General features: G+C 37.0%; 6 protein-coding genes and 2 long non-coding RNA genes across 11 annotated transcripts; 4 read left to right on the top strand and 4 right to left on the bottom strand.

Annotated features, from left to right (window-relative positions):
* Positions 1–4302: 4302 nt before the first annotated feature.
* LOC145153993 (eukaryotic translation initiation factor 3 subunit A-like) lies at positions 4303–13832 on the bottom strand. The gene is made up of 14 exons (XM_079075510.1): positions 13676–13832; positions 12494–12563; positions 11139–11620; positions 10073–10288; positions 9156–9524; positions 8690–8719; positions 8369–8596; positions 7912–8073; positions 7582–7803; positions 6427–6633; positions 6135–6341; positions 5279–5359; positions 5003–5204; positions 4303–4905 (listed from the first exon to the last, which is right to left on the bottom strand). The coding sequence occupies exons 2-14, from the start codon at positions 12537–12539 to the stop codon at positions 4493–4495; spliced, it is 2865 nt and encodes a 954-aa protein (XP_078931636.1). The 5' UTR covers positions 12540–12563; positions 13676–13832; the 3' UTR covers positions 4303–4492.
* LOC145154009 (uncharacterized) lies at positions 11490–12733 on the top strand. Its single transcript, XR_013734501.1, has 2 exons — positions 11490–11562; positions 12437–12733. It is a non-coding gene; the product is annotated as an uncharacterized LOC145154009 (long non-coding RNA).
* Positions 13833–16799: 2967 nt separating the features above from the next.
* On the bottom strand, positions 16800–18221 carry LOC145105942 (putative F-box protein At1g67623). The gene is made up of 3 exons (XM_079043002.1): positions 17921–18221; positions 17300–17465; positions 16800–17210 (listed from the first exon to the last, which is right to left on the bottom strand). Exons 1-3 carry the CDS (start codon positions 18094–18096, stop codon positions 16800–16802), a joined length of 753 nt encoding a protein of 250 aa, XP_078899128.1. The 5' UTR covers positions 18097–18221.
* A 10101-nt stretch (positions 18222–28322) lies between these two features.
* LOC145105939 (uncharacterized) lies at positions 28323–31511 on the bottom strand. Its single transcript, XR_013707446.1, has 2 exons — positions 31257–31511; positions 28323–28519 (listed from the first exon to the last, which is right to left on the bottom strand). It is a non-coding gene; the product is annotated as an uncharacterized LOC145105939 (long non-coding RNA).
* Positions 31512–50257: 18746 nt separating this feature from the next.
* Positions 50258–50659, top strand: LOC145118456 (uncharacterized). Its single transcript, XM_079054189.1, has one exon. It carries the CDS (start codon positions 50258–50260, stop codon positions 50657–50659), a length of 402 nt encoding a protein of 133 aa, XP_078910315.1.
* Positions 50660–52479: 1820 nt separating this feature from the next.
* MEE40 (Pentatricopeptide repeat (PPR) superfamily protein) lies at positions 52480–55351 on the top strand. The gene has a single exon (XM_079075508.1). The coding sequence runs from the start codon at positions 52934–52936 to the stop codon at positions 55187–55189; it is 2256 nt and encodes a 751-aa protein (XP_078931634.1). The 5' UTR covers positions 52480–52933; the 3' UTR covers positions 55190–55351.
* A 1729-nt stretch (positions 55352–57080) lies between these two features.
* On the bottom strand, positions 57081–61561 carry LOC145153961 (T-complex protein 1 subunit gamma-like). Its single transcript, XM_079075507.1, has 13 exons — positions 61411–61561; positions 60671–60732; positions 60441–60513; positions 60294–60361; positions 60003–60072; positions 59840–59908; positions 59681–59752; positions 59462–59535; positions 58571–59233; positions 58373–58498; positions 58139–58243; positions 57569–57643; positions 57081–57487 (listed from the first exon to the last, which is right to left on the bottom strand). Exons 1-13 carry the CDS (start codon positions 61433–61435, stop codon positions 57299–57301), a joined length of 1671 nt encoding a protein of 556 aa, XP_078931633.1. The 5' UTR covers positions 61436–61561; the 3' UTR covers positions 57081–57298.
* Positions 61562–62768: 1207 nt separating this feature from the next.
* Positions 62769–65919, top strand: LOC145153915 (uncharacterized). 4 transcript variants are annotated; one of them, XM_079075506.1, is made up of 4 exons: positions 62769–63369; positions 63942–64293; positions 64610–65026; positions 65191–65919. In XM_079075506.1, exons 2-4 carry the CDS (start codon positions 63958–63960, stop codon positions 65212–65214), a joined length of 777 nt encoding a protein of 258 aa, XP_078931632.1. In that variant the 5' UTR covers positions 62769–63369; positions 63942–63957; the 3' UTR covers positions 65215–65919. The 4 variants fall into 4 exon arrangements, with proteins under 4 accessions (XP_078931632.1, XP_078931631.1, XP_078931629.1 ...); XM_079075505.1 differs by having other exon boundaries at positions 62769–63415; XM_079075503.1 differs by lacking the exon at positions 62769–63369 and adding an exon at positions 63422–63871.
* Positions 65920–71415: the final 5496 nt, after the last annotated feature.

The following is a 71415-nucleotide window of genomic DNA, read 5'->3' as shown; positions in this document are numbered from 1 at the left end:
TATGCAGCGGAAGGGGAGGAAGGATGAAAATCGCAATGAATCATTCATTACTTGTCTCCTGCTTAATCAAACAGCTTTGGATACACAAATGGGGGAGGTTCGTTGGGGAGGTCGACATTGATTTTATACCAATGTGTAGTGATAACAAGAGACAACGGCGGGAAATCAAGGGTTCAATTTCAGAATCCGATGAAGGGTTCCCGAAGGCCTTTTAGGTCACTGATGACTGTTAACAGGAGAAGACAGAAGTCGAGAAATTGTGGTAGAGGTGAAAGATGGTTGAGCGAAGGAAAATATGAAGTTGGAGAAATAGCAGGAGGTCGTAAAATGGACAACTGTAAGTATTTGTGTAACGATCGAATTGGAAGCGGGAGGCAGTAAAGGAAGGGCAAAGACCAAAATTGCCAACCTCCACAAACTACTATGGTAAAATTATGAAGTACATAAATATATTGTTCCTAAACACCATGGTTATTAATGTGTATATAATATCTTTCAATTACGTAGCCATATACTCCGAAATTATTTAAACATTCTTTCATATGCCCCTCCTCTATGAAAAAACCCTAAATATATAAGTGTTTGAAGGTTATAATAACAAAAATTACACCGTTTTGAAAAAACAAGAAAAAGATTTCACTAGGGTGTTACGTAACCTAAATCCGATTGACGGGTAAAATACAAATTTCCTAAAATTATATATACTCCTAAAACTAAAGTCGGTGGATTTACTGCACCGACATTTCTAACCCTCGTACTTTATCGAATGATGTTTTTACCCTATATTTTGTAAAATGTTATTTTGACTTCTTCAACTTTAAACTTTAAATGATCACTTTCTTCCTTTTATTTTTACTGTGTAAAATGATGCTTTCGACCCCAACATTTTGTAAAATTCTATTTTAATCCTCTCAACTTTGAAAGTTTTAAAATATCATTTTCATCTGCTTTATTTTTTAAACTTTTGTGTTTAGATCAGATTTTTCTATCTACCATCACTTTCTACCCTCTACTTTATAAAATTGACATTTTCCACCCACTTTACTTTTTTAAATGTTGCTTTTACCCCCCTCAACTTTGAACTTTCTAAAATGTCACTTTCACCCTTACTTTTATAAGCTTTCACGTTTACCCCTCGTAGTACATATAATCTGATTTTACTACAATTACTAGGGTTGTAAACGAACTGAACGTTCAGCGAACTGTTCATGAACCGTTCAGCGGGAAGTTCGTTTATTTAATAAATGAACGAACACGAACATAAATTCTCGTTAATTTAGTTAAACGAACGAACATGAACAATGGTATCATTCGTTCAATTATGTTCATGAACGTTCATTTATGTTGTTCGTTTACGTTCGTTCATATAAGTTCATTTTATGTTCATATATGCTTAATCGTGTTTGATTACATTACTATATTATATGTTCATATATGTTCAATTATGTTTTTTTTATTATCTTTGTTCGTTTATGTTCATTCGTTTATGTTCGTTTAACTTGTTCACGAACATAAACGAACGAACATTAACAAGAAAACTCGTTCGTTTATCCGTTCGTGTTCGTTCATTTGTTCGACTAATTTAAACGAACGAACATGAACAAGCCTTCATTCATGATCGTTCGGTTCGTTTACAGTCCTAACAATTACCATCACTCAACTTTATAAAATGTCATTTTGACGCCCTCAACTTTAAAGTTTCTAAACATTATTAACTTAAAAAAACTAATTTATTACGTACTTATTTTTATGTATGCAGAGGTATAAATTCTAGATGGTCTACGCTTCGACGTACATTTAGAACTTTCGTTCGTTAATTTAAAAAAAAAACATGTTGGTGTAAATTCAAGTTTCTTTACGTTTCAACGTAAATTTTGAGTATGTTTCCATATTTATTTTTATGTACGTTTTCTACGTATGAGTTGGGTCACATGTAATATGTTTTCATTCGACAATATAAACCGGAGTTATGATATATATTCTACATTTTCCACCCCTTCTACTTTTTAAAATATTGTTTTTACCCCCTAGAATTTGCTATTTAGTAACTTTGGTCCCTTACTTTTGTTAAGTCCTCCATTTTCCACATTTACGTTTTAAAATGTCACTTTTACCCTTCAAATTTGAACTTTCTAAAATGTTACTTTCACCTCCTCAACTTTGAACTTTCTAAAATATCATTTTCACCCCTTCATTTTCTAAACTTTCATATTTACCCCACATAGTATACATAATCAGATTCTCCTACATTTATCACCCCCAAAATTTTAAAATATAAATTTAACCCCCTCGGCTTTAACTTTGTAAAATTCATTAAGTAAAAGAACTATTTATTACTTATTCATTTTTATGTATGTGTCGATATAAATACGAGATGGTCAACGTTTCAACATAATTTAGAACTTTCATTAGTTAATTTCAAAATAAAACCTACTTGTTTTTTTATGTATGTGTTAGTATAAATTCAAATTTGTCTAGGTTTTGGCGTAATTTGCTTTTCGTTTTCATGCTTATTTTTAAGCATTTTTCTTGGCATGGCTTTGGTCCTTGACTTTTGTGTGTAACACCCAATCCAGGTATGAGTTTAGGCTTTTTATGTTAAGTTTAAATAGTTAGGTTTTGGTGTTTTAGCCCGGTCCACAACGTAGTGATTTGCTTACCATGGCGTGATGTTCATTATGACCATGACATGGCACCGTTATGGGCTCAAAACCCTAGACCTTACATCACAAGCCCTATTTAAAGAATGGCGGGGATAAGGTTTCTCCCAACCCTAACCTCCATCTCTCCAAAAAGAATCCCCCACAACCCTAGCCTCCATTTCATGTTCTAAGCCTCTTTGTGTGTGTTGTTGGTATTCTTGAAGGAAGATCATCACCCTTTGGAGATTGAGAGTGTTTCTTGAAGAGATCCAGCATCTTGTGCATCTTTTAGACTTTTATAAGTGTTCAAGTTCCTTACTTGGTGGCTTAAACTTCATAGATTTAGCATTTTATGGCATTTTGGGTCCCTTTTATGGTTTTGGTTAGAGTTTATGAAATAACTCCAGATAAAGTTTGCAACTTTATTGATCTTGAGTGTCCCTGGAGTGTTTTGTCTTTTAGATCTAGAACTAAAGTGTGATTTGGGACCATGCAAAGAATAAAGGTCACACATTTACTATTTTGACCTAAAATGGTGTAGAATATGCATTGGGTGTCTATGTCCATACAATTATAACTTTTATGACTTATTTTCGTGTGTTTAAGCCTTCCAGGGAGTTTGAGGCTTGGTCTTAATAAATTAAGAACTTAATAAAGAAATGAGTTTTCTAGGCGGATCGCGGCATGGCCAGGGGCTGATCATGACACTGTGGGCGAAAGACTCGCGACTGATTTGTCCCCCCGTTACCACATAGTAGCCATGGGTTGGCCACAACGTGGTGGTTCGATGGTTGACTTTGACTGTTGACTTTTTCTAAGGTTGACTTTAGGCCAAACTTTAGGGTTTAGGTTATAGGATGAGATTTGACCTTGGATTATATGTTTAGGCGATTGTTGTGCATGTCTTTGCATGTTGTGAGTTGTAGAGGTTTTTTATTTTATCTGTGAGGTGAGTTTTCTAACTGTGTTATTTATATAATATGTTGTATGTGAGCTGCTGATAGCTCATGGTTGCTAATAACCCAATTTTCCGTATGTGAGCTGTTGATAGCTCATGGTTGCTGATAACCCAAATTGCTATAGTTGAGCTATTGATAGCTCGGGGTTGTTGATAATCAATAGGGTTGTTGATAACCCATAGTTGTTATAAATGTTTTGTTGTGCTGTGTTGTATGTAATACTTTGAAGAACTCAATAAGCTTTGACTTACAATTATAGATTTAAATGTTTCATGTACTTCTGAAGACTGAAGAAAAACGAAGGCGTGACTGTACACACTATCCAGTAGTCTTCATGATTTTGAGAGATGTTATGTTATGATACTCTGATTTTGATTCCATGTTGCAAAACAATTATTTTTATGGTGTTTGACTTTTATTTCTTTATTAAAAATTGAAAATCTTACCATATTTTTTGGACGTTTTGCCAATTTAAGTCCTCCTAGATTTCCATGCATGACTTTTATGGTTTGACAACTTACATTCACATTCTTCTAAGTTTCTACTGCTTTACTAATAATAAGCAAAACCTCACTTTTAAAATAGTGTGATTTCATGAAAATTTTGACATTCTATAAAAGGACCAATGCCCATTTTGTAATAAATATTAAGAAAATATCAATTATTTATAGGCCTCATATAAACAATCAAACATGAAGTAGTTGACCAAAATGATTTCTATTTATATATTCGTATATGTATGCATTTCGGGACTTTCATCCATACAGCTACACCGTTTTTTATTTTATTTAGAGTTTTAGGCAAAATAAGCCCGATTCGTCTACTGTTAAAGAAAACCATAAAACCAACTTTTCAATCCGTGTAACACACTAACATGTGGTTTTTTTCACTTCAGCGTCTGGAGGACGGCCAAGTAGATCTCGGCGCACCTCCACCGCCAAACGTCGTCGACCGCCACCTGTCAGTACTAGGCCGGTCATCCTGGCGGCCCCACCTATCATGGTCTGGAGACGGCGGCGACTGTGGCCCCCCGGTGATCCTCTCTCGAAGGTGTCGGGGCACGTATTTTCCCGGCGAAGGTGAAGCAGCGGTGGCTGTAACGAGCCCTGGTTTTGATGAGCGAGGAGACGACGGAGACTCCGTAGGCCTTATCGGCGATAGCGATGCAGGTGTTCCTCTTAACACTTCTTCTCTTCGTTGCCGTTCTTTCTCTTCAAGCTCCCTTTCCCTTTGCCTCTGTTTCTCTGCTATTTCGTCTAGTTTTGCCCTACGCTCAGCTTCTTCCTTCTTTCGCCTCTCCGCCTCTAAATACAGAAAAAAATGTCATTATTGTTTTATACATTACGCAGACATATTCCGGCGACGGAATTGGAATTAGAGATTCCATTCTGTGGTTGATACCTTCACGTTGACGGGCTTCTTCTTCTGCGCGTAACTTTTTCTGTCGTTCTTCTTCGATTTTGAGATAGCAAATCATTTTCCTTCTGGTTTCGCGTTCTTGTTGTCTTGATTGAATTATTTGGTTGATTCGATCCTCTTGTTCCTTCTTCATTTTCTTGTACTCGGCTTCTCTCTTGCTAAAAACTCTTTGCTGGAAAGTTTCCTACAAAAATTTGAATAAACGTCTCATCAAGATCAGAAACAAGCTAGAAATCCAAGATGTTAATGATTTATAACCTTGTCTTTCATCATCCTGCTTAGTCTCTTTTTCTTCTCAAGATCTCCAGCATGACGCTGTCGGCTTTGCTCAATCTCTAGCTGCAGGGTTAAACCAAATTAAATGCTGAATTAGTTAAATCCTATTTTTTACAAACCAAATACCAAATATTACATGAAATTTGTTGTTTGTGAATTAACACCAAATTTGGAGTTAACTTTGTTGTTAATTACATGTAATATGTTATAATAGTCTATATTTAATATTCAATATTTATTAATTGTGATATTATATTATAAGTTATTTTGATGTCAAGAATGGTGTAATATAAAGATTGAAAAGAACTTGGTGTTTGCACCAGTTTTGTCAAATTGGTGCAAAAAATAGTGTTATGGTTGGAGGTGATCTTTAAAGTCACTTTGATTATTTTCAATAACCATTAAACCATGATTTTGAAAAATATTTATATACAGTAAAACACAATAAAATTTTCATCATTTTATCAATTTAGTCATTAAAATATTCTATGTAAACCATTTCAGTTTTTTATGGTTTTAAAAACCATTTTTCCTAGTTACATGATTTTGTAAAATGTTAAATTACACTCTAATGGATAAACCATTATACTTTCATCATTTTATTGATTTTAGCCACCAATTCAAGGCTGTGTGCATTCTTTTTTTTTTTTTGGATAACCTGGGAAAATAATATTTTTTAAACAATAAAAAAAGTGTTATAGTTTAATCATTGTATAAAATAGTTATGTAGCTAAACCGATAAAATGATGAAAGTATAATAAGTGTGACTGTATTTTGCCTTGGAATATATGACGAGTTAAAATAAGAAAAAGGAAATTTTCTTGTTTGAATATATTACCTGCTGAAAATGTTCATGTTGAGCCTTTTCTTCAACTAATCGTTGTTGGAATGCTGCTTCAACTAAAGGAGATGCCTCTTCTCTTTTTGCTCTTTCAAGGTGATCCATTGTTTTAGCAAGTTTTTGCAACTTCTTCTCCATTTCTTGTCTCTCCTTTAGTTGTTCATTTAAAGCCATTTCCATTAATGTTTGCTTCGTTATCTTTTCCTGCATGGATTGTACATGTAAAAGGTTAATTAATTTGGTCAATTAATTTGTGGCTGAAATGAGGTTTGAGGTTTGATTTACTCACCCCTTCCATGATGGGCTTCTTGCCCTTCTTTTTACCACGTTTTCCAGCTTCCTTCAACAACTGTTGTGCTTCTTCAAGTTCTCGCTCCTCAATTTCTTTAAGGATCCTTTGGTTTCTCCTTTGTGCATACTTAGCAGCAAGTCGTTTTCTTTCTGCCTCTTCCGTAATCTTTTGTTGTTTAAGTCTCCTTGATTCCTCCTCTCGCTCCTACATGCCAAAATTAGTTTTAATCAGTTTAACAAATTCAAGTTACGTATTATAATGGTTTGTTTGGTTGGATGGAATGAAGAAAATGAAGGAATTGAATGACAAAGGTTTGGTTGAGTTGTGGAGATGAATTGGATTTTTCATATGAATTTATTATTGTAATGTATGTAAATACAATGTATAGTTTTTATGAGTGTTCTATATATTGTTTAATTATAATTATAAAAATTATTATCTAAAACACTAAAAAAGATTAAACTAACAAGTGATCATTAAAATCTAAATAAGATTATAATAAAAAATGAAATTTTCTAGATATTTTTCAAAAATAAAATTATAATTTAATTAAAATCATGAAATTCCTAATGATAATATGTCATTAAAATTTGTGGTAATCACTAAAAACCAAATGAGTGATCTTTGAACATTTATTACAAAACAAGGGCAAAACCAATTTTTTCAAAACTACTATTTTTGCAAATTTTATTTATTAGTGGTCCCAACTAAAATTTCACAAGCAAAGAGAATACATTTCCTAAAATTTTCTAAGGCTTTTTTTATTCATAAAACAAAAAAGATTTCGTAAAAAGTAGGTTGTTATTTTGTGATAAATTTTCAAAAGGGGCTCATTTGATCATATAACACCACCCATTTTAGTCATTATTCTTTAAAAAAATTATAAAGAAAATGGGCCATCTTACAATTTTTCCGTTGAATTCGTGATGGGATGAAAAAAAAGATGTCCCAACAAAATGGATGGATTCAGACTCCTTTAAAAATGATCCATTCCATCCGGCAAAACAATTCAAAAACGAACTGCTTGATTTTATTCCAATGGAAGCAACAGTTTCATTCATTCTCTAGCTAATTCTTTAATGAAAATTACCTTAGCTAATGTATAATTTGTTTAAACTAGTTAGTATAAGTGAAATTAATTAGTAAAAATACCATCTCTAGAAGTTGTCTTTCTTGTTCTTCTTTACGTTTCTCAATTATAGACTTGCGAGCAAGAAGTCTTTTATGTTCCTTATCCACAGTCTCTGTTAAACTGGTTAATGTCTCCCCATGTTTCAAAGCTTTCATCGTGGGAGGAATAACCATTGATCTCGCCTTTGTAAGGGATTCCGCAAAAACACTCAGATGAGCACGTATCCCTTCAGATTCAAGACCCTAAACAAGATCATCATGATTTAAAAATCACAATTCACAAATATAATATAATAATATACAAAACAAAAATATATATTAAAGACGATGGAGATTTTCATTAATTAGCACCTGACTACCAAAAAGAACAGCACCTTTCCTATGATCAACTTTCATTGATATAAAATTGTGTTTTACAGCATCCACTGAAATTTTCTCCACAACAGAGAAGTCGAAAAAGGGTATCATCCCTGTTAGAGTTTCTATCTTCATTACCTGATACACCCTGGACACCTAGAAAACCAGAAATCATATATATATAAAAAAAAACTCTTCATTTTGTCAAAGTAATTAATACAAGTGAAGGAGACTGGAGATGAAGATGAATTAGCCCCATGAGACCATATCAGCTTTTGTAACCAACTGCTGCAATGACAACAGTCTTTTAATAGGTCCCACTGACACATCAACAACTTCTTTAATTGCAGGTCAAAAACAGTACAAATTGTTTTGTTTTCTCATGTCATGCATAAAAAACGGGGGGCTAAAAGAGACTAAAGATTATAAGCTGAATGTGATGATCACACACCTGTTGTAGCAATCTAAGGGTGGCAAGTTTTTCCAGTGAAGGGATATATTCAGATAACTGAATTTCTGGGACTGAAGAAGCTGAAGAAAGTTTACCCCCAAGTTTTGATATTTTCATGAGCAAGGGTTGTACTTTTAATGCAAGATCCAAAGGGGAGAACTCATGCTCCAAAATATGGTACAAATCTCTTACTTCCTGTGTTACACATGACATTACACTCTTCAATACCTGAAAACATCATACATATTCCCATTCCTTACTTTATAGATCTAAAAATATGTATATATTTCTCTTTTATGGTATATTTTCATTTGATCTTACCAATTTTGAGAGGAGTGACGAACGTGAAAGCTGAGGAAAGTAACAATAAAAGATTATGTAAATAAGCAATTGAAAAAATATGGTAAAATTAAGTTAACCACAAAAATGACCAAAATGGGAGGACTGGATAACAAAATGACCATAATTTTAACACTTATCACAAAATGACCACTTAATTGGAGAAAAAACATCGCAAAATATTTTTTTTTTTCACGAAATGGATTCTCTCATATTCTATGAAATTTAATTTTTTTCTTTCTCAGTACTTTTTTTCGCGAAATTGATTCTTCAGTGTTAGAGAGTAATTTTGGAAATTAGCGGACATTATTTCGCAAAATAGATGGTCATTTTGTGATAAATGTTGAAGATGCAGTCATCTTGTGATATGAACTTCCCATTTTTGGTCCTTTTTATGATTGAATAGAAAAAAAAACATGGGGACAATTAACCCGATCAATAAAGTTACCACTTCTCTTGTCTCTGATCTTGGATCAACAATGAATCCGATAAGATTAGCAACCCTAAGATTCCTCTCTTTTTGGTTTTCGAGTTCCATATGAGATGCGCCATGTGAGCGATCATAAGGAGGAACTGAGAGTGCAGCAAGAACAACAGATGAAGCTATTAACTGCAAGTCTTTCTGGGTTAAGTTCTTGTTGAAACTCTTTTGAAGTGTAAATAGCTTAAGCCATGAAAAGGCGTGGTAGATATGGCTTGAGGAGATCCAAAAGATTCTGGTTAATTTGGCGTAATAGATAACTAAAAATGATGCCTTTGGAGTTTTCTTGACTATACACATAAGTCCATATATGTCTTCAACAGAACGGAAAGCTTCCTGACATGTCAAGGTAAGTAAAACAAAGTTGTGTAATTTAGATGTCTTTAATCAGACATTTGAGATAAATCATTAGTTAGAAAAACTGAAAGGCTAACTACAGAAAAGCATTTGTATTCAGGCTAAATGAAAGAAATAGCAATGTACTTTCCATTTTTTTTCCCTATTACAGCATTATACTTTCAAATTACCTTTTAATGTGAAAAATAATACCCATTAGACTAATGTGGGTATCGGTGATTTACATTATAATGATATGCTATATGTTAACAGGTTTTTATGCCATGTAATCGTCCATAATCCATATAGGGTGTCCACGTGTAATATACTGCTGACATGGCATGCGAGTAGCATACTATATGTGGACATCCGAGAAAAATGGTTTAATCTAAAAGTCAACAAAAGTATAATGGTTTAATCACTATAGAAAACAATCAAATGGCTAAATTGATAAAATGGTGGAAGTATATTGTTTTGTTATTTTTTTCTGTGTTTCCCCTTAAATTTATGCCCACGTGCATCAAATGCAAAAGAGATAAAGAACAAACCTGCCAAAGCTGAAGTTCAGTAGCAACCTTCAATTGTTCAAATCTTGTGTCAAGATACAATTGTAAACTTTCTGGAGCAGAGAGATCAGGTCGATCCCTTTGGTCGCGATATTTATTATGATTTGCAAGATGATTTCTAATGATTTCACAAAGTCTTCTAAACTCTGTTGTGCGTTTATATTGCTTACAGAATTGGAAGGCCCGATGTGCAGTCATCTGTATGAATGAATAATGCTGCAGCTTAGTAATAGTTTGCTAAATTCTACAAACTTTAAATATTCATATGAGAATATAAAACTTATAAACTTAAAAGTCAACTTCCCACTTACTGTAATTCTACTTGTTAAGGTAGCAAGATTATCATCTTATAACTTCAAACACTTCCCACATGAAACGTATACTGAGGTTTAAGTCTTAATTGTGTTCCAGTCATTTTCAATTGTAAAAGTCAAACTTATGTTTTGATTCGGTCCTAAGGGCAATTTCGTCATTTCACCAACTCTACTATATATAGGTATATGTATTTTGTTTGCTTGTGTTCTATGTATTTGTATTGTTTATTGATTTAGAATCTAACATGGATGTTACACTACAGTCATAGATCATGTAACAGTACCAGCAGTAAGCAATGTGATAATCAGATGAGTCTATGCTACTAAACAAGTAATATATCTAACTAAGCATATATGATTGAGTAAATTACATATTTGATCCCTAAGTATTTTTGTAATTTTGGTCCCAAAAAAATTTCTTGCAATTTTGGTCCTTGCTTTAGACTTTAGAGTATCCTAAGGAATTTGGTTCATGTTCCAAGTAAAATGGCCATATTGCAAAAGAAAACTTTTCAAAAAAACTTATATTAAATAATAAATAAGTACTTAAAAAACAATCAAAAAGTTTACTTGAAACAAGGACCTCAAAACGTTACAAAAATGTCAAGTAACGACCAAAAAGTCATGATAAAACATTTTAGGAACAAAATTGTAAAAATCAGCTATCGTTAGGGACCAAAAATGTAATTTACTCCAAATGAGATAAGGAGTCCCAAGAAATAAGAAATCCTAACCGCATAAAGAGCCTCCAATTTAGAGTTATTCCGTAAGATTTCCAACACAGTCCTGTAAGTCTCCCACAACAATTTAAACCATGGAGTAACAAGCTCACGATCAGATCTATCTTTCCCTTTCTCCCCACTAACATAACTCAGCATCAAATCTTCAGGCCTTTTATCCGCTTCTAAATCATCAAAATCAAGAGCTTCTTCTAATGCTTGTGCTTGACTACGTGCATGTTCAGCCTTTTCAGTGGCCAAATGCATGAAATGTTTGATCACTTCCTCCAATGAACTTATGTTGACTTGTTGACAAATTATACGATACTGTATCAAACCATCTTTTGCAAATCTTCCTCTTCTCATGTCAACACATAGCTCTACATACTTGAACATGATTCTTTCAAGTGTCTTTTGCCATGCTCTGTATCTTTTTGAGGTTATAATCCCGTGAAGTGCTTGTAATGCATCTTGCTTTTGTCCAACATTAATCAACTCTGCATCCACATATCAAAACAATGTGTCAATAAGAACAATTATGTCCAACATGGATTAGATATATAGGGCTAAATGCAAGAAATAGTAACTTACTCGTATTTTTTTGTTCATTGTAGCATTCTGATTTCATTTCTTTCTATTACGACATTGAATTTTGAAAAATCTACCCAATTATAGCAATGTCACTCGGATATAAATCAAATCACACTGTTATTATAATTTAGTATTTTTTAATATACAATGTTGTATGAAGAAATTGTTTGGAAGTATGATGCTATAATGGTAGATTTTTCAAAGTAGGATGCCTTCAAAAGTATTAAAAGTACGATGTTGTAACAGAAAAAATGAAAGTATTATGATATAATAAACAAATAAATAGAAGTGTGTTGCTATTTTTGTAATTTAGCCCTATATACATGACGAAAGAACCCCCTCTAGTGGTAAATCAAGTTTCAATTTGTATTACATAGTGTTAAATGCAAGAAATAACAACATATTTTTATTTATTTGTTTTTATAGCATTCTACTTTCATTTCCTTCTACTATAGAATTGTACTTTGAAAAATCTTCCTAGTCATAACAATGTCATTCGGTTTAAGCAATTTTCACTGCTATAATTGAGTAAAATTTTCAAGGAATAATGTTATAATTGGAAAAAAGTTGAAAGTATAATGCTATAACTGGGGAGATTTTCAAAGTACAGCCTTAATAAGATAAATATTGAAAGTCTGATGCCTTATAAGAAGGAAATGAGAGTAGGATGTTATATTAAACAAATAAATGAAATAATGTTGCTACTTTTTCATGTTAAGCAGAGAGTATCTCAAAGAAAAAGATGATGTACATAGTTAATGAAAGAAAAGGATGCTCACCTTCAGCTCGCTTCAAAGCATTTTCGGGCTTGGCAAAAGTTGCCATATTGAGAAATCCAATCAATTAGAGCTAAAAGACAGAAAATGTAACAAGTTAATGGAGATCCATATGAAAGGGGCAAGTTTATCTGTTTATGTATTCTTCTGTGAGTTATACTCATTGACAAAGCTAAAAGGATGCACGATGGTAGCATGTATTGTGAATTATCTGCAGTTTTTAACAAATCAGTAATTATAATACTAGTTCAATGTAGATTTGGGAATCAAGCAACTGAATACACATAAAGGTACTTGCTTAGGCCAAAAAGGTTGTTTCATAAATCTATAAGATATTAGGATATGCCCAAATGAAAAATAAGAAAGTTTTATCCAGATATTCAGGATTTGGCATAAGAGAATCCATAATTTTGGCATATATGGTAAAACCATCAGCAATCAAAATAACAATTAAGACAAAATCGAACAGCTTATTCGTCCATCTAAGATGAATGATTGATTGACGCATGGTTTAATGGAGGTGTGGATACCTAGAATACTTCATATGAAGATGAAGATAACCTAATTCTCGTGAACCAAGAGCATTAACATTACTAAGAAATTTCACTATTAATATGAGAAGGAAGTTATTGAATTAATTGCTAAATGAGGACTAATCATCAAGCAAAACAGAGCAAGAATGCATCCAAATTCATCAATCATCAATTGTTTATCTACCAGACTTTAAGCCAATGTTATGTCTTCAATAAATCAGTACCATAAAAATTTGTATACAACAGTTCACCTGGTAAATGGCGTATGCCATACTGTAGAAAAACAAAACGATCGTAGATTTTCAGTTGCACTTACGCTATTGTTCTTAGATTAATGTGATTCACATGATTTACGAATTTAAAAGCTAGGTACGCCTTCATAAGTCATGAAACAAAAATGCATCCAACCTGCGAGTCACTGATCATACGCAAACCAAAATGATATCCTTTTCAAACAAAAAAAAAAGAATAAATCGAACCAGATTCTAATCGTAAATCTGATTACATAACAATTATAACGAATATCAGAACATAATCACGTAGATTCGTAAAACGTGAACGCAAAACTAATTTAGATTGCACAGAAATGATAAATCACGCTCACAGATTATACAAGGAAATGTGAAATACGTTAATGGACAGAGAGGAAGACCTTGATTTGATCTTCAATGGCGTTTTTGGCTGTAAACCCTCGATTGATGAAAAATGGATCAAATGTTTCGCAGTAGTATTAGCATTTGGTTTGCTAATTCTACACGAGTAATCTTAACTTGATTGGGCGTTAACTGCTTTAAGAAACCCGGGTACACCCCGGCAATTCCATTTTTAAATAATATTCTTATTTTATGTCCATTCTTATTTTGTGATAATACATTATTTTTATTCACAATGATAATATATTTTAATTTTTGTCCGTGTGATGTAGACACTTGAGGCAACAAAATCAATGGAACAAAACAAAAGGTGTAATTAGTTTCAAAATTAGTGATATTTAGGAAATTGGGTTCAATGGAGAATGAAAAATTAGTTTATTAAGTCTTTATGGTGTGAACATCCCTAGAATATCATATTTCAGCCGATGTATGGAAAAATATTTTATAATGATTTAAAGAAAAAATAAACATATTTTAGAGTCATATAAAATAACGATTTTTTTACTTATGTATATAATATATCTCTAAGACAATTGTATATCAATATATAAAAAAAACAAGACGGGCTTGATGATACATTATGATTTATACGAAGTATTAAGTAATGCAAAAAAGATTCTTTAATTATAACGATATAGAAGAAGAAAACGTACTTTATTACTATAGAAAACTAAAAAGAGTTCAACTGGAACAATTGATTCCAGGTCGTGTCTTCATTCAATTGATAAAGAGTATATATATACACCAAATATCCAAACGGATAAATATGAAAAATAGAGTATAATCCTATCAGGAAACTAGGAATAAATATAAGATAAACACAATAGAAGATAAGATAATCTCAATCATTTTCTTCACTCTCCCTCAAGATGGAACGTGAAGATCACGAACGCCCATCTTGCCCAACAGAGAACGAAATCTGTCAGTCCCAAGTGGTTTGGTAAAAAGGTCTGCTAGTTGATCTTTGGTGTGAATAGCAGCTGGAAATATTTCCCCAGACTCAACTCGCTCACGAACGAAATAACAATCCATCTCAACATGTTTAGTACGCTCGTGAAATACCGGGTTGTTAGCTATATGCCGTGTAGCTTGATTATCACAATAAAGTCGAGTAGCAGTCGTCTGAGAAGCTTCAAGGTCCGTTAGCAACCAACGAAGCCATAAAACTTCACTCACTGTAGTGGCCATGGATCTATACTCAGCTTCAGCAGAAGAGCGAGACACGACGGACTGCTTCTTTGTCTTCCAAGAGATAGGAGCACCCCCAAGAGTAATAAAATAACCAGTCTTTGAACGCCTCGTGAAAAGGACAACCAAGCCAATCAGAATCACAATATGCAACCAATGTTAAATCACTATCAGCCGGAAGGAAAATGCCTTGACCAGGCGTAGCTTTAAGGTATCGCAACACACGGAGAGCCGCGACCCAATGAGTTTCCCGAGGAGCCGAAACAAACTGGCTGAGCGTATTTACTGCAAACGCAATATCAGGTCGGGTGACTTGTAGGTACAGAAGACGACCAACAAGCCGCCTGTACTTCCCAGCATCAACTAAGGGTGAATCGTCTTCAGTAGTAAGACGAATATTCTGCTCCATAGGAAAAGAACTTGGTCTACATCCTTCCAAACCACTGTCAGCAAGTATATCAAGAGTATACTTCCTTTGGCTAAGAACCATTCCATCCGATGTCCGAGCCACCTCAATTCCAAGAAAATATTTCAGCGTTCCCAAGTCTTTGATGCTGAACTTGCTGTCGAGAAAGGTTTTAATTTTAGCAATGTGACGATCATTATTTCCCAAAAGAATAACATCGTCCACATAGATGAGGGCTGAAATAAAAATATCCTTTTGCTTAAATATAAAAAGAGAGTGATCAGCCTTAGAATGTTTGAAACCAATTTGTAAAAGTGCTTCAGTGAACTTGTTGTACCAATTTCGTGAGGCTTGCCTGAAACCATACAAAGACTTTCGTAGACGACAAACTCGAGTATCCCCTTCCTTTGCAAAACCTTGTGGGAGCTTCATATATACTTCTTCATCTAAATCTCCGTGTAAAAAAGCGTTATTTACATCGAGTTAGTGAATTACCCATCGTTTTTGAACAACAATTGCTAATATGGTTCTGACCGTCACTAGCTTGGCGACCGGTGCAAACGTCTCATGGAAGTCAACGCCTTCAATTTGGGTGAAACCCTTTGCAACTAATCTTGCTTTGTAGCGCTCTATTTCACCAGTCGGTTTATATTTGATTTTGTAAACCCACTTTGAGTCAATAGCTTTCTTTCCAGGTGGCAAATTTGTCAACGTCCATGTGTTGTTATTTTCAAGAGCTTGAATCTCCCTTTGCATAGCATCCCTCCAATACTGACTTTTAACTGCTTTAGAAAAGTGTTTGGGCTCATCTTGAGAAGAGATGGAACTCAAGTAAGCCTTGTGGGAGTTAGTAAAATTCTTATAAGACACAAAATGTGATAAAGGATGTACCGTTGAAGAAGTCGTGTTGACATGGGAGTGAGAATGGTCAATGGAAGGTGGGGTATCCCACACCTAATACAATTTATATATACGATGAATGTTACCTTTTATTCCATTAGACAAAATAATTTTTTTTTATTCTTTACAAGAGAATATTTCTACCAGTAGCGTAACCAAGACCAAAGTAAATGGGGTATCCCAAATTTTTTTAAGGTAGCCCAAAATGTTTTCCTAAATATCGTCGCAACTTAAAACGAAATTTTTCGAAAAAAGTTATACTATTGAAAATTTTTTAAGAAGCATTCCGGTACCCCAGACTCTACATTGGATCCGACCATGCATTCTACTACTTTCAAAAATAAATATGTTCTTTTACTTTTTTTGTGATTAATCAAACTATCAGAGAATGAAACCGTTCAATCCGAAATAAACTATCGGTGTCCTGTCATATTTAAAACCTATTGCCCCCTGAATTTCTTTTTACGTGTCTTGGAGGTTTCACTTAACGTCTCTTGGAGGAGGCCATGATTCGATTATATTAAAGAACTACAATAACTTTATATTTTAATTGCGAAACAAAATATACTATCTTTTTTTTTTTTTATCAAGAATCAATACTCACATTGTCATATTAGATATAAACTTTTTCAAAGATAGATATTCAAGATTCTACAAAATAAGATAAATTCTCGATACCACATACAAGAATCGCAACTTTCAACTTCTTCATCTTTGTTAAAATCCAACCTTCTTAGACGATGAACACCATGATCTCTTTTTTGGCATTCCATGTTAATTTCTTGAACTGAAATTGTATTATTGACCCACATTGTATTTAAGACATGTCTTACTTTATTTCTACAATCATCAACGTTCCAACATCTTGATTGCGAATTCCTCATGGAATTCAACAGCTTCAACCCTTGGTTGCTCCATCTATCTCCTTGAGAAAGGAGAATCATCCCATAAACATACGTGGCCTCAGTATGCTCCTTCTTGGATGCCATTTTTAGATACTCCAATCCAGATTCAACTTCAGCCTTCTCAAAATAATCTATCTGTGATTTTAAAGAAATATATGTCAATTAAACTAATCAGATTTTCACACGATGATCAATAATTGATAAAGTTTAAAAACTAGTCATACAATTCCTCGTCTGAATAATGACTCCGGGTTTCCTTTGTCGAAGCAATTCATTAGGAATGAACAAACATTATCACTTTGAGGATACCATGGAATCGTCGGAAACTTGTCGATTGAAATGCGTTGAATGACATAATGTTCTTCTGTTGCTTCCAGAAAGTCCTTGCAACTATATAAACAAATAAAAAAAAGTTGATTTAAATCAGAATAATCTAGAAGAAAAATCGAAGTAGTAATTCTTTCACGTAAATAATATTTGGGACTATAAAAACCATCATGCGTAAAAAAAAGCGATATCAAATCAACAAAACAAGTTGTTTTCTTATTTAAAAACATAACACAGATGAATAATTCAATTTATATTTATATATAAACATAAAAGAAACTGATGAAGAAACAAGTAAACCCAAATTAATTTGGATGAAGATGTGTAAAGGTGATTCTTTCATCGTAAACAAGATTTAGGACTACATGTAAAACCATACATGCATGATAAAAACGATATCAATTTAACAAAACGGGTCGTTTTCAATTGTTTGTAAACAGAATACAGATGAATTATCGATTCAATTAATTTATATATATAACTATGTATATATGTGTGTACAAGATTCTAAAACTAACCATTGTTTAGCATTGAAAACATCAATGAACGAAGATGATCCGACATGGGCAAGAATGTCAACCAACAAATCTTTTGGAAGAGAAGCAATGGTTGTCTTCGGGTGTTTCTTGGTTCTTTTTCTTCCATGGCTGCTTGTCGTATTCTTCTGGTGGGTTCGTTGTCTTAGAACACCCATTCTTATCTGATATTAACTTCAAGAAATCTTGAAAAGGAATTGGAATGAAAGAAGATTAATGATACGAAGTGTTAAATATATAACTAGCCTTGTTTGCACTTAGCAAGGAAGAGTTACTTGTTGGAAAAGAATGATGGGGATTTGAAACTAATTAAGGAAACGATGGCTTTTTAAAGATTTATGATGGGGTTATATTAAAAGAGGAAATCAGGGTTATTAAATCTCTAGTGAGTATCTTGTTACAAGAAGCGACGGTTAATATTTAATTTGTTATCTACATGGTATAATTAATTTTTTTTAATTAATATTTTGTTGTGAATAGATTGGAATAAGGAAACTTTGCCGAAAATAGGAAGGTAATTATTACGGACGCTGTGTTCTCAAGATTTATTTGTGGTTTGTGATTAAGAAAGGAAATTAGATTTTCAAGATCTTTGACTCTGGATAATCTCCAATAATAAACAAGCTTAATTTAGCATTTTAAATTTTAGGGTTCTTGATTTTTTTAAGAAAAAATTACTTTCAAGAGAAGACTAAGCCAATTTGGTGAAAATTTTATTCTTTTGCTATTTTTTTTTAAATAAGTTGTCCGATTTCATCAAATTCGTTAATATGTTTTTTGATTTTTGAAAACGATTATAATTTATAGATGAAGATGGATGCCTAAAGAATGAAAATAGCCCCTTTTAAGGATCAAGTCAATATTTTTAGATTTTAATTTCAATCATAGCCCCATTGTGCGACTTACCGCACTTGGCACACCGACCACGGTCCTGCTGGCCCCTACTGGAAGAATCAGAGGTCTTAGGCTTTTTAGCCTGACCTACAGCTGTCTGGACCTGCTCCGGCTTCCGCTTGGTGCGGAACTCCAACTCCATCTCCCGCTCCCGGGTCTTCTCCACCATCTCATTCACGGTTTTGCATCCTGAAAAGCTCACAAACTCACAGATATCATCCATCAACATGGAATGATACTTCGTCCTCCTCATATCCTCATCCGCAGCATACTACGGGATCAATAGTGCTCATTCCCGAAACTTGGTTGTAACGCCCGCAGATTCGGGCTAGTCAATTTAAAGACAATAAGCGTCAAAAACGACTTTTTGATAGAAGATTATTTAGAATGAATAATCTTAACGAAGTTGTAGCATATGTCACAAGGGTTCCGTACATATAAAGAACGCCGAAATCCGAGTTATAACAAAGAAGTTATAGCATGTCGAAGTTTCGCGACAAAATCGGCACGACACTGTGTGACGTAAAACGTGAGTTTACGATAGAATGCTTTTTAGCCTTAGCGATCTAAACGAAAGTCGTAGCATACATTAAACCGAGAGCGTGCATAAAAAGAATACACAAATCTGATTTCGTATGAGGAAGTTATGATTTTTCTAAGTTTCGACTTAGTAGTATGAAGCCCGGAGTTCGAATAGTAGATCGACCCATTTTTAGCCGACACAACCTAAACGAGAATCGAAGGTCTCGTTAATAGTAGGGCAACGATAAAAAGACAGACGGAAACGGACGTTGGATGAAGAAGTTATGAATTTTTAACGGACTTTTCCTGTCCCGGCCTATTAAAAATATAATAATAGAGTCACAATTAGCCAACGAAGTTTAAACAAAAGTTGTATAGTACGGTCTCACCTATGTGTGGATATAAAGAACATCAAAAACGGAGCTCGTGTGCGAAAGTTACGAATTTTAGAAGTCAAGGGTGTAAATTGCGAGTTGGGTGCAAGGGTACGCCCAGTGTACCTTCGGACGCCTCGCGTACCGAAGTACGCCCCGCATAGACCGAAGCACACGCCCAGCGTTCTTCTTCCTTCAGCGGTCCAGATCCAGCCACGTAACACCACCGAAGATCCGACGTGTGCCCCCTTACGCCCGCGTACGTCCGAAGTACGCCCAGCGTACCTACGAGGCTTCGGCCTATAAAAGGAGAGCGATGGCTGCCTTCATTCTCACACCTTTCATCATTTCTTTCTCTCTCTAATCTCTCTCTAAACCCCCCTTAAGACCCCCCAAAGCCTAGGGAACCTCCCTAGCACTAGAAGAAAGCCCCGGAGTGCCCAACGGCTCCTAGAAAAAAGTGCTTTTCGGCTCAGAAGCTCTGCCCGCGTAGAGCCCAGTTTTTTATAAAACCCGTTGTAAGTGAGATACGCCTACCCTACTTTAAATATAACTTATATTTAAATATAATAATCGTTATTATAAACCTATAAATAAGATTTATCAGTGATTCAAAGTCGTTATATTGATTGAACTACTTACGGGAGAGGTGTCTAGAATGGTCACGTTGGGTTTGGTTGTTGGATTTCAGAAAAGCTATGAAACATCCCAAAAATCATGACCAATTTTTTTTTTTAATTAAGTAACTTATAAAATTGTTTACTGAAAAACATCATCGAATCATATCATTTCATAAAACCATAGTCACATGTCTCAAAACCATATCATAAAATAGTAACAAGGTCATAGTACAATCCCAAGAATCTCATAATGCGGAAATCATGTGTGTGTGATGCGTTGCTACCGTGCCGACTCCTTCCCCTTCGAAGAAGAGGTACCTGAAAACAAAACTGAAACTGTAAGCACAAAGCTTAGTGAGTTCCCCCATCATACCTCATACCATATAACAAACATACTGTCAGATAATTCTGGGGTGCCCGACCTACCCTGCCAGGCCATTCTGGGGTGCCCGACCTACCCTGCCATGCCATTCTGGGGTGCCCGACCTACCCTTTCGGTTTATCTCAACCGGCTACGTGGACTATTTCACCCCCTACTACTACTATATAATATCATAGCATAAATATACTGCCAGGCAAGTCTGGGGTACCCGACCTACCCTTCGGTCCTTACGACCGAGACACTGGGACTATTCCCCCTACTATCACTATCACATCACATCATATCATGCTAGCACATAAAACATATAAAGCAGTAGCAAACCTAGATAATTATCACAAATACAATCATCTAATCAAACAACTCCTACTAGTGGGTCGACATTGTGGCCGTAGACCCACTTCTACTAGAAGGTAACTCACCTCAATGTCGTGCAGTAACTGAACTGTCCTCTGCGCTGGAATCGACTCCTCTCAAACTCCTACACATAACAACCTTCCTTAATTACCATTTCATACTCATAGCCCTTTCAAGGGTCAACTCAGGTCAAAGTCAAAGTCAAGGTCAACGCCCTGGTCAAAATCAACATCCTGGTTGACTCAACTCGCCGAGTTGATCCATCAACTCGTCGAGTTCCATAATTCAGAGAAACTCTCATTCGCGATCGGACTCGTTGAGTTACTCTCTAACTCGTCGAGTTTCTCCTTATGACAGAATTAGGACTTTCCACTTGAACTCGTCGAGTCCTTCCTTGGACTCGTCGAGTTCTCCTTCATACAGATCGGAACATTTTCTCATTGACTCGCCGAGTTCATCCTTGAACTCGTCGAGTCCTGCTTCATAACAGTTGGGACATTGTCTTGAACTCACCTAGTTCATCCTAGAACTCGTTGAGTTCTTGATCTTCAAGTCCATATTCACGTCCATCTTGTTGAGTCCTCTTCTAGACTCAACCCGATTGCTTAGAAACAGAAAAGGTTGAGGAACCATGACCCGACTCGTCGAGTCCCCCAAAGTCCAAGTCCAAACAGTTGATTTCAGTCGGGCTTATTGCATTCAAAGCATAGATCTGGCCTCCTAGGGTCGATATAACACGAAAAGTTACAAACTTTACGTGCATGCATGGGTGTTATGAAGCTAAAACACCAAAACTAAGCCATAAAGGAGTTCTAATGCTTGGGATAGGGCCATAGCTCAATAAAGGTGGTGACTTTGAGCTTCCTGAGCTCAAATGTTCCCAGATCTGAAGTCATCACTCTCATATTCGCTCAAATCCCGAAAGTGACTTAGAAATGTCCCAAAAATGACAAGATGCAAGCCCTAAAGAAGATCTAAGTGATGGAAAGCCAAGGTTGAATCTTTTTACCTCAAACAAACTGGAAATGCAACCAAAACTCTGGATCTACTGCCTTCTTCTTGAACCTCCAAGCCTTTCCTTCATTCTCCAAGCTTCAAATCACTAAAATGGCACAAAATAGCACAAGAACACTCACAAACTGATTAGGGTTTCGAGAATAGGGTCTGAGGGTGATGGAGGCTGGAGTGGAGGCCATATAAGGTGTTTAAATAGGGCGCAAACCCTAAAATTTAGGGTTTCATTCAGACAGATCTACTCGTCGAGTCGGGGCTTCCGACTCGTCGAGTAGACTCTTCCACCCGCGTCCAAGATTAGCCCCTACTTGACGAGTTTGGGTTCACCAACTCGTCGAGTACCAGTATAAAAATGTAAAGCTCATATTTAAAATTACGTACAGGGAACCGGGCGTTACAAGCTATATGCCGAAATGGTCCTGCCTCCCAAATGCCCTGCCTGGCTGATCCTTACTTGATAGATCATCAAGTAGACTCTGAGTTACTGATGAATCTAGACTAATAATTAGTCGCAATGAATATTAGACTAAAATCTAGTGGTAATAATACTAGGTTTCGTCAAAGGAAATTATTTTAAAAAGCGAAGCGCTGTCTGGATTCAGAATCACCACCTTATCAAGTGAGTGCATAGTTACTTTCATCTTACACATATATATGAAGTATTTTAAATAAATTACGTGCTATGTGTGCATATTATCTGTTTACTTGATATCTATGCTAGATGAACGATCTTATACATGTTTTAAATGATTTAAACTGTATATGTATTTTATATCTACAAAATATGTTGGGTAAAACATGGGTAGATGAATGATAAGGGATGAAAGTTGATATAGAGGAACATTGGCAGTTATGGACATAGTGCAATTTCGCCCATAACCTCTGATAGAATGGGGTCACCCATTGCAATTTTGAACCCAATCTCATTCTCAATTTTGATTGTCTTCTCGCTTTCATTGAGTTTCTCGAAGTCAGAGGATTCCAAACCATTTGGTTCATTATTTGAGCTCACTAAAGGGGGTTCGCTGTTTAGATCAAGTTGTGCAGAAGTTGGTGACTGGATAACCTGAGAAGAAATAACTGCTGAGTTAACATGATCGATGATGAATCCTTGCGACTGAGCTCTTCTCCTCTTACGCGAAACCGTCCTCTAAAGAACCGTTAACCGGATCAGGCAACGGGATGTCATCATTTGCAAATGTTTGATCTTCTAGTGAATTATTCAAAGAGTCATTTCTGCCATCATTATCCGGGATGATTTCCCCTTCCTCCAATCCATTTTGGTCTAATTCCAAGGATGATCTAGTATCACCCGTTATCATCAATCTTTACTGCCACATTCCCTTTATCACCTGTGGCCTCCGAATCAGACATATACGGCTACTTCTCGTCATCAAACTCGAAGGAATTTTCAAATTCGACAATGCCAATAGTTATAAACTTACCACCAATTTCTATAGAGGCTTCCTCATTTATATTTGTCCTTCGACTTGTGAGGATACCAAGTTTAACACATGAAAGATTGACTTTGTGCTTGAAATCATCAACTGGGGCAAGAATTTTTCCATTCTTGGCAATGATCTTCTCAAAATTTGGTTCACTCCAGTGTCTAATTGGAAGACCAACTATCTTAATCCATGCTATTTGTTCAAATCTTGCTTCATCTGGTTCCCCCATCGAGAGCCACATGAACATCTCTTTCCATACCGCTTCGTTCAACAGAAATTCATGAGCAGATTCAGGTCGATCAAATCTCAAGAGGATTCCCAAGCCGCCTGTGTATTTCACCTCAACCCGCTTTGTGAAATTATAAAGTCAAAGTTACGAGAGGGGTACATTTGTAAATATTTATAGTTAGAGGTAGCTATGTGTAAATAGTTAGAGTTAGATTCATCTTTGTATAAACTCAGTTGATGAGTTCTAATGGAATATGATGAACAGATTATCATCTCATATTACTTTCTCTCTCTAAATTCTTGTATCAATGTTGAAATGGTATCAGAGCTATTCCACATTTCATTCTTTCGTTGATTGATTTTGTTCGTCAATCTATTTTGTTATTCAATTGTTATCGATTGATATTGTTTCATCAATTGATTCGATTTTACATTTTTCCGCATTCATTTCAAATTCATATCAATTGATATTGTTCATCAACTGATTTTGCGTTTCTTCATTGATTTTGTTGATTGCGTGATTGTTCACCAATCAATCCTTGTTCTTCGGCAAATATGAGTTCAGATCGTGTTATTGATCCAAATACTTTTTCGTCTTCGAACAACAATTCTGTCAATAATGTCAAAAATAACAATCCGAGTATGTTTCTTGTTTCAACTCATCTTACTGGAAACGAGAATTACATGCAATGAAAATACTCAATTCGAATTGGTTTGGGAGCCAAAAAGAAGATCGGTTTTATTGATGGAACTACAGAGAAACCTGAAATCGCAGGAAATGAACTTAATGATTGGATTAGCAATGACTGCATGGTTCGTTCTTGGATACTTAATGCAATATCTAAAGAAATTGTAAGTGCATTCGTTTTCTCTGTTACTGCTAGAGAATTGTGGCTTGATCCTGAAGAACACTTCGGTGAAAGCAATGGACCTTTGATATATCAATAGCAAAGACAGATTGCTTCAATCAATCAAGGTGATTCTTCTTTGTCCAAATATTACACAAAATTAAAACAGTTATGGGATCAATTGAATTGTTTAGCTGTTATACCTCGATGCACTTGTGAATCTGCAAAAGCCATTGCAGATAATACTTCGTCAACTCGTTTAATGCAATTTTTTATGGGACTTAATGATACATTTGAGAATTTAAGAAACCAAATTCTTGTATTAGATCCTTTGCCTTCTGTTCACAAGGCATACTCAATGGCATTAAGTGTTGAAAAGCAAAAAGAAGTCCAAATTAAATTTTCAATTCCCACAGAAGTTTCTGCTATGCTTGCAAAATCATCCAATGAGAAGAAAATTTTCTCACAAAAACCTAAATTTGATTACAAAGGGAAAATTGGTGATAGATATTGTAATCATTGTAAAGTGAATGGACACACTAGAGAAGCTTGTTTCAAACTAAATGGTTATCCAGATTGGTACTAGGAACTTAAAGAGAATAAGAAAGGAAACTTTAACACTGCAAATATGGTTCATTGGTGGTTGTCGAGGCCAACAAAAATAAATAACCCTAAATCTTTTACACTAAAATAGTGTATAGTGGTAAAGGGGTCGATCCACGGAGATTGGTTCAATTTATAACTCTATGGAAAATCTTTTTGCAACAGTACTTCTAAAATGACAATAAAATAAAAATGGGGGTTTTGATATTTTGAAATACTTGAAACAAACTAGAATTAACTAAGATTTAAATAGACAATTTCAACAAAAATAAGAGTTTGATGTAAAATCAATAAGAGAAGGATGGTTGACTTAAAGTTTCCTCACTTTGACTTTTGATGAACATATCATTAGAATCAAATGGTGCAATACTTGTTTTAAATCCTTAATTTGGCTATAGTAATCCAAGAAGCTTGAGATTACCTAGACTTTTCTTAGTTGTTAAAATGGTTAGAGAAGCTCATAACAATTTCCTTAGTCAAAGTCACAATTTCCATTAAGCATGTAATTAGTGAAAGTCAACTAGCATTAAGAACCAAAAAGTCACCAAATCCAAGAGGGGTCAAATGCTTTCACCACCATGTTGGAGAAAATGTTTTTATGATTGTGTGAAGTAAAACTAACACAAGAATCACTTGTTGCTTGCTAATTTGAAGATCCTTTACTTAATCAAGAAATTAGCCAACTAATCACCACAAACACATTTAAACTCATGAATAAAAACATGCAAGTAATGATAAGATGTTAAAACACAAAACATTTTCATAAAGATTCAAACACAAATTCATGGATTCTTCAATATTCAACAAAAGTTCAAAGGATTCAACAAAAGTCAACCAAGATTAGTTTAGCCAAGCATGACTAAACTCAAGGAAACAAAGTTAGTTAAGATTGTACCAAACATTTAGCAAGAATTAAGAGATGAAATGGTGAAGTTCTTGAGGGTTCTTGGCCTTCAAAAATGCTTCAAACTCCAGAGAGAAAGTATCAAAATCGGACCTCCAAGATAAGGCTGAAGAGGCACACCAACCTTCCCAATATAGAGCTCTAAGTAAAATCCCGAAATTGCCCTTGTCAGGAATCCACACGGGCCGCGGGGAATCTTACGCGGGCCGCGTGACTTCGACGGAAATTTTTGGGCTTCTTCAAGTCTTGGCCCCCCACAGCTAATCCATTGGCCCAGTTCGAATCCAATCTGCTTCTAGCCCATTTCTCTTCAATATTTCTTCAATTTGAGCCCAATTTGTCTCTCCACATCACTCAAAACTTCCGCAAATTCCTAAACATCGATCTTGCACACTCAAGAATTCTCCCGTGGCTTTCAAATTTAAAGTTTAATTCTTCCAACCCTTCAAATAATTGATAATCCCACTCCATGCATCACCTCTATAGCCATCAAGCCTAAAATCCTCGTTGTCCTCCAAGTCCAATTGCTTTCCAAAAGATCCCGCTCCGCTAGTCTCCTTAAAATCTGTAATTAAGCTCACAAAACTCGAAAGAACCCGAAAGTGGTCATAAAATAACAAAAAGGAAAATATGCATGGAAATTATCTAAATTGTGAATGAAATATGCTAAAATAAACTATAAAAAGAAGTAAATAAAATGAAGCTATCATTCATGCTAGTCAAGTTGATAACAATCCATTGTATAATGATCAAGAATCTACTTCTTCCAGTGATTCTATGAATATTCTCTTTCAACAAATTAGTCAATTCTTGAAGGCTAATCAGAAAGCTGATCCACAATCTGTCAACTTCTCACACTTTGGAGACTTTAAAGGTATTGAATTATCACTATTGAATTCTATAAATAGTGGTAAATTTGATGATTATATTTGGATTTTAGACACTAGAGCAACTTCTCACATGTGTTCTAACATATCTAGCATGAAGAAACTCACTAAAATTCAAAAATATACACCCATATTTTTATCAGATGGTTCTATAAAATCTGTTAGTCATACAGGTTTAATAGAATTAACTCCTAGAATGGTGCTTCAGAATGTTCAACATGTACCAGATTTTAAATGTAATCCGTTATCAGTTAAGAGTTTGGCAAAAACAACACAAATTGCCTTCCACTATTATCCCACACATTGCCTTTTGCAGGACCTGGCAACTAAAAAGATTGAGGCTCAAGGGAAGATTTTAGGAAATCTATATGTTCTTGATAATGACAGTTTGTATCTTCAATCGTCATTTGTAGACATTCAATCTTGTAATTCCGTAAGACAATTGAATAAGGATTCTTTTTCAATTTGGCACCAAAGATTGGGGCATTCATCTGTATTTGTAATGGAACATTTGAGTTTTATTCCATCAAAGTTAGAAAATGAGTTGAATCCATGTATTCCATGTCATGAAGCCAAACAACAAAGATTTCTATTTCCAAATAGTGATTCTTATGCTGATGAAACATTCAAATTGATTCATGTGGATTTATGGGGTCCATATAAATCGAAAACAATCACAGGAGCATCGTTTTTCTTAACTATTGTTGATGATAATTCAAGGGCAATATGGACATTTCTCCTTAATGACAAGACTCAAGTTTTGCAAACCTTGTCGAATTTCTTTGCATATGTTTCTAATCAGTTCAAGACTACTTTTAGAACTATAAGAACAGATAATGGAGCAGAATTTATTAATTCCAATTGTCAAAAGCTCTTTTCGTCTATGGGGATTATTCATAAGAAAACTGTCCCACTCACCACATCAAAATGGTAGAGTAGAGAGAAAACATCAACAATTGCTACAAGTTGCAAGGGCATTTATGTCTCATTCTGGATAACCAATTATGTTTTGGGGACATGTTATATTAATGGCAACTTATGTCATTAATATTTTACCCATAAAAATTTTAAAATGGGAAACTCCTTACAAGAAGCTTTATGATAAAGATCCTTCTTATTCAAACTTGAAGATTTTTGGATGCTTATGCTTTGCAACAAACACAGTCCCTCATAAAACAAAATTTGATTCAAGAGCCATTCAATGTTGTTTTCTTTGTTTTAATCAAGGAAAAAAACATACAAGTTGTATGACTTAAAGGAGAAGAAAATCATAATGTCAAGGGATGTGTTATTCTATGAAGAAATATTTGTAACGACCCAAAAATCAAGGGTAAAAATTTCATTTTTAATATGGCTAGAACATTGATACCATTTATTTCAAACATTCCAAATCGTCATTAAGTAATATAATTATCAGAGTTCGTCCCAAAACCATTCATTGCGAAAATCATAGGTGTGTGCACTGCGATCAGTCCGAGCCCTTCATTTCCAAATCGATGCAACCTGAAACCAAAACTGTAAACCGTAAGCACAAAGCTTAGTGAGTCCCCCAGAGCATACCCAACCCACAATCCATATAACACATATCGTATTAGCTGTAAAAAGCTATCTCTACCGTTATCACATATCAATCAGCTATCAAAGATACTCTACCACGTATCACATATCAAATAGCTATAAAAGCTCTCTCTACCATTAGCACATATCAATTAGCAATAAAAGCTACTGCTGCCACATATCACATATCAAATAACTATAAAAGCTATCTCTACCATTGGCACATATCAATTAGCTATACAAGCTATATCTACTGTTAGCCACAAAGGCTATCTCTACCATTAGCCAGAAGGCTATCTCTACCATCAGCCATAAGGCTGTCTCTACCATTAGCCACAAAGGTTATCTCTACCGCATATCACACATACATACATATCATAAACCTCTACATAGCAAGTATACCAACGATCATAAAATGGGCCGGCCTTGGTGCCTTAGACCCATTGGTATGGTGAGAAAACTCACCTCTCGACTGCTGAACTGATAAGCTGAAATCAGACATATCCCACGCGCTACTCCTTCTCAACTGCCCATAATCATCATGTGATTAGCTTAACACAATCCCATAAATACCCTCAGGTCAACTCTGGTCAAAGTCTATGTCTGTAGTCAAGGTCAACAGTCCATATTGACCTTGACTCGTCGAGTGCAATTAGCCACTCGCCGGGTTCCTTGCTTAACTCGTCAACTCGCCGAGTCACCCGAGAGACTCGTCGAGTTCCTTGATGTTTACGGCCGTAAACTCCCAACCGTACACTCTTGACCGTGAACCCTTGGTCGTAAACCCTTCAGCTGACTCGCCGAGTTGATTAAAGAACTCGGCGAGTCCCTTTAGTCCTACTCGTTTTTGGCCTTTACAGAGGAAACCAAAGCTCCAAATCACAAATCCAACCACTTATGGTGTATTTACTACGTAAAGTTGCAAACTTTACGTGTTATGCAAGGCATCCAAGGCTAGAAACACTTAATAAAAGCTTGACAAGGGACTTAGAGCATAAATAGGGTCAAGACTTGGTAAAGTTGGCAACTTTAAGTCGCCAAAGGCCCTGAGATATCCATATCTAAAGCCATATGCTCATAACAAGCTCAAATCCAAGAATGATCCCAAACCATGCTAATAATGGCCATAAACTTCCATAGAAGGAAATCTAAGCAATGAAAAGCCAAGGTTTCGACTTTATACCTCAAAGTAGCTGCAACACTGGAGGAAATCCCGGATCTACTGCCTTCCATTCAGTACAACCTCTTCAAGCTTCAAGTTCCTTCCAAAAGAGCACCAAGAATCACTCTCTAAGCTCACACACACACTTAAAGAGAGGGAGGGCACGAACTAGGGTTTCTCTGGACAAAGGGGGAAATAAGGGAGGCTGCAAATGAGACATAAGTCCTTTAAATAGGGTACCAAGCCCTAAAATTTAGGGTTTCCTTTACAGCGCCTACTCGCCGAGTCGGAGCCTTCCGACTCGTTGAGTAGGGTCGAAATCCCACGATCCTTTAAATGACTCTACTCGTCGAGTTGGAGCTCCCAACTCACCGAGTCCCGACACCAAAACCCTAAAAATTTGCATCCATTAAGCAATTCCTGGAACAGGTGTTACAAGTCTCCCCCACTTGAACTAGACTTCGTCCTCGAAGTCTGCCATTGTAAAAGTCTGGGTATTGCTCTCGCATCTCCTCTTCCGGATCCCAAGTCTATTTGGAGCCCCTTCGGTGCTGCCATTGCACCTTTACCAATCTCATTTCCTCATTCCGAAGACCCTTGGTCTTCCTATCAAGAATTGCAATCGGCTTCTCGATATAGTTCTGGCTCTCACCCACCTGAATGTCGTCCAACGAAACGACTGCAGACTTGGTGGGTGTCGAGACCACCAAATAAAAAAAACCTTAATACGACGACATACAAAAATGAACTGTAGTAGCGGTAATAGGGATCGAATCCACAGGGATTGGTTCGAATCAAATCTATGCATTCAGTTTCTCCGAAATAAAAAAAATATAAAATGATATGGGGGGTTTTCAAAATGTTAAATGCGATAAAAACTAATTTACAAAAATAACAAAAATGGAAAAATACAAAATCTATAAAATAAAACGTTCAAATATCGGGATAAATCGCAAGTTCAACTATTTGACTAATCATCATAATTTTGTGGTGCAATGGGTTTAATGGATACTAATTTGGCTATAGCAATCTAAGAAGTTTGAGATCACCTAGACTTTTCTTAGTAAATACAATGGTTAGAGAAGCTCATAACACATTTTCTTAGTTAAAGTCATAATTTCCATGAAGCATGTAATTAATGAAAATTAACTAGCATTAAGAACCAAAAAGTCACCAAATCCAAGAGGAGTCAAAATGCTTTCACTACCATATTGGAGAAAATATTTTCATGATTGTGTGAAAGAAAAACAATCACAAGAACCATTTGTTGCTTGTTAATTTGAAGATCTATTACGTAATCAAGAAATTAACCAACTAATTAAACATTCACATATCTAAACTCATGATTAAAGACATATGAACATAAATAGATGTTTTACTAGAAAATATTTTCATAGAATACCATCAAAACCACACAAAATTATTCCTAATCAATTAATTGCTCCATAGATTCACCCAATATTAAAAATAAAAACTAACTAGACAAAATAATAATAACAATAAAAAGGATAGAAATTATACCAATACCGATTACGAAATGAAGATGATAAAGCTCATTGAAATCGTCACTTCTTGTTGCTCCAAAAAACTTCATTCATAATCCAAGTATTAATACAAAAATTAACCTAACCTAATCTAATGTAAATAGCTAATTACAAGATAATAAAATCAATGGAAAATATATCAATGATAATATCATTTGAAATGTTCCAAAAATAAGCAATAAAAGAAAGGAAGGAAGGAGGAGACAGCAAGCTAGCGTCGTCACTCCCCTTTTCTTCTCTGCCGGCGAAATTAAAATGAGATGCCCTACTGCATCTTTTAAAGTTTGCGTTCAATTCCCAGCACAACTTCAAAGTGGGCTCAATCAAATTGAAACATGGGCTGCTGGACAAATAAACATAATGGGCTGCCTTTTGAATTAGTTGGGCTGCCAAATGGGTTGTTGAATTAATAAAGATAATGGGCTCCTGGAAATTCATATTTAGGCTGATAAATTATGCTCTATTGGGCTGCCAAAGTTTGATGCTGGCAGCTTCCTACCCAGCTGTTCACGAGTCCTAAAATAATATCAAAACTTGTCCGAATCCATTTCTTTTTGGTGAGGTCGAAGATTGATGAGTTGTGGACACTCCTGTAAATTTTCAGCTCAATCGGACATCGTTTGCCCCTCCGTCTGATCGCTTGAAGAAAGCCGTGCAAAGCTGTCAAAATCCGAAAAATTAATTTATATTGCTTTGTTTTTCTTTTCGCTCCTGGATTTTGCTACGTGATTTCAATCTTGGTTGCAAGGCATTCAATGTGGCTTTAACAATGCTCCAAAATACCATCTTGCTCGTACAAATCTGCACAAAAATAGCTTAAACGAGTAAAAATATTCAAAACAATAAATCTAACGATTTAATGCAAAAAGAATATTAAAAATGCTAAAAGTAAAAGAAAACGATTGCTAAAATATATACAAATAATCAAGCTATCAAGACTCGTCAGTGACACACTTCCGAAGCTGAGACACGTGGAATGTGTTGTGAATCTGGCTAAGCTCCTCTGGTAGACCCAAGCAATATGCTACCTTGCCCACCCGCGCCGAGATCCTGAACGGGCCTATATACCTAGGCCCCAGTTTGCCCCTCTTTCGAACCTGATAATCCCTTTCCAGGGCAACACCTTCAGCAACGCGAAATCCGAAAATGAATGAATTCCTTGCAACCTAATCACACCTGCTCCATCTGAAATCTAAAGTCTCGAGATGGTCTGTCTCCCTGACAGACCGCCCACATCGGATCATCATCGAACTGGTTCCACACGAAAACCAATCTAAATAGAATACTTCCCACTCGCAATACCTTGAGGCTTCCTAATGAACAAAGTCACCGATCAACTGCAGCTAACGAATAACAAGCAAATCCATACACAGACCCCAAATCCCTGAAGTCGCTCCTACTTCTCTTGCTGTCATCTGGTTGTTTTTTAGAAGAACACACGGGGACCTCCCTGGCCTCAACCTGTCTACCAACTGTCCGAGGCACCGTACCCCTACCCGATTGCTGAGCCAACCCACACTCAACAGTCCCCCGCGACCTCCGAAGGATACCTCGTCTAACAATAATTGCCTTATCTCCTTCTATCCGACTGATCCATCCAATCGTGATAGGCTGACAACCTACCGCCACTGAATCCGACGCAAAAGGCAGATACTACCAGAATAGTTGTAGTCTTACATCATACCCGATCTCCTTCGACCTACCGTTTCCTGATCCCGACACGTCGTGGCTCTATTACAAATAGAGCCACCCGAGACACATCACAATGGCTTAAACCACCATCAAACCAACCCGTTCACCAACCTGGAATTCTGCCCTCGATGCCCTTGTCATATAGATGCCCCACATCCCATCTCGCTGAAACGAGATCCTGCACAAATTCCGATTTGGGTTCCTATCCAAATCCGAATTGTTACTCCTCTCCCATCAAGAGTTCCTCGAATTGGCATTTTCATAATGCCTCATGACTTCCCGTCATCCTTTACTTGACCGGTTAATAAATACCCTTAGCCGATTCCCTGAGACTTCCAGTTTTGCACCCGGTCCAACCACCAGGTTTCTATGAGATCCCAAAATAGGGCTACCTAGCCGCAACCCTACAGAAACATGCACCACTCGACTACAAGATCCTGTATCACAAGGTCCAACCCTTAGCTCAGCAGTCTCTACCGGTTCCAACCTGAACTCCCATACACGTCCGGGCTTGCCCCCGGGTAACTGATCGATCAACAACCTCGGGTCCTGATCCTAACTAAGTTGTGGCTCTCCCACAACCCTGCGAACTAGCCTACCCTAGTCCAAATCACCTGAAAGAATCTGTGAATGCTACGGCACCCCCACAGTTTACAACACTCTCTACCGCTAGTGAATGCTACGGCTCCCCCCGTAGTCTTACAACACTCTCTACCGCTAGTGAATGTTACGGCTCCCCCGCAGTCTTACAACACTATACCTTAACTTACCGTTAGTGAATGCTACGGCTCCCCCGTAGTCTTACATCACTTTCACCCCATCTGAACATTAGTGAATGCTACGGCTCCCCCGTAGTCTTACAACACTTTCACCCTTGTTTCTGACCCAGATACCTGGGCGGTTCTCCCCCACTTAGATTCAACTAAGTCTGTTCTGCACACAAAAATTACAGGATTCCCAATCCTCATTACGTTCCAATGCTCACCTTGCTGACGACCGGTGCTTACCAAAGCTAGAACACCATGAATAACCATTCCAAAACAACATGATTCCCGAAAACCAACTAGCACATCTTGTGTCCCAACAATGCCAATGACTCTGGCTGTTACCACTGTTATCACACTCAGGTCTCGGAGTCCAATGGTCGGAGGCTCCCATAATATTTCAGCGACAGCTTCTCCTTCCCTCCCTCGGCAACTCCGAGAGGCTTTCCTAACATAATTGCTAAGGTTTCCGAAACCTAATCATAATTCCCTCGTACGAACCCTTCAACCAACCCCAACCATACTCAAAATGACACTCAATTGCTGGAAAATCCGTGATATAACAGCAGATGATCCCGTATTATTCCACCCAAATCACAATATGCAGATGGCATATAGCTCTTCTTGAAGGTGCGTATAACTCAACCACCACCAGAGATAACGACCAACGATACGCTTATCCATGCTTGCACCCTTGTCTGCTGGAGTTCTGATCTCCCTAATTTGACCTTGCAAGTGGGGCCCCTCCCTGCTAGGCTCCGGCTCTACCCTCTCATCCAATAGTGATCCACAAAATAGCCGGAGCGCATGCACTCACCGCTCCTCTCCGATTCTCAAACGGTCGACCTCATTGTCACCCTTCTGATCGCGACAATTATAATGGGCTTGCCCCCTGTGGACAATCTCTAACAACGTGACCAAACCTGCTACACCCGTAGCAACTCAGATCACTGAACATAATCCGTCCGCGACTCAGAGCAATCAAGGTATACGCGGATTCCGCTCCGCGTGGTACATTCGTCCGAAGATCTCTCAAAGATTCCTCGACATGCTGAATGGCATCTAACAACCCTTGCTAACCCAGACCATAGCAGAAAACCAACCCGAGATCCAACTTATCATGACACCCAAGTGATACAATTACCCAATATCCGCCGGAAGTGGCCGAAGATAGCATATCCACAACATCTGAAGGAATCCTGACCACCTTCCCCTGCGATGTCTCAACTTTCCTGATAGCATAACGCAACCCCTCATTCCGATCCCAATGGCAATCCAAACCCTTGGAACGAAACTTCATCGCACAATTTCTGCAACGTTGTATTGGATCCGAACCTGCTGGCCTTTCCATTACTGATCCAACTCTTGGGTCCCCGCCTGAAACCCTCCAATAAATTCACCTGATCTAAACCTATCTTATTGAGGTACTCCTAATCAATCTTCCGTCCTCGGCTCTGTGATCCATATCATTCATGGTCTCGCACCCCGACACCCTCACCAGTTCAATTGCTAACGACTGAACTATAGTAGTTGGAGCAACCTCTTCTCTAAGCCAACTATAAACTATTCCCAAGACATAGTTTCCAATCCCGAAAGTACAATAGAACGCGCAATCAATCTGTGCCGTCCGATACGAAAGATCCACGGCGAACTCAAAACCCCGGCAATCTCTCCGCTATCTGGCTCACCACCGGAGCCGGGACCAAACCTTGTTCCTTCTCCTTGCATGCTCATCCACATTCTGCACAGCAGCTACCCCCACGGTTCAATCATAATCAAAAATTCTCTTTCCCACGCTTCTTAGATTCTCCAAGACTCTCACTGATTCGAGTATGGATCATGTGCTTTCGGTAGTACGGGCCCATACTACCTTCCATACCTATCCATACTTTCCTCAGCAATCCTCCCGAATCCTCTAAGTCACCTACCCCCTTGATGCACCGAATATCCGCTATACCGCAACACAATACGTACCGAGGCACCTCCTAGGCTCCCCCTAGGCTCCCTAACCTCACCGAACCACCCCACTAACTCACTGGGGCATATCCTAGGCTTTCTTAGGTTCCCAATCTCACCCTGCCATCAGTTGCTGAGGAACTCCTAATGATGCCAGCCATCCACCTCCTGGATATCGTCATATCCACTTAGTGGCTGACTCCCATCACTCAAGAGTTCCACAAAGCACAAAGCAAGCAGCATTCGTGCAGTTTCACTCCGACCCAAAGAACTGCCATAAAACATTCAGTCCACATATCGCAGCTCACGCTATCCACATCCATCAATCCTCACTGTCGGCTGCCTTATGCATGCAAATTATACACAGAACAAGATCCAATAGACTATCGAATAATAGACTCTACCCTAGGACCACAACCAAACAAGGAACAGGAAATAAGGCCAAATCAATTATTCTAAGGCTATAAGATCCTAACCGTATACAATTTTAAAAGCATACACATAGCAGTTAAAAATACCAATTATCATTCTCATTCCAGCATGGCATCCAATATTCTCGCGGCTACAAGCATCACATATCATGCCAACCTATTGCTGACTACTCAGCACTAGCATGAAAGTCTACCAGCTCATACATCATACACATGCATCTCCCCTAGCCCTAACTAGCATGCGATTCACAGATTCATAATCAAATCATAACAAACAACACATGTGGTATTCTGGGAAACTTACTTGAGCTCGGTTGATTGCATGCACCACACCCTTTCTTGTCTTATAAATTCTTTACTTAAAACATTTTTCTTTTGAAAACTTTACAGATCCTCAGTTTGAGTTCAGGCACACCCGAAAGTACGTCTGAATCCCTCAAATCAAGGCTTTGATACCAACTTGTAACGACCAAAAAATCAAGGGTAAAAATTTCATTTTTAATATGGCTAGAACATTGATACCATTTATTTCAAACATTCCAAATCGTCATTAAGTAATATAATTATCATAGTTCGTCCCAAAACCATTCATTGCGGAAATCATAGGTGTGTGCACTGCGATCAGTCCGAGCCCTTCATTTCCAAATCGATGCAACCTGAAACCAAAACTGTAAACCGTAAGCACAAAGCTTAGTGAGTCCCCCAGAGCATAACCAACCCATAATCCACATAACACATATCGTATTAGCTGTAAAAAGCTATCTCTACCGTTATCACATATCAACCAGCTATCAAAGATACTCTACCACGTATCACATATAAAATAGTTATAAAAGCTCTCTCTACCATTAGCACATATCAATTAGCTATAAAAGCTACTGTTGCCACATATCACATATCAAATAACTATAAAAGCTATCTCTACCATTGGCACATATCAATTAGCTATACAAGCTATCTCTACTGTTAGCCACAAAGGATATCTCTACCATTAGCCATAAGGCTATCTCTACCATCAGCCATAAGGCTGTCTCTACCATTAGCCACAAAGGCTATCTCTACCGCATATCACGCATACATACATATCACAAACCTCTACATAGCAAGTATACCAACGATCATAAAATGGGCCGGCCTTGGTGCCTTAGACCCATTGGTATGGTGAGAAAACTCACCTCTCGACTGCTGAACTGATAAGCTGAAATCAGACATATCCCACGCGCTACTCCTTCTCAACTGCCCATAATCATCAGGTGATTAGCTTAACACAATCCCATAAATACCCTCAGGTCAACTCTGGTCAAAGTCTATGTCTGTAGTCAAGGTCAACAGTCCATATTGACCTTGACTCGTCGAGTGCAATTAGCCACTCGTCGGGTTCCTTGCTTAACTCGTCAACTCGCCGAGTCACCCGAGAGACTCGTCGAGTTCCTTGATGTTTACGGTCGTAAACTCCCAACTGTACACTCTTGACCGTGAACCCTTGGCCGTAAACCTTTGGCCGACTCCTTAGCCGTAAACCCTTCAGCCGACTCGCCGAGTCGATTAAAGAACTCGACGAGTCCATTTAGTCCTACTCATTTTCGGCCTTTATAGAGGAAACCAAAGCTCCAAATCATAGATCCTACCACTTATGGTGTAGTTACCACGTAAAGTTGCAAACTTTACGTGCTATGCAAGGCATCCAAGGCTAGAAACACTTAATAAAAGCTTGACAAGGGACTTAGAGCATAAAGAGGGTCAAGACTTGGTAAAGTTGGCAACTTTAAGTCGCCAAAGGCCCTGAGATATCTAGATCTAAAGCCATATGCTCATAACAAGCTCAAATCCAAGAATGATCCCAATCCATGCTAATAATGGCCATAAACTTCCATAGAAGGAAATCTAAGCAATGAAAAGCCAAGGTTTCGACTTTATACCTCAAATTAGCTGCAACACTGGAGGAAATCCCGGATCTACTGCCTTCCATTTAGTACAACCTCTTCAAGCTTCAAGTTCCTTCCAAAAGAGCACCAAGAATCACTCTCCAAGCTCACACACACACTTAAAGAGAGGGAGGGCACAAACTAGGGTTTCTATGGACAAAGGGGGAAATAAGGGAGGCTGCAAATGATACATAAGTCCTTTAAATAGGGTACCAAGCCCTAAAATGTGGGGTTTCCTTTACAGCGCCTACTTGCCGAGTCGGATCCTTCCGACTCGTCGAGTAGGGTCGAAATCCCGCGATCCTTTAAATGACTCTACTCGTCGAGTTGGAGCTCCCAACTCGTCGAGTCCTGGCACCAAAACCCTAAAAATTTGCATCCATTAAGCAATTCCTGGAATAGGTGTTACAATATTCCCTTACAAAAATAAGAATTTTCATAGAACAGTTGAACCCGTGATGATGCCTACTTGCAGTTTAAATGATGATATTCCTGAAATACCCTTTGAAATAAATCATCAAATTTTTATTCCTACTGATGATTATGATCCAGACAATTTTGATGTTACAAATGAAGTTGAAATACCATACAATCATCAATCAGATAACTCCCAGGAAAATTTTCTTCCAATAATGAAACTACTTCAGAAGAAGAAGTTGATCAGCATAATGTTCCTTTACGAGCATCTACAAAAATTTCAAAAAGATCATCATGGTATGATGATTATATAATGCATTGTAGTAGTTCTTCAGTTCCTCTAAAAAAATCCACATACACTTCTTCTCATACACCACCTACTTACCCATATGTTGAGTCACCAATTTTAACCACAACTCACAAAAGCTTTCTATGTTCAGTCTCAAAAATTACTAAACCAAAAAGCTATGAAGAAGCATCAACTGAACATGAATGGGTAGAGGCAATGAATAAAGAGCTTGATGCTTTGAAAGAAAATAATACTTGGACGATTATGTCCTTACCACCTGATAAAAAACCCATTGGTTCAAAGTGGGTATACAAAGTAAAATTGAAACCTGATGGAACTGTGGAAAGGTTTAAAGCAATATTGGTTGCAAAGGGATACAATCAAACTTATGGAATTGATTATTTGGATAGTTTTTCTCCTGTGGCAAAGGTAGTAACAGTAAGGGTATTACTGTCATTATCTACGTTAAATGGTTGGTTTCTACACCAACTTGATATAAATAATGCATTTTTGCATGGATTTCTGGATGAAGAGGTCTATCTAACTCCTCCATAGGGTTATTCAAAGGCTAAGAAAGGAGAAGTATGTAAGCTGAATAAATCTCTATATGGGTTAAATCATATAGAGTTCTGTAATAAATTGATCAACTTTGGGTTAAAACAATCGTCTCATGATCATTGTTTATTCACAAAAGGAGAAGGAATTGATTTTCTTGCACTAGTTGTATATGTGGATGATGTTTTAATAACTGGACCAAATGCAAGTAAAATACAAGAAGTTAAAGACCAATTGCATGCAGCTTTTACAATAAAGGATTTGGGATAAGCAAGTTATTTCCTTGGAGTAGAATTGTTAAAAACAGAAGAAGGACTTTATGTTAATCAAAGAAAATATATAATGGGTATATTGAATGATACTGGTATGACTGGAGTCAAACCTACAAAAACACATGTTATGAAAAACTTGCAATTGTGTTCAGATAAAGGAAAAGCACTATAAGAACCAGAAAAATACAGAAGGTTAATTGGAAGATTGTTATATCTAAATTTTACAAGACCATACATCAGTTATGCAGTACAACAACTGAGTCAATTTCTTCATTCACCAACTGATATCCATTGGCAAGCTGCTTTATATGTGTTAAAATACCTTAAAGGTTGTCCTTCTAAGGGTTTATTTTTTCCAAAGGATTCATCACCTTTAACCATTACTGCTTATAGTGATTCAGACTGGGCATTATGTACTGATACTAGAAGATCATTATTTGGATATTGCATATTTCTTGGATCTTCACTTGTATCTTGGAAGACAAAGAAGCAGAAGACAGTTTCGAGATCATCTTGTGAAGCTGAGTATAGAAGCTTAGCTGCAACTGTTTGTGAGATTTTATGGATAAGTTACATCCTAAGAGATTTGAAAGTAAAATTGAAAATTCTTGTATCTCTTTGGTGTGATAACAAATCAGCTATACATATCACTGAAAATCCAATCTTCCATGAACGAACTAAGCATTTTGACATTGATTTTCATCTAGTTCGAGATCAATTCAAACTTGGTTTTGTTATGCCTCGACACATACCAACTAATCAACAACTCGCTGATATCTTTACAAAAGGACTTTGTAGTCAGCAATTTCAATATCTTCTTTCCAAGATGAACCTCAATGATATTCATCAATGTCCATCTTGAGGGGAGGATGTGAAATTATAAAGTCAAAGTTACTAGAGGGGCACATTTGTAAATATGTATAGTTAGAGGTAGCTATGTGTAAATACTTAGAGTTAGATTCATCTTTGTATAAACTCGGTTGATGAGTTCTAATGGCATATGACGAACAGATTATCATCTCATATTACTTTCTCTCTCTAAATTCTTGTATCAATGTTGAAACACTTGTCATAGTGGATTGACATAAGTGTCGGCATGTGACATAGGTGTAGTAGTGATTTGGCTAATTGGCTTCCCCTTTTAACACTATATTTCCCATCTAACGTTTCATAGATTCCTCTTCAACCAATTGAATCGGAGGTGTCGGGCGCTTGAGAGGTAGTCATTGCTCCTGCTTTGTGTTTTACAACCTCGGCAAAAGATCTTCCATCTCTAGTATTTTTGGCATGGTATGAAGCATTAGAGAAGGTAGGTGGTGGTTTTCTTACCGGGATTGGTTTAGGTTGAGCCTCCTTTCTTTTGTGCTTCTCTACATTAATCTCCAGCATACTGTTCCTGCACTTCGTTCCGTTTAGTTGTTGTTCCAGTGCCCTCACGTTTGGAACATCAACAAATCTTATGAAACCGAAATTTTTCCCGTTCTTACCCTTCTTCTCGCCAAAGTATATGTCAATCAACTTCCCGAATGGTGAGAATAATTCATGCACCCACCCATATTGTTCACCTATCACATGGGAAAAGGGAAAAGGACCACAAGATCACGGAAGGAAGGCCACAGAGGAAATGCCTCCACCACTATCTGATGTCAGCCAATAGAACAGCTGAGGGGCATTTTGGGAATTAGTATTTCACGTGTTATGCTAGTATTAATAGTAGAGAGAATGGGAGAGGAGAAGTAGGCAAATAGAAGTTAGTCTTTCAGGAGAGAGTAGCATCTCGAATAGCTACAGATTATCCCTTGTTATCTTGTAATTACTCTGTTATTTCAATCAATCCATACATCCCACCTCTGAGGCATTTTCGTATCTGTCTTCTCTGTGTTATCTTATCTAGTCCATTACAAAATTGGTATCCGAGAAGTTCGATCATGCCTGGAGGAGCTCCACTCAAACGGGTAGAATCCTTAGAGAAAGAGCTAGGGCATTTGAATGATAGGCTGGAGACTCAAGGGCACCAGATTCAGTTCCAGGGCGACTCCATTGTGTCAATGCAGTTGAAGATGGACCAGAAAATTGAAGAAGTTTTGAAGGCTATAGCCAAGGGAAAGAATCCAGCAGAAGAGAGCAAGGAGGATGAATTGTTATCCTCGGGGATAGAGACGCCAAGAGGAACAGGGACTGGAAGTAGCCACGATGGAGGAGGCGGTGGAGGCCGAGGAATGGGTGAACCAGGGGGAGGACTCAACTGGCGATTTCGGAAACTCGATATGCCACTCTTTGACGGGGAACACCCCGATGGTTGGATCTTGCGAGTCGAACGCTACTTCAATTTTTACAAGCTCTCCGAAGCGGACAAAATGGAGGCGGCGGTGGTGGCCCTAGAAGGCGACGCCCTTCTATGGTTCCAATTGGAACACACGCAACGACCGGTGACTCGATGGCAGGAGATGAAGTCGCTTCTTCTGCGCCAGTTCCGTCCGGTTAACGCATGTACGTTACATCAACAATGGCTCGCTTTAACTCAATCTGGGTCGGTTTTGGAGTACCACTGGTCTTTCATCGAATTACTTGCCCCTTATGGGCCAATTCATCAATGGGCTGAAGGATGAGATTAGGTCAGAAGTTCAATTACTGAGCCCAATTTCGGTGGAACACGCTATGACTTTAGCGATTAAGGTAGAACAAAAGCTCCACTCCCAGTCGAATCAAAAAAACCCAAGCACCACAGTTATCCGTCGGACTAACACCTCGGGAACACCATTGATTACACCTCTCAATACCACCTCCTTCACCCCACGAGTTCCATAAATACAAAACCCTAGCTCCACTACGGGAAACACTGCATACAAAAAAATGGTGGGGAAGTGAGAAGACTATCAGACAAGGAGTGGCAACACAAAAGAGAGAAAGGCTTATGTTTTAAGTGTGATGAAAAGTGGAATGTAGGACATCGTTGCCGTCGAAGGGAGCTGAGTGTGCTCATAACTCGAGAAGAAGGAGACAGCGAAGGGGAACAGGAAGAGGATCCCTTGCACGAGACACCACCAGAGGCGCCAGAGACAGCTACTCTCTCTGGTATATGCCTTAATTTGGTTCTAGGGAAGTCCAATCCGAAAACGCTTAAGTTGAAAGGAGAAATGGGAGGGCAGGAAATGATAGTTATGATAGACCCGGGAGCCACACACAACTTTTTATCCCTACAGTTGGTATCCCAATTGGAGCTACTGGTCACACCCACCCCAGGCTTTGGGGTATTTCCGAGAACATGAGAATCAGCCAAGGGAACAGGGAAATGCCAAAGAGTAGTTCTGCAACTACAAGGGATAACAGTTGTTGAGGAGTTCCTACCCTTAACCCTCAGGAGTGCGGATGTCATACTTGGAGTTCAATGGCTTGAGAAGCTAGGTCCAGTCACTACCAATTGGAAAACACGTGTCACACCCCCGAACCAGACGGCGGAAACGTCTGGGGGCTTGGGTGACTTCATTCTTGTAGTATCATCACAGAGTATATAATTGAAACATAACATCATCATCATCACACGTGTAATATTACAACTGTCATTGGTTTACATCGAGTATTGTATTTCAATATTACATGCCAAAACAAAACATAACAAAATATCCATGAATTCTTTCTGCCCAACCTGCTCAACGGTTTCCTGAGAATACAAGTTAATTTAAAAGGTCAACATAAAAATTTTGGTGAGTTCATAATCATGTTTGAGAAAATGGTTTGTATAACTTTGTAAAAACCAGAAAATCCGATATTTTCTTAAAACAGTTTAGTATGTTTGTGTCCAATCTTGTATTAATGCATATGTGTTATTGTTTACTAGAATGCAAAAAGAGAATGTAAAGAGAATGCCCCCAGACAACTCGATGTTGTCTGTGAAAGAGAATGTTGGTATAACAACCCCCGAGGTTGAGTACCGGCGCGAGTAAGTTACCGAGTAATCCAAAGAGAAAAGAGAATGGTTTTCCCGTAAATTTTATAACCATAATTCTTCTAAGTGAGTCGTTATAACCATACTAGATAATGACAATTTCGCCTGTCATGGCGTTGTTGGACGCCGACGGAATAGAATAAGGTTTTTGTCACCCTAGACTGGCCTAGTCTAACTGTAGCGAACAACTCAGGTGTGGGGTGTCACCCCCGTATAGATCTATACACAAACCCCCGCTCTCCCTCCAAGTGACTTTGGTTATAACTACAGGCTACGATCGTACACTCAATAGGTGTCAACCGACACGTCTCACTAGATCCTTAATCAAATTTACGCGAAAAGAGAAAGAAAAACATATAAGGTATATTCCAGGCCCAATAAACATGTAAGTGGACAACTAAGGCCCACTAAACATGTATATTATTTCCAGACTCAAAATGAATGAGAATGTATATCCCGGGCCCAATATACATGTAAAAGGACAACTAAGGCCCACTAAGCATGTAAAAGGACACTAAGGCCCACTAAACATGCAAAATGACACTAAGGCCCACTAAACATGCAAAAGGAAACTAAGGCCCACTAAGCATGTAAAAGGACACTAAGGCCCACTAAACATGCAAAAGGACACTAAGGCCCACTAAGCATGTAAAAGGACACTAAGGCCCACTAAACATGTGAATTAATTTTCCAAGCCCAATAAAGGAAAGAATATATATTTATATATTAAATACATATAAGTTGATATGTCTAGATGTTTTGAAAGTATAGATAAGTTATACAAACTTGCGTCTAACACAGGTATAAGAGCTTTTAGCATGATAAAAATAATTTATTGTTTTTGACCTTTCTGTCCCTGTTTTTAGAAAAATTATAGAAAAATCATCGTAAGTCGAAATTCGGATCCGTAAACTCTGAGAGTTTGGAAAATGAGTCTAATTTATTCATAATTTTTATTAAGATTTGTAATGGCCTCAAACCAGTGTGAAAATGTTCATCTTCACAGACTGGTCCGAAATCATTCCTGAAATGATAGGCAGTTTTGTAAAAATTGCCAAAAATTGTATAAAAATCGTACGAATGCGTGAGAGTAGTCATTTTAAAGGTATAAACCTGAAAGTTTTGCATGTAAAACATTTTTGAAAAATATTAAAATTAAGTTGGTCAAAACAGCCCGTAATTAGTCCAAAACGTTTCTATTAAAAGCTGATTTTTGAGTTTAGGTTATAGATGTTTGAACACAACACTTGTTTTTGCTATTTTGAGTGTAAAATCTCATATCTACAAGTTTACATGTAATATATAAGACAACACATACTTTTCTCATGGTTTTTATGAAGATTTAAGTGATAAACTTCATGTTCAAGTAAAGATCCAAAAGTTAAACACATAACACAACATATAACATGAAAAACACACATAATCATGCATATACACATAGATCTACACAAAACAACTTGTATTCTCCCCCAAAACATAGTAAAACTCGAAAATAGGGGGTATGAACTCACATTGGGGTTGATGGGTCGGTTTTTGATGAAGAATGAGGAAGATTTCGGCCCTAGCAAGCTTTCTTGAGTAGATCTCGAGCTTATGTGGATTCTAGAAGCATAAACACAAGATTTGAGATGTTTTGAGGAAGATCTAAACATAATATGGATTTATCCCACTTAAGAGTGAAGTATCTTACCTAGTGTGTGAATTGGAAGCACCTTCTTGAGCACACACACCCACTCACGGGTTTATGGAAGAAGATGGAGGAATTCTTGAGGGTTTGGAAGTGAGATGAAGTTTGAATGATCTTGGTGAGGAAGAATGGCCTTAGGCTGAGAATAAGAAGAGAGAAAGAGAGAAGAGAGAGGATGAGATGTGATGGTTACATTGGAACATGATATTCCTAGATGTATGTCGGACAAAAGCATGGATAACCACCATGTAAAAATGAGGTGTCAAGTCTTGATCTTATCCTTTTTTTGTGTGTGTAAAACCGAGAATTAGAGATGAGAGGGAAAAGAAAGGAATTGTTTGGGCCATTATGAGTATATTCGAAATTCATAAGCCCAAAGTAAAGGTTTTCGGCCCATTGGGCCCTTCTTATGGGTTTACGGCCCTAGAAAAATGGGTTTACGGCCCAATGATGTTCAAGTAAGTTGTTTACGGCCCATGAAGGCCCGTGAGAAAGAAGTGGGTCATTCTAGGCCCATTAAAGCCCAAATGCTATAACTTAATGAATGTAGGTTCAATTAGGGTCCAAATGAAGACTCTTAGCTTAAAAGAATCAAGTTGAGAGTTTATTGGTCCATTAGGCCCAATAAATGATTCCTAGCCCAATAGGGATTTGAGCTGGGAAATTAGGGTTTCAACCCACAGTTGAGTATATGAGATGTATTGAATTAGGTTCTTGAACTTCACGAGTGAGTTTTGATTCAAATGGTTGATTTTGAATGAGCATAGTACTTGACATTAGCTTAGATTACAAGTTATACAAGAGTTGATCTTTACATGAAGACAAAATTTCCTAGCTAAAAAGGCTAGTTGTGACAACACAAGTGGTGAAGTTTCAAGTTAATGGGCAGACGGTAACGCTTAGAGGGGACCCGACCCTAGAACGAGCTCAAGTCTCGCTAAAAACCATGACGAGGACACTGTGTACCAGCGGAGGGGGTTACTAGATCCAACTTAATCAGGTGGAAAAGACCTTGGGGTTCCAACCCTTACCCCAAGCCCTAGAATATCTCCAGGGGGTGCTAGAGAAGTATTCTAGAGTGTTCGAATGGCATAACGGCCTGCCCCCGAACGAGAGCAACAATATACCATATGTCTTAAAGAAGGAACTGAACCTGTGTCGGTCCGCCCCTACCGGTACTCCCATTCTCAGAAGGCCGAAATCGAGAAACTTTTGGGTGAAATGTTGAAAGTCGGGATCATCCAGTTGTCTCAAAGCCCGTTTTCCAGCCCAGTGCTGCTGGTCAAAAAGAAAGATGGTTCTTGGTGGTTTTGCGTGGATTAGCGCAACCTCAATAAGGTCACCGTCAAGGACAAATTCCCAATTCCCGTAATCGATGAACTATTAGATGAACTCCACGGATCCACTGTGTTCTCCAAGTTGGATCTTAAATCCGGGTACCATCAAATCCGAATGCGGGAGGAAGACATACCCAAAACTGCTTTTAGAACTCACGAGGGTCACTACGAATTTCTAGTGATGCCTTTCGGCCTTACTAATGCTCCCGCTACCTTCCAGTCCTTGATGAATGTGGTATTTCGTCCCTTCCTTAGGAAGTTTATGTTGGTGTTATTCGACGATATCTTAGTTGTGACATCCCCATTTTCACGGCCAGAAAAAGACCGATTTTGTTTATGCTTTATAAAAATCAGAGTATCTCTTTTAATAAAAATGTTGTGGAATTTTTTCCCAGTAAAACATTATAAATACATTATCAAGGCATTTCCGAAGAAAAGTATTTTTATTCGTTTTAAAACATTTGGGATGTCATCGTCAATGCAGAAACATAAGCATAAACAGAATTTACATTCATTATCACTAGTGATTTATATCTCCTTAATCTCTCAGTGTAATGTAACTTCATATCAACACCTGTGATATAAATAAACTGAGTGGGTCAGGTTGGGAAACCTGGTGAGTACATAGGGTTTTCAACCCACAATAATATAATTATTATGTTTAAACATCAAACAATCAACCCAATTACCCATCCCCATTATCTTCTTAAGGATTTACCCTAAGAATCAGCTACTCCTCGTTCATTCATTCCTAAGGATCATCCTAAGGAAACGACACGAAGTTCATCGTTGCCAATGACACAGTTGTCAAGCACAACTGCTAATATTATCACTTAGGCGCATCTGCCAGAATTGTGACATTCTCTATGAGACGCTTCTGCCGATATTGTCCTTTAAACGCTACTGTCATGGTTATAATGTTCTCTATTAGACGCAGCTGCCGATACTATCCTTAGAGCGCAACTGCTAGGATGTTTACCGTAGATCAACAACATCTACAGGTTGTGTCGCATCTGCCAATGCTTATCTATAGGGTACTAGGTCCATTGCTGCCAATGTTCACCTATAGGGCACTATGTCCATCCTGCCAATGTTCCTCTATATCAGCTTTCATCCCTCATCATTCATCTACCCATGTTTTACCTAACATATTTTGTAGATATAAAATACATATACAATTTAAATCATTTAAAACATGTATTAAATCGTTCGTCCAACATAGATAACAAGTATACAGATAATATGCACACATAGCACGTAATTTATATAAAATATTTCATATCTATGTGTAAGATGAAAGTAACTATGCACTCACTTGTTAAAGTGATGATTCCAAACTCGGACAGCGCTTCGCTTCTTAACAATATAATTTCATTCGACAAAACCTAGTATTATTACCACTAGATTTTAGTCTAATATTTACCGTGACTAATTATTAGTCTTATTATTATTATTATTATTATTATTATTATATAAGCGTTTAAACAATACTTTCCAACCACTATGTATAGACAGGGGCCAGACATAAATCACCGGAGGGCAGGACCATTTTGGCATATAGCACTTCTGAAATCCAACAACCCTATGCGACCCTTTAAACCAGATTCCCTATACCGCGAGTAGCTAAAAAGATATTATAACGATACTTATATAAGTCATAATAATAGCTCAAATATTTATTATAAGTTCATAATAACAATACTAATTTTAAATATAAACTATATTTAAAATAGGGTAAGTATAACTTACTTACAAGGGGGTTTTAGCTAGGAGTCGGGCTCTGCAGGGGCAGAACTTCGTAGCTGAATTTTTCTAAGAAAGATTCGTGCAGCGCTTCAGCGCTCACCTTACTATACTAAAACTACAGAAAGAGAAGTCGAATCACGAGGGACCGAATGCTCGGGGGATAAGAAGAGAAAGACTATTGAATCAAGAGAATGGTGCAAGAAATATGAGAGCCCAAGCCTCATATTTATAGTAATTGAATTTACAAAAACTACCCTCCATAATTACTTAATGACCATATAGTTATATAAACAACTAAACACCCCTTCATAATACTATTTTAAATAGATTTAACGATATTTGTACTAAACTAATGTCGAAAGTACTCAACACTAGTCTTATAATAACCGCATCGTTGATACTTTTCTAATGATATATACATTTGTATATATATGTGTACGTATATATGATTTGTACTTTATTTTAATACGTAAATATGCTATTATAATTTGTAACTCGTTCATACGAACTCCATTTTTGATGTTCTTTATATCCACGAATTGGTATTTACGAGTATTACAACTTTCATTTAGACGCCGTCAGCTAATTCTCATTCTATCTCAGATTTACAAAACTGTATCGAATTTATCGCGTTCGAAGAGTAGGGACCAAGTTTCGTCCATATCTTTAACATACAAGCTCTACTCTCAACATTCTTTATATCCACGCGTAGGTAAAAACAATATCTAAAACTTTCATTTAGACTCCGTCGGCTAATTCTCGACCGATCTTAAATTTAACAGTAGGAGGAGATTATATTGTTAAATGTCCGCGTAAAATTCATAACTTCTACATATGGACTCCGTTTTCGTCTGTCTTTTTACCGTTGAGTTCCTATTAATGAGATCTTCAACTCTCATTTAGGTCGCGTAGGCCAAAAACCGTTTGAACTAAAATTCGAGTTTCGGGTCGTGCACTGCTATGCCAAATCTTAGAAAATTCATAACTTCCTCATACGAAGTCAGATTTGAGCATTCTTTTTTTGTATGTTCTCGGTTTAACGTATACTACAAATTTTGTTTAGATCACTAAGGCTAAAAAGTCTTATACCATAAATTCACTATTTACGTCTCCCGGTGCCGTGCCGGTTTTGCCGTAAAACTTCGACGGGCCATAACTTCTTCGTTATAACTCGGATTTCGGCGTTCTTTATATGTGCGGAACCCTTGTAACATATACTAAAACTTGGTTAAGATTAATCCTTCTAAATAATCTTCCATCAAAAACTCATTATTGATGCTCATCGTCTCTAAATTGACTAGCCCGGATCTGCGGGCGTTACATTAGTTTACAGCCGAAATGAAACACAACACCTTCAACATTTGGCAAAGGTGTTGAACCTTCTACACACTCATCAATTATTTGCAAACCCTGGTAAGTGTGAGATCGGCAGAACACAGGTGGCTTACTTGGGGCATATCATATCTGAGAAGGGAGTGGCCATGGACGAGGACAAGGTTCAGGCAATCAGTCAATGGCCTACCCCAACCACAGTGAAAGAGCTTCGGGGATTCCTGGGCTTGGCCGGATACTACCGGAAATTTGTTTCCGGATATGCTAAGATTGCTTCCCCCCTCACAGATCAACTTAAAAAAGACTGTTTCAGGTGGTCGGGCGAGGCTGAGGAAGCTTTTCAAACTCTGAAGTCAGCCCTCCAACAAGCTCCGGTTCTAGCAATGCCAAACTTCCAAAGACCTTTTGTAGTAGAGGCTGATGCATCTAGACCAGGCTTGGGAGCTGTGCTGACACAAGACGGGCATCCTATTGCCTTCTATAGCCATGTGTTGGGAATGCGCAGTAGATCCAAGCCCATATACGAGAAGGAGTTAATGGCGATAGTTTTAGCAGTTAAGAAATGGTGACACTACCTGTTGGGAACCCACTTCATCATTAGAACCGATCAAAAAAGCCTCAAATTCCTTATGGATCAAAGAGAAGTGGGACCAGAATATCAAAAGTGGCTTTACAAGATTCTGGGCTATAACTTCGAAATCCAATATAAACCGGGGGTGACTAATCGGGTGGCCGACGCCCTTTCTAGAGAATTCTCACAGTTACACCTAGTCACCGAACTAGCCACCATGCTCTCATCGTGGTCAATACCCTTAGAAGAATTGGAAAAAGAGATAGCAGCAGACTCCTTCATCCAACAACTTAAGGAGGATATCACTCAACTGGGAAAGAGACATGTCGGATTTTCAGTGGAAGGGGGCCAGGTGCGATACAAGGGAAGGTTGATGATTCCTAAGTCCTCATTGTTCATTCCGAAACTGTTGATAGAACTTCACGATTCAGCCATTGGAGGGCACGCAGGAGAGTTCTGAACGTATCAGAGAATGGCAGAGGAGTGGTACTAGGTGGGAATGAGAAAAACAATTAAGAAGTATGTAAGGGAATGCGACGTGTGCCAACGACAGAAGTCACTCACCACCCACCCCGTCGGCCTCTTGCAACCCCTGCCTATTCCAGCCCTAATTTGGGATGACGTGTCGATGGACTTCATTGAAGGACTTCCAAAATCTCAAGGGGCTGATACAATACTGGTAGTGGTGGACCGACTCTCAAAATACTCACACTTCATGACGCTTAAGCATCCCTTCACCGCTCTAACTGTTGCTGCGGTATTTATCAATGAAGTAGTCCGACTCCACGAGTTCCCACTATCGGTGGTCTCCGATAGGGACAAGGTTTTCATGAGTACATTCTGGAAGTGAGTTGTTTCATGTGCAGGGAACGAACCTACTCCGTAGCACTGCCTACCACCCCCAAACGGATGGGCAAACGGAGATTGTTAACAAGTCCCTAGAACTATTCTTCCGTTGTTTCGTTCAAGGGAAACCAAAAGAGTGGGCCAAATGGCTCGCCTGGGCTGAATTCTGCTACAATACCTCTTACCACACTGCCACCCGTGTATCTCCGTTCAAGGTTGTATATGGAAGAGATCCCCCAAAAGTCAACCGCATACCCCGGGGCATCACAGTCGTCTCCACTCTTGAGGAGCAACTAGTGGAAAGGGACGGCGTATTGGATGATCTGAAGGGTCATTTGCTCTATTCGCAACAGAAGATGAAAATCCAAGCGGATCGAAAGCGAAAGGAGTTGAACTTTACGGTGGGGGAAAGGGCTTATCTCAAACTCCAACCATATCGACAGAAATCAGTGACAGCGAGGCCCTTTCAGAAGCTAGCTGCCCGCTACTATGGGCCCTTCCAGGTATTACAGAAAATTGGTGAGGTCGCTTACAGGCTAGCACTTCCAGACGGAGTGAAAATCCATCCTGTCTTCCATGTATCCCAACTAAAGAAGGTGATAGGCAACCAAACAGCACAGCCGGAACTTCCCCCTCAACTAACTGAGACTATGGAGCTCAAACTCAGGCCGGAAACAGTGTTAGGAGTACGACAGGATGACAAAGGACAAGGAAAAAAATTGGAAGTGCTTATCAAATGGAAGGACAGCCCAGAATTCGAGTCAACATGGGAGGATTTGGAGAACATTCAAGGGTTATTTCCAGACTTTGATCTTGAGAACAAGATCAGTCTTTTGGGGCAGGGTAATGTCATGCACCCACCCATATTGTTCACCTATCACAGGGAAAAGGGAAAAGGACCACAAGATCACGGAAGGAAGGCCACAGTGGAAATGCCTCCACCACTATCTGATGTCAGCCAATAGAACAGTTGAGGGGCATTTTGGGAATTAGTATTTAGTAGAGAGAATGGGAGAGGAGAGGTAGGCAAATAGAAGTTAGTCTTTCAGGAGAGAGTAGTATCTGGAATAGCTACAGATTATCCCTTGTTATCTTGTAATTGCTCTGTTATTTCAATCAATCCATACATCCCACCTCTGAGGCATTTTCGTATCTGTCTTCTTTGTGTTATCTTATCTAGTCCATTACAAATAATTCCTTAAACTCAGCCTTTGTTACACCAGTAGGGATATTTGTGACATGAAAGTTGATTACATTGTTGTTCGCCTGAGTTTTCGCCGGAGTTTTCCTTCTTTGAGCGTGCGACCATCCAACTTCCCACGGGAGCATTTTCTTATTGTCTATACTGCATTTAATAATCCAGAGATATTTTTATATTCAATTAAGTTGACTCGAGGGTAAAATAGGTATTTGACAAGCTGCAGGTTACTGAATTTGGCGGTCTGTTGGCGGCTCCTATAGATGGTTTATCCGTTAACTTCGCCATTGAAGACCTCAATTGATTCTCTCAACAAATCTTCTTTCTTCTTTCACTAGTGAAATCGTCTTTCCTCCCTTCACTGATTCTGCTCAAAGATTTCTTTTTTGTTACTTTGCTTATCGCTTGTAATCTCCCCAGGTTAGATTACCTCGTCTCTGTAAGTTTCTTTGATTGAATTCATGAGCAACAGATGAGCATACACTTCTCAAAAGCGTGCTACGGGGTAGCATAAGTTAATTGTTTGTTGGATTTCCTTAAAGGGTTTTCATTCTTTTTGTCAAATAGTGAGAATTTTAGCTGCCCGCCAGGTGTTTGTTTAATTGCCTGAATGAGTTTTCTTTTCTCTGCCTGAAGTGGTACACGGTCGTAGTATAAGTTAAGGTGTCTCTATTGATTTGAATAGCTTGAATGGCTTTTGCTTCTTGTCTAAGTTGCGACCCATGGACTCTTCCTCAAAATCTAAACCACCCATCTCTACTTTTCACTCCTACAAAGCTCGCAAACTTCGTTACATTTGCATCCACTAAACACTATGAGCAACTCACCACTTTACCTTCAGAAAAAGAACTTATTGACATCCTGCGTCGTGAAAAAGATGAACACTCTGTGCTTAACGCCTTCAAATGGGCTTTAAAGCAACCAAGTTTCGAGCCGTCTTTGTCTATCTACGAGGAGATGCTTAAAAAGCTTGGCCAAGTAGGCTCAATCGATTCAATCAGAGGGGTATTGGATGACATGAAGAGATCATCATGTAAGGTAGCTGAAGACACTTTCTTTATACTAATCGAAAGCTTTGCCAAGTTTAATTTATACGATGAAGCCATTTGTGTGTTGTTCATAATGGAAGAAGAGTTCGGAGTGAAACCAGGTACACACACTTTCAATTTCTTGTTAAACATTCTTGTGGATGGAAACAAATTGAAGCTAATGGAAGATGTTCACTCACTAATGTCAAGTAAAAGAGTCAAAAAAGATGTTTCAACTTTCAATATCTTGATAAAAGCTCTCTGTAAAGCCCATCAAATGAGACCCGCAATTTTGATGATGGAAGACATGCCTACCCATGGATTGACACCCGATGAGAAAACTTACACCACATTAATGCATGGTTTCATTGAAGAAGGAAACTTAGATGGTGCATTAAGAATCAAAGAACAAATGGGGTTAGCACAATGTGAATTCACTAATATATCAGTTAACACATTAATCCATGGATTTTGCAAAATGGGACGAATTTCAGAAGCTTTGAATTTCATCCAGGAGATGTCAAAGGAAGGATTTTATCCGGATCGATTTACATTCAACACTTTGGTCAACGGTCTATGTAAAGCAGGACATGTTGACCATGCGTTAGAGATTCTGGAAGTAGTGCTTCTAGAAGGATCCGATCCTGATGTATACACATACAACACAGTGATTTCAGGATTGTGTAAAATTGGTAAAGTTGAAAAGGCAAATGAGATTTTGAGCCAAATGGTTGAAAGAGACTGTGCCCCTAATACAATCACATACAACACTATAATCAGTGGTTTATGTAAAGAAAACCAAATCGAAGCAGCTTCCAAACTTGCCCTTGGTTTGACTAGTCAAGGAATCTCACCCGATGTATGCACTTTCAATGCTTTAATCCAAGGTCTTTGTTTATCAAGCAAATTCGAAACTGCACTCCAAGTGTTCGATGAAATGAAAACAAAAGGGTGTCAACCAGATGAGTTCACTTACAATATGTTAATCAATTGGTATTGTAACAAAGGGAAACTAGACTCAGCTTTGAAGCTACTAAAAGAAATGGAAGCAACCGGAATCCCTCGAAATGTAATTACCTATAATACCCTCATCGACGGGTTTTGTAAAAACAAAAAGTTTGAAGAAGCCGGGGAGATTTTTGACCAAATGGAGCTTCAAGGGATTTCAAGAAACGTTGTGACATACAACACGCTTATCGATGGGCTTTGTAAAAACAGAAAAGCAGAAGAAGCAGCCATGCTTATGGATCAAATGATAATCGAAGGTCTAAAACCCGATAAATTCACTTACAATTCAATTCTTTCTCATTTTTGTAAAATGGGAGACATAAAACGCGCTACAGACACTGTTCAAGTTATGATCACAAACGGATGTGAACCCGATATTGTAACCTATGGGACTTTGATTCAAGGGTTATGTAAAGCGGGAAGGATTGATGTTGCTTGTAGGTTGTTAAGAAGCATTCAGTTGAAAAACATGGTGGTGACACCTCACGCGTATAATCCCGTGATTCAAACGTTGTTTAAGAAACGGGGTGCTGAGTCAGCAATGGAGTTTTTTAGGGAAATGGAGGGAAAGGGTTGTGTGCCTGATGAGGTGTCGTATCGGATTGTGGCTAAAGGGCTTTGTTCGGGTGGTGGGCCCATTGGGCAAGCGGTTGATTTTGTATTTGAGATGACTGAAAAAGGATATGTACCCGAGTTTTCTTCGGTTTATATGTTGGCTGAAGGGCTTTGTGCTTTGCAAATGGAGGAGACTTTGGTTAAGTTGGTGGATCGGATTATGAATACTGCTATGTTTAATGATAGTGAAGTGAAGATGATTATGGGGTACCTTAAAATTCGCAAATTTGAGGATGCGTTGGCGGCTTTGGATCGGTTTCTTGCTGTTCGGAAACCTAAGAGAGGTTACTGGTGAGGTCTTATTGTATGTTGTTCTACTTTTTGATTGTTAGGATGGTCTATGTTTCTACCATTATATTATGTGTTGTAACTTTTTTTTCTTTTACCCTAGTGTTATGTTGTTTTGTGGTTTGGAATAAGATGTTTCAAAGTAATATACTTCTCGAAATGCTAACAATTTTGGTGGTGTTTTTTTTAACTTAATGGCCTTAATGGAACGTCACATTCAGCAAGCTATATATCCGTGTTAGGCTTGTTGCATAGGAATATATTAACAAATTTATAATGTTAATATAACTAAGCCATTGATATTAATTATGATATAATAATTTTTATAATAAATCAAAAGGTTGATATAAAACATTGTTATTGTCTACATAAAATAAAATTTATATATATATTTTTTTTTGAACCGGCAAACGAGAGAAATATATATTAAAAGAAGAAACCGCCCCTAGCAAGATGCTAGGAGAAGAAAAACAGTACAGGGGACCAAAAGAAAATTACAATAAAGAAACATTGAAGAAGCATTATAGAGAGTTAAACGGGATGACATTCCAGTCGAACCAGTTGAGATCTTCGTGCCCGACTCTGTGCCTAAACCAAAGGAAAGTCGTTGATTTGATTATGTCGACAACTTTCATAGCCTGCACCCGTTGGTTACTAAAAAGTCTTACGTTTCTTGCCTTCCATATACTCCATAATGTACCATAGCAAATGCCCAACAATCTATTCTTTTTCTTTGGACAATTTCCCCACATAGAAATAAAATTTAGATAATATGATTAAGGTAAATATATTTCGAACCATATAACCCCAACGGTCCGCCTTTATAAACGAAATGAATGCACATCTAGTAGAATTGAATATAATTTTTAATTTAATGTTATTTTCTATTAGTCTTACACTAATCTAATTTAATGTTATAATTCAATTAGTCATAGTTATTTACCCGTTTGTTTTTCTACCTTACGACGCAAGTTCATCATATCATATTCTAATTTCACATCAAATATATATAAATTTTACTTAGTAAAATGTCAAATACCTAGGATTTACTTTTGCGACGTTTGTATTGATTGCTGCCTCCCCTTTCTTTGATTTGAATATGATGAAGTGAATGACATTTATCTTGAGCCTCAATTTATGGGGTGGTTAAGAAATCTTACCATGCAGTACGAATTGCATGGTTGGTAACTATAACCACGTTGTCTGTATGAACAAACTTTACAGAACCGTTTCACCTAAATCTGACTAGTTGTCCACACTATTTTTCCTACAGTTCAAATAATTTTATGCCTACTTAGAGAAATTGGCTACCTCTTGCTACCTTACGGAGCAGATAAAAGATTCGCAAATCACATTGCCTATATAAACAAACATGCTTTGTACAACTAACTTAAATGGAAAAGATTCCATATTCTATGTCGGTAGACTCGGGAACACTCATGTATAGAGTCGTCAAATGAGTCACGTTAATAAAGCCCAAACTTATACACATTGCCCCACAGGGTGCCCCAATATTCTCCGGATGAAAGACCCGGCCTACATATATATGATAACGAAGACTTAGGCTTGCTTTGATGACGGGTTTAAGTTTTTGGGCCCTTTTATGGGCTTTCATCGAGGAAAGCTGGCTTGATAGACCCAAATCTTCATTCGTTATTACCCGAATATTTCTTTCTTTTCCAATTATGTACTATACATTAGATTTTGAAACATTTTCATATTGTTAGCCATTTTTTTTGTCATTTTCTTCCTTAAAATATCAAATGCCTAGGATTCAATTTGTAATTCTTAAATGTATATTCTACTTAAGATTGGAGGTCCATGTCTAAAGCTTTTGAGGCCAAGCCCTTACTAAACACACAAGCCTTTCAAAAAACTTAAAACAAAACAACACAAGATTCAAAGAAACAGTAGCAAATGACGATAATACCCCCTACAGTTATATAAACTCATCCACTAAGAGTGGTAAAGAATGAAAGCGAACCCCATAACCAAAAACAGAAGCACCAAAATTTCAAGATATAACAACAGCAGCGTACTCTCCATATCCTAACACTAACCAACATTAGAAAAAAAGAAAAAAGTAAATGACAATAATACCCCTCCCTAATCGTCATCACTCGGGAATCATTTGCTCAGTGTCTGCATCACCTTCTTGCTCAATAGTTGGCTTCGATGGCTGAGTAGATCCAGGAGCTTGCCTCTTTTTTATTCCACTCACAATATCATCAATTCTTAAAAGCATACACGCCGCTTCAATGGCTGTCTTGAATGTCTGCGCCTTCACATTGTATGCATCCCAAATCTTCAAAGGGAGGGTAGAATTGTCAATTTACAATAAGCAGAAGAAGATTCTAATTAAAGAAAGAAAGATTGTAATTTGTACCTTAAGTTCTTTCATATCCGCAATTACACCCGTATTTCCATCAATTCCTGTCCATGCATTCTCGCCATTTGCATGCTGTAGCATCAAAAAAATAATGTTTATATTAAAATAAGGTGTAAGTTACATTTTTTGGTCCCTGAGTATAGCTACATTTTTATATTAAAATAAGGTGTAAGTTACATTTTTTGGTCCCTGAGTATAGCTGACTGTTGCAAATTTGGTCCCAAAAAGTTTTATTTTGCAATTTTTGTCCTTATTTGCAGTTTTCTTAATGATATTGGTCTATGTTCCAACTTCCAAGTAATATGAGTGGATGCCTATACTTTTGCGACCAAATTTGCAAAAATCAGCCATACTAATGGACCACAGTAAGTCAGTTTACTTGGAACATGGACCAAAAATGTTACGAAAACCTTAAACAAGGACCAAAATTGCAAAAGTAAGCTGAAAACAGGGACTAAGAATGTCATTTTACTTGGAAGACAGATCAAAAACATTACAAAAAGGACTAAAATTGCAAAAATCAACTATACTTGGGGACTAGAATGTAAATGAGAAAATATTTCTTGCCTTTCCCTGAAGAGCAGTCATTGTTCTAATGACATTGACACCACAGTTTTGTGCCAAGGTTCGGGGTATAGCCTCAAATGCCACAGCTGCAGCTTCATATGGCCACTGTTTTTAACCAAAAAAAGAAATCCACATGAATAAAATTGCTTATTTGGTTTTAAGTTAAATCTTTTATTTCCAAACTAAAAAATTTATAAAATTCCAAATTTTATAATTTAAAAGAAGACATTTTACCTTTTCGATGCCTTCTATTGATGAGCTATTTTGCTTCAATGTAGCAGAAACAGTTAACTCAGTGGCACCACCACCAGGGACAAGTTTTGGATGTTTTAAAATGTTCCTAGCCACTGACATTGCATCCTGTTTTTCATTCCATTCAATCATATACCAAATTAATTTTTGGAAAAAAAAATAAAAAAATCAAATACCAACCTGTAAATTTCGCTCCACTTCATTTAAAAGATCCTTGCTAGCACCTCTGAGAAGAACAGTACACGCTTTCGGATCTTGACAATCAACAATATAAGCAAAAAACTCGTCACCAATCTTTTTCACTTCAAAAAGTCCAGCTCCAGTTCCCACATCAGATTCTTGAAGCTCATCTGGCCTATTTACAATAACAGCCCCACATGCCTTTGCAATCCTGTTATTATCAGTTTTCCTTAATCTCCTAATTGCACTAACTCCTGCTTTGCTTAGATAATGACACGCTAAATCACTAAGTCCTTTTTCTGTGATTACTAAATCGGGTTTAAATTTGAGTATTTGAGCGCATAAATTCATGATATATTCCTCTTCCATTTTTAACAAAACTGCCCAGTCTTCTTCTCGGACTAACTCTGCGTTTGTTTGATTCTCTCCTTTTTTGTATTCGAGAGGGCAATCTAGTAAAATGACACGTGGGTTTATGATTTTTCTTTTCATTTTTCCAGGGACAACAACGTCTTTGTTGAACATAACACCTTTTAGGACTTTGGAATCTTCTAATTGCCCTCCTGGGATTTTTTCTACTTTGATGTATTTTTTTATGTCTACTTCTCTTACTCCCTGGCCTAGATCAACGCCAACTGTTGTTGTTGCATCAAGTGCTAGATCCTAAAAGATATTTATAAAAAGGGATAATCAAAAAATTGTTAAAAGGTTAAAAAGGTAGCCAATTTGTCAAATGAAACAACCCATTTTGGTCATGTTTGTGATCATCCAAGAAAAAATAGGAGCCTTTTCAATACAAAATATATTAAAAAAAAAAGATCTTTATATAGTTCCGGAAAATGTGGATTGGTTTAACTAAAACATGGGGGGAGGAAGAAAAATAATACTTACTGCAATTAGATCCCCAAATTGACTTGTGAATTTTGTGCCAATGCAACTCTTTACTAAACCCAACATCATTGAACCTGGTGATGGAAGTACATGCTTAAACAAAATCTTGAAAATGGTAAAATCTTGAAAGAAGCATGGTTAATTGGTCTTTTTGCTTAGTTAATTGATGATATAAGGTTTTGGTGAGAGTTAAAATTGAAAAGTAGTGATGGGGCTTACGGTTATTCACATCAATAGACATGGAGATTTTGTCCAACACAGCAAGAGCATCTTCAAGGGCCTTATTGTAAGCTGAAAAAGGTATACTTTTTATATGATTAATACTAGAGACTTTTTGCATAAAGTGAAGAAAAGATATCAACATTATCCAAATAGTACCTCGGCAAATTACTGTAGGATGATACTTCTTCTCAATGAAATTTTCCGCAACATGAAGCATCTCACCAGCTAAAATTCAAAGAAAAAAATGTATATTAAATAAAAAAATACATAATAAAAAGAACAAACAATCATATGATATAAAATTTTGAAAGAGGTATACCAAGAACAATAACTGATGTAGTTCCATCACCAACTTCTTCATCTTGTGTGCGGCTTAGTTCAATCATGGACTAAACATGTAAAAAAAATTAAAAAAAAGATGAGTTATATTTGTCTAAATATGTAAAAATCAAAGAATTTATGTGTAAAGGACATTAAAATGTCGACAAGATCTACCTAAAGTTGAAATTAAATGAAACTAGCACAAGCAGAAGAAAGAAGAAAGAGTGGAAACAAGTTAAAGATTCAATCATGAATTTTTATTAAAAAAAAATTATCAAATCATAAATACCTTTGCAGCTGGGTGAGCAATATCCAACTCACGCAAAATAGCATTTCCATCATTAGTGACCACGATTCCTGCCATCATACAAAAACCAATAACTTAAAAATATTAAGTGACCAAATATTAGTCCCATCAAGAAGTATTTTTAAGCACCTCCTGTAGCATCAAGAAGCATTTTTAACATGGACCTAGGGCCCAAGGTAGTGCGAATAATATCAGCAACAGCCTGCAATCCGGAAGTAAAGTGATCAAATATTAGTCCCATCTTTTTTGCAATTAGGGTGCTGCAAATTTTTTATGATGTAGCTTCCATGACATTATAATTAGTAGAATTAAAGAGGCTTTAAAGATAATGTGTTGATCACAAATCAAGTTCTGTTTACCTTTGAAGCTTGGATATTTGCATGATGGACCTTAGTTCCAGATTCACGTGTGAGCGAATCATCTGTACATTTCAAATGGTAGTCACATCAGCATTTCAAATAGTACACAAATCAGCATTTCCAAGTTTTATGCATTAACTGAGGTTAGTTTGAACTTTGTAACATGCAAAAAGCTTTTGAATATATCGACTTTCACTGGCTCTTTAATACTAATAAATCGAGATTAATGTACACCAGTTACCAAATGATATGAACATTTTCGTGATTCGTATCCAATATTCTCAAAGCCAAAATGATTTCTATAGTTCTTGTTTAACATTCTAAAAATCTCAGACCTCACACTAAATTTGACTACAATTACCATGTTACGGCACAATACCACATAAAAGGAACTCTAGCCTGAGAACAGAGGACGTACATAACCGAACTCCATCTCCCAAAGATAATAACGAGACATAGAGCTAAAATGAGAATCGATCCCAATGACATAACTATAGAATCATTGGGGTCTTTATTTGCCATTTCCCACTCTTTTACAGTGAAAAGTTGGTCCGGAAACCTTCTACCATCCGTTCTTCCACGGTCATCACTGGAGTTTTGGTTTTACAGTTTTACACAGAGGAACATAAAACGCCACTAACAATGGCTTTAACAGCTAACAAATTATAAGATCACAACACTAGATCACCGATATGTGTGTGGAGACTGGAGCGTGCTATAGAGGAAGAAGATATACTTACTTAGAACAAGAACAGGCGCTTGCATAGCTTCAGATGCGAGTGTAGAATGGAATGTGCGAAGTATTCACTAGGGTTTCTCTTAGCCTTCTTGGGAAACAGGTGTGGTGTTTCACTCTCTCTGAACTCTCAAGAACACACAATAACAAAAACAAACATTCCGTCGTAGCGCTTGATTTTGCGTAATACTTGGGATTTTTGCGATTTGAAAATGGGCCGTTGGCCCATAAGTTTTGTATGTATTTTCTTTAGTATGTTTTGCTTTTTATATAAAAAAATTAAAAAATAAAAATAAAAACAAAAAGTATTTTTATCATTTCATTCGTAAACACTCAATTGCTTTTTATATAATTTTTTTTAAGTAAAGAGTATTTTTATCATTTCATAAACACTCAAACAGAATCGTTAATACAATTAATCATAAGGATTATTAGTGTGCTAAATTTTGTCAATAATAAAAGAGGCATGCTAAGTGAAGGAGAAAATAATAAGAAGAATGGAAGGAGGAGATGGAGAGACTCTTTGTCTTCTACAAGGCTTAACCGAGTTAGGCTGTTGAGCTCGGCATACTGAACTGAGTCACTCAACACCAAGCTCATGTCGAGTCCACTCCCCATAGTCTTAAACTGCACTTAATTTGTATGGGGGCACACTTATCAAGTAGGATACGTCGGACGTAGAATGATATAAATAGGGACGAGCATCTGGCTCAGTGGAACCCAACCTGACCGAAAAAGAAAACCACAATCGAAACCGGGGTAACCAGTCTAGTTCTCGATTCTTCAGTTCTCGGTTGGGTTCGGGTCAGGTTGGGAACCAAACACATACTTAAAGAGCACACATACTTGTAGGACCGAACCGGAACCAGAACCGATGGAACCAAAACTACACTATCTAGTCCAATTCTCAGTTCTCTATATCTCATTAAATCGGTTCCTTGTTTTCGGTTTTCAATTCGGTTTTAGACTGAGGATCATCTTTAGATATAAAAAGATGGTCTAATAATGTATACAGATTTTGAAGGAAATTGACAGTCATTTTCAACTATCTACGTTAATATGACATTATTAAATGTAGTACATAACAATTTTTTTTTATATACATAATAGTTTATGTTTTGAAATATTATATTGTATAACTTTATAAAATATAAATTGTTATATATAAAAAAATTGTATTGTACAATTTTATAAAATATAAATTAGTATGTATAATATAAATTATTGTGTATCCTGTATAGTAAAAAATTGTACATAAAATCTTTTTCTATACATAAAATTTTTTATAAAACATAAATTGTTTTTTTCTATAAACTTGTATAGCCTGTTATTGTGAATTAAGGTCAACGTTGACCCATCATCAACCAATAACGTCTCACTCTCTAGACCAGGTTTATCGCACTAGCTAAAAGCTCCTTCACTCTCGCAAGTTTCTCTCGTTACCTTGCACTGTTCTTAAATTCCGATCATCGCTGTCCGATCCTCCAGTTGATGTAATCGGATCCCTCGATCAACATATATAGTTTTCATTTATTCTGTCGGATCCAATCGGTCGCCAATCGAGTTTCTTCAGTTGGGTTTTGGTGGTTGTTTTCTAGTAATTTAGGGTTTGAAGTGCATCGAACAATGGTGCCTTCACTCCAGTTCTCCACGCTCCCTTGCGTTACCTCTTTCTATGGTAGCAGTTCACGTTCTTATCATCTGAAACCCCGTCTTGAAAAAGGTGATCGTCGTGGTAATCTTAGTTAACACTCAGCCTATTATTCGTCCTTTTCCGTCTAATTAGCATCTGTAGCTTTTGCCCTGTGTAATCTTCTCAATCTATCTTCCCCTCTCGTTTTTCGATTTTATTACCATATTCTGCCTCTGATACGGCGAACTCGCTCTCCTCGACTAATCGGAGTCTGATCGCGCGATCGATAAGTGAAATCCGCCTCGAGGTATCCTGGACTGTTTGATTCAGGTGCGTGTTGAAGTTTGGATTAAACCGATATTATTTAACGAAAAAGGTACATATCGTTACATATTTACATATTTCTCTTTCACATTGACGCATTGGGCTGATCCCCGTGTAGATGTTGCATTTCTGATAGATTTACATCACATGTGTATATACAGTGGATTCACATTCTCTTTGTCAGAAACAATTCCTATAATGTTTCATTTTGCGTACATGTTTTCTTAGTTCTTGTTCCATTCACTCATTTGCTTGCAAACTTCAGTTTAATGTTAGATTCAGTAATTAAGTATTTTTTTTATTGTTGTGATTCCAACTGCTGATCTGCATGTTTAACGATATTTAAGATGAAAGTCAAAACAAATTATACTGTAACATGCTGTTAGTATTCTGGGCAATGAATTGAATTGTGTATGTCTGCATTAACAAGCTAAAGGCAATGAACAATGAGCCCTAAAACAGAATTGGTTGTTCTTCCGAATCAACATGGAGGTGCTTTAATGTGCAGGCAGGGTACTAATCTATTACATAGAAATTTGAGTTTACTAGAGTCACAATTCATTACATTTCACTTGCAGCTGCAAACCAGTGCCAATGGACATTGATGTATCAACCTCTGTTGATGTAAACAACTGCCATGGATTGTATATATACACACCTGAATCCACTCAAAATCTTTCTGTGGATAAACTCGGGAAAAATGTCACTCAGTTTCTGAATATCCAAGATGACAAAGATGGGGTTCCAGGCTCTAAACCACCACATGGAAAATATGAGAAGTATTTCAGCAATCCAACAACATTTATTTGTTCAATCGAATCCACTCTCTCTCCAGGAGCATCTGTAGAAGCCATAACTGTCAATGAGCCTACACCTTGTGACAACCTTAAATCTGTTCATCCAACTTGCTCACGTCCTCCATCCTTGCCTGTACGTATTGCCTTTATTTCAATATATTATCCCTGTTAGCATAAACATAAATCAACCCATTGATGATTGATTCTTTGAAGTGAAATTACCTCTAAGTAGGATGCTATATTATATAATAAACAGATATACAAAAGTAGGTTGCTATGTCTTGTATTTAACCCTAATTATAAATCCAATTAGCCTGTTATATCGAGCCTTCATGATCCAAACATATAAATCCACTTTGTTTTCTATTACAATTTTCGATATTTGCCGATTGATTCTTTGAAGAAGTGAAATTACCATTTTACCCCTTGACAATTTGTCTTCCCTACAGACTGCCTGGAAGCCTGTGTCAGCCATGAAAGGTAGCAGAGAGAAACGAGGAGTGACCCCACCTCAAAAGCTGACAGTGAAGTGGGCCCCAAACGTCTACGATCCAGTCCCCACCTCAGTTTCCCACACGGTAACAAACAGAAACAGCAAGCCTCAAAGACAAACCAAGAAAAACACAAAATCCAAACAGAAGAATGGAAACAAGTCATCACGTGGAAGTGGAAGTAAATACAAAGACAAAAAACAAGGCCGGAAGCGTGGTGGTGATTCTTCCACCGCTGGTTTCAAGCCGCCTGAGCAGGAGGAGGAGGTGGTGGGTGATTATCCCCTGCCGCCACCAACCGCCATGGAGTTTCATGTCGGAAATCCAGATCAATTCTGTGGGACCAGCTTTCTGAAGAGATATGACACAAACCAGGTACGCTATCCTTCTTGAAGATTGTAAATAAAAAAATGATTGAAGTACTGTTGATAGTGTGTGAATTTTTCACAGATTTGCGTGTATTTCTGGTAGTACAAGTATTAAAAAATTATGGATGGGTTTGTACTAAATGCTTTATAACTGATGCAAATTACTCGTAGGTATGTGTGGGTGGACTTGTATAACTCTATATTAGTGAAAAATAAAGCTAAAAGTTTGGCTAAATGATAGTGCAATTAGGCTGGAGGGTGTGGTGCCGCAAGAACCACACTCCCTCCTCTGCCACATAGTGTGGTTCTTTGCCACACGCTAGGTGTGGTATACCAAAGAGGGAGGGAGGGAAACTGCGGTTCCTACCGCAGTGTGGGGTGGTGTTTTGGCTGATGATGTGGCGGAAGCGTGGGTGCAACTGCACCCACTCCCTCTGGTCTTTATGTTTAATGAGTGATCCAAATGAAAAGAAAAAGCCATCTAGATCCACAGTTGGTCAAGGTGGATCCAGATGAAAAGTGTCGCGACCTGCTTGTGAGGGAAAACGGGTTTGAGGTGCGGGTCAAAACTCAAAAGGGCCAAGATTCAGTTATACGTGGGTGATGAGGTTTGGCAGTGAAATAGCTGCTTTCACAAGTTGACTCAATGTTTTAAAATCCGGGTCGACCCGGTTGGACTGCGACTCGGTGAAGAGAGCGGGTTGATTATGAGCAGGTTTATGGTTTAACCGATGACAAGAAAGTTATGTTTTTCAATGTTTGAATTTTTAGACTAAAATTTTTCACTCGAAACACCACCACAAATACTTAGACATCCTGTGTTTGTCAGCCGCATCTTGAAATGTTGAAAAAAACACTAAAAATATCTTTGAAAAAAACACTAAAAATATCTTTGAAAAACGTATGTGTATGTAAGCATATGTGGACATTAACATGATTATATGCATAGTCTAAATGCATGCATGTATGTATGTATAAAATGAAAGAAAATTTTGAAAATCTTGTTGATTCGACTACGGTTGACCACTGACCCTGCGCCCCATCTGCTTCTCGTTGCCGGTGTAACGCCATTTTCTTTCTTTCCTATGCTTTTCTTCTCTCAGTGTCTTCCCGTCTTGAATACCATCCCCAAATCTTGCGGAGGAGAGAAATGGTGATGTGGCAACGTTATGGTGTGACACATACCCAATACTCTAAAAAAACAAGTCTACTCATATTGAATCAACTTCCTAATACAAATAATTGTCAGAACTAACGTTTTAATAAAATAATAAAAAAAAATTGTGTTTTCGCAAAATAACCAATTTAGTTATATTTCATAAAAAATATATATATTTTTCAAAAATCTCTATTGATGTTCGAAATGTCTAATATCACATTTTTTTCAATAAAATGTCACTTTTTAAACCTGTATATCTTATATGTGTCTTATTTGCTATGTTTGTTTAACTTTGTTTAGATTTTAATAATTCTTTTGAAATTCTGAAATTATTCATTGGAATTCATATTTTTTCTTGAAATTCTATAATTGTTTTTTATCCGAAATTTGCAATTGTCATAAATAGTTATTATTATTATTATTATTATTATTATTATTTGACATAAAGTAATCCGGAGTGTCCTCATTACAGAAAAAATGATTGTTTAAAAAAAATGGTACATTTTCTAAGTATTAGAATTATAAGTAATTAGTTTTATAAATATCATTTAATTCTGACATTTAAATAAAAAAAATTATTTAAGCATAAAATTTATTCACAATCCTTTTTGTCTTTAAGCATAAAAATTATTCCCAAGATTTTAGGCTTTCTCCCATATTTAAGGGCCTTAACTCTTGGATTAGGTCCTTTTCTTCAGCCTCCATCTCTCCATTTCGAAACCCTAGCCTCCCTTCCATGGTTATAAGCTTGGTGGCTTGACCTTGAGCTTGTCTTCTTAATTTTATGAAGCTCGAGGAAGAAGAAACTTCATCTTGGTGAAAGGAAGCAAAGAGTTAGCATAGATCCATAATCTTCTACGGATTTCTGTTGCATCTTGACTTTTGTTCTCCTTGATTCAAGATTATGCTCTTTATGGATGATTTTGGTATCTTTCATGAATTTTCTTTGAGTTTGAGGAACTCCAAAGCTTGTTATGGCATTCTAATGGTCAATGTACTTCTATAGAGTAAGAAAAAGGTCCAAGTTTTGGTTATCTTAAGTCCAATCATAAAAACTTGGCCTTTGAAGGACTTAATGGACTTAGGATTATAGATCTAGCTTTAGGGTGATGTCCTAATTGATAAAGTTGAAAACTTTTATCCATTAAGTCATTGATAATAATCAGGCCTAAAGTTATGGGCTTTGATCGCATCTCGACTGAATTGTCCTAACTTGACCACAACGTGGCCAAGAGCTCACCACGGCGTGGTTAACCGTTGATTGTTGATTTTTGACCGGTTTGACCTTAGGTCAAACTTGAAGGATTTAGGCTATTGATTGAGTATTGATCTTTACTTGGTGTTAGTCGGTTCACGGGATTGATCAACCCAAGGAGTGAGAGTGTTGTTATGCTTCTTCGGTTTTGCGACTCAGATGAGTTTTCTCACCATGCCACGTATGACATTGTATATCCTTGCATATTAGGATAGTGGTGCTGTTAGAGAACATGTATGCTAGTTGGTTAGGATAATTTCTTATTATGTATATGCAGTACAGGACACTTGGTGTCATGGTATGCTAGACTAGTAGGGTAATGATAGTATTAATTGATCGTTAAATGGGTACCCTAGGGTTCGTATGTAGTTTAAGTTGGATAGCCTGAGAACTCTTGGTCTAGGCTTTCTTGCATGTTCCTTGTTTGATTGTGGTTTTAGAGTGGGATCATCTGTTTAACTGTCTATTCGACTCCCGATTACATATGACTACGTATTCATGAGCGGTTGGCAGTATTAGTTACGGATGAGCATGATGCAGTTTGGTGCAATTTTTGGCCAAAATCAAACCGCAAACCGCAAATATGATTTTTAAAACTACATAAACCGAACCACGTGGTTTTTATGCGGTGCAGTTTTTTCTGGTTTTCTATGAGGTGCGGTTTTTTCAGTTGCGGTTCAGTTTTAAACAGTTATCACAAACCACCTATAACCAAATAGAGGTCCAACCTCGGTTATTAATTCAAATCCAACAAGTATAACCAAAAGTCAACATTCAACCGCACTGCGACCCAGCCCATGACATAACCAACTTTCCATTAAGCACTTAATATCTTAAGACCAAGGCTCATACCTTCAAATCTGAATCAAATAAGGATCTTAATGGATAACGTTTACAACTTTATCCAGATCCATGACTTAATCAAACCCAATCTTAAACCGTAACTCACTTAAGTGCCCTAAATGACCAACATCTTGTACATGGCTCAAAGAGAGTCTTAACATGCACTCCATTGACCCTAAAATGTCAAAAAATCATCCAAAGGCAAGCATAATGTTCCAAAGTTCTTCAAACTCCAATAACATTAAGAAAAGGGACACTAAGGTGCTGTTTGTTTTTTCGAAGCAAAAATTCATGAAGCCTGCGGACCACCTCTGCAATCCTCTGTAGCAGAAGAGGTGGAACAAACGGTTGCAGCCTATAATAAGAAGCATGTTTGTTTTTTAACATCTGCAGACTGCTGCAGTAAACTGAAATTTAAATAAACTAATTTTATAAACTGAAAATAGTTCTCAACACCGAAATTTAATAATTCTAGTCTTAAAACATTGAAATAATAATAAAAAGAACATGTAAAAAAACAAAAATATAAAACTTTTTTTTAAAAAAAAAACTTAAAAAAATGTAAAAGAAGCTAATAGTTTTATTCTAGAAAAAAAACTAATTTTAAAAAACATTAAAAAAGAAAATAATAAAAAAAATTAAGAAAGTATTGCAAACGATGTCTACAAAGTTCGTAAAAAATTACACACGTTAAAAAAGATGCAACTGAAATTGAAAATATTATTAATAAAACGGTAAAAAAAATTAAAAAAATCAAGTTAAAAAAAATCGTGGAAACCATAAAATAAATTGTATCACATCCGTAAATAAAAATTTAAGAAAATCAAAGTTTAAAAAAAAGTTATACAAAAATTCTTAAAAAAAACACTTGGAAAAAATGAAAGCTGAAGAGGTTAGAAGAGGCAAGTCAAGTGCTGCGCCACGCAGCACACGCGCAGAGGTTTTGTAGTCTGAAGTCTTCCAAAAAACAAACTGCTGCGAGAGGGAAAGTGTTGCGCGTGTGCTGCGCCGCGCAGCAATAAGTGGTTTGAAGAGGTTTTTATAAAAAAAACAAACAGCACCTAAATAGCCAAAAACTCATCTGATCTATGTATCTAAGCATAAACCATCATAAAGCACGAGACTTTAGAACTTACAAAACCTGAAATGGGTCTAGAAGGTAGATTCTTATGTTGGAATGAGCTTTTCAATGCACCAATGCTTCCTTATTCGCCAAGATTCACACAAAAAAACTCAAGAACACAATGGGAGAGAGATAAGAGGGTAGGGTTTCGATCTGAGAGTGGAGGTTGAGGATAAGAGAGAACCCTAGAGGTTAGTATCATTATATATGGCCCAAAGCCCGAAATTTAGGGTTTTTGCAATATCGACATCGCGTCGTGAAGGTCACTTAAGTCGCGTCTCTACTTAATGGCATGACACACGCAACGAAACCCCCAAAACCTCGCTTCTTTCAACTTAAATTGATTAATAAATTATTAAAATATAGGGAGCCAGTGTCACAAAGTTTAAGCAGAAATTATTTTTGGGCAACATGCGCGATGCGACGCCTTTACGTTCATGGTGCGTCGGCGACTGAAAATGCGAACCCAAATCTATGGAATGTGGCGTGAGACTTTATGGTTCGCGACATGGATTACCTTCTAGTTCGCGACACTTGTTTACTATTCACATAAACATTGATTTTTCAAACTGAATATGTTGTGGTCACTTTAATGCATTTGATTCAAATATTATGCATATATGATGGTTTTACACAAAAAGTTGGGTATCACTTTGTTTGTTATTTTAATTGTTTAATTCTAATTATTAATTAAGACAAAATTGAGACATTGTTGTTTGGATGATCTCTTGAATGTGATATCATACAAACAATTGCATGCCAACTTGCTTTCAATTTTATGATAATTTATTTAATCTAAAAGTTGTAATCCAAGTTCAAAATAGTTGTTTATTTTGAATTTTATGGATCTGATACACTAAGCATCAACTTAACCCATGTGTTGTAGTATGTTTTTTTTTTGTCTTTATATTTTTATAATATGTAATTTTTCTTTTAAATTATAATTGTTTAGTTAGGAAAATTTGTATTAGAATAGAAAATTGTAATACTATGATTTATGAAGATCGAAGGCCAAGAAGAGAATCTAGGTATTTGGAGTCCCATGGAGTTCGAGCTAGCATCACGAGTTGGTGGTTGATCGAGTGAGAGCTTTGAAGTGTCCATTTGTCCTTAGTACGACTTGTCTCTCCTTTGATGGTTCATAGGGGAGACACATAGGATTCAGGCTGGTGGTATCGTTACTTGCACATGTTTGTGTTGTTTCATATTTTGATTACATTTAAATTTTGAAATTGAAGCTTCTATTAAAGTTGTAAAATGAATTTAAAATTGAATATTTTCAAAAGTTAAAAGATTTTAACGAAATAAAACAAAACCCGTTTTATAAAAACATAAATCTCATATTACCCATGAAAAATGCACGTTCTTATAATTTGTTGATGCGGGGTAGTGCCTGGAGCTAACACGTTAGCTAAATTATAGCCGAGGTGATCTAATACTCGCGATGATCAAGCGTTACTTGAGTCAAAATAATACCTTTTTGTTTCATCTAATGATTTCGATGACAATTTTCCTCTCATTGTAATAGATAAAGATTCATTATTTAAGTAGATTACTTTGTATCTAATTAGTATTAGAGTAGTTTTACCATTATAATAGTTCTAATCCACTTGGTTACATCTTGTATAATATACCATCCATTCTTTCATGAGAGATCAATAATAAAGTTGTTCTTAAAATAATTTTAAAAAAATGTAACATTGATTCGTAAAAATGTGTTAGTAACTTAGCATATTGCATTTTTTAAGTTTGCATTAAATAATCACATTAAAAGAACTAGGTTATAAACCCGACTATTTTATTAACTGCAAATTAAATAAGAAATCAAGATAACTACAAGATAACAAATCAAACCAAAGTTCTTGTAACACGATTACAAATCAAATTGTCAATCCTTGTAACAAGATAACTAATCAAACCCATAATGAACGTTCGTATTTCCATTAGGTTTCCTTGTTCCGATCTCCATTCTTTCGTTACAGGTAAAACTCCCTTGCTACCGTCTATATAAGAGCA

Source organism: Lactuca virosa, chromosome 1 (assembly GCF_052849685.1).
Source record: "Lactuca virosa cultivar CGN04683 chromosome 1, Lactuca_virosa_CGN04683_v6, whole genome shotgun sequence".
In the NCBI taxonomy this organism is placed as follows: domain Eukaryota; kingdom Viridiplantae; phylum Streptophyta; class Magnoliopsida; order Asterales; family Asteraceae; genus Lactuca; species Lactuca virosa.
This window is presented reverse-complemented; position numbering and strand designations above follow the sequence as displayed.

What these genes read in the sequence shown, in the direction of transcription:
- LOC145153993 (XM_079075510.1), bottom strand. Translation starts at nt 12,539, where the DNA reads ATGGCAACTTTTGCCAAGCCCGAAAATGCTTTGAAGCGAGCTGAAG. An exon ending in CGTCACTCCTCTCAAAATTG is followed by an intron (nt 8,597 to 8,689) that starts GTAAGATCAAAT and finishes TGATGTTTTCAG; the next exon opens with GTATTGAAGAGTGTAATGTC. An exon ending in AACATGAACATTTTCAGCAG is followed by an intron (nt 5,360 to 6,134) that starts GTAATATATTCA and finishes TTAACCCTGCAG; the next exon opens with CTAGAGATTGAGCAAAGCCG.
- LOC145105942 (XM_079043002.1), bottom strand. Translation starts at nt 18,096, where the DNA reads ATGGGTGTTCTAAGACAACGAACCCACCAGAAGAATACGACAAGCAGC. An exon ending in GTTTTCAATGCTAAACAATG is followed by an intron (nt 17,466 to 17,920) that starts GTTAGTTTTAGA and finishes TTGTTTATATAG; the next exon opens with TTGCAAGGACTTTCTGGAAG. An exon ending in CATTATTCAGACGAGGAATT is followed by an intron (nt 17,211 to 17,299) that starts GTATGACTAGTT and finishes TTAAAATCACAG; the next exon opens with ATAGATTATTTTGAGAAGGC.
- LOC145118456 (XM_079054189.1), top strand. Translation starts at nt 50,258, where the DNA reads ATGGATCAAAGAGAAGTGGGACCAGAATATCAAAAGTGGCTTTACAAG.
- MEE40 (XM_079075508.1), top strand. Translation starts at nt 52,934, where the DNA reads ATGGCTTTTGCTTCTTGTCTAAGTTGCGACCCATGGACTCTTCCTCAA.
- LOC145153961 (XM_079075507.1), bottom strand. Translation starts at nt 61,435, where the DNA reads ATGCAAGCGCCTGTTCTTGTTCTAA. An exon ending in TTGCTCACCCAGCTGCAAAG is followed by an intron (nt 60,073 to 60,293) that starts GTATTTATGATT and finishes TTACATGTTTAG; the next exon opens with TCCATGATTGAACTAAGCCG. An exon ending in CGGATATGAAAGAACTTAAG is followed by an intron (nt 57,488 to 57,568) that starts GTACAAATTACA and finishes CTCCCTTTGAAG; the next exon opens with ATTTGGGATGCATACAATGT.
- LOC145153915 (XM_079075503.1), top strand. Translation starts at nt 63,810, where the DNA reads ATGAGCCCTAAAACAGAATTGGTTGTTCTTCCGAATCAACATGGAGGT. An exon ending in GGAGGTGCTTTAATGTGCAG is followed by an intron (nt 63,872 to 63,941) that starts GCAGGGTACTAA and finishes TTTCACTTGCAG; the next exon opens with CTGCAAACCAGTGCCAATGG. An exon ending in AGAGATATGACACAAACCAG is followed by an intron (nt 65,027 to 65,190) that starts GTACGCTATCCT and finishes AATTACTCGTAG; the next exon opens with GTATGTGTGGGTGGACTTGT.